Source organism: Melopsittacus undulatus, chromosome 3 (assembly GCF_012275295.1).
Source record: "Melopsittacus undulatus isolate bMelUnd1 chromosome 3, bMelUnd1.mat.Z, whole genome shotgun sequence".
Lineage (NCBI taxonomy): Eukaryota > Metazoa > Chordata > Aves > Psittaciformes > Psittaculidae > Melopsittacus > Melopsittacus undulatus.
In genome coordinates this window covers 77956995-78029083 of record NC_047529.1, presented here as the reverse complement: position 1 = coordinate 78029083, position 72089 = coordinate 77956995, and the positions used below count along the sequence as shown (strand labels likewise).

Sequence of the window (72089 nt, the reverse complement as noted above, 5' to 3'; positions counted from 1 at the left end):
CAGGAGTGGGGAGAATGGATATTTCTTCTTCTCCCAATGCAGCAGTGAATAAAAAAGAGAAGAAACTGGGCTTGTACATTTTTGACTGATATATAAAGAAGGCCTGTGTGGCCTTGTTTGTCTTGGAATACATACAAGAAGTAGGCAAAGGCTTGTCTACATTCCGTTCTTGGATCATATCATTATGTTGGATAAGGTGGATTTTGAGGTAGAGAGAGAAATGTATATAAAAATATAAATATATACACACATGTTAAGGACTATTGTGCCATTTTGCCATATAAGATATATTGAGCATATACCTTTTCCATATAGAAAAAGCCTCTGAGAAGTATGAGCCTTTGAGATTTTACAGCACAGCAGATACAAGAGAAATAGATATTTGGGTTTTTTGTTAAGGCTATTGCTTAGCTTTTATAAAGAAGCTTTTTTTATTACATGTTCAGCATCTGTGTTCTTGTGGTTAGTCTTGAGAATTTCCAATCCTTATCCCTCAGTGAACAACAAGCAAAACTTTAAGGCAAATCTTAACATTCGTGAAAGCAACTCAAACACACCACAGACAACTTTTGAGTTGTCCCTGCAATTCATTAAAAAGAAGAACAAATGTCAAAAAGCCTAGTTCATTCCTTGCTGTATCACCTTTCAGCAATACACTTAGGTTGCTCCAGCACCAGTTTCTCACTGCTGCCACTTCATCTACAAGCTAGCTACCTCCTCGAGGTACAGAAGTCAATGCCTTCTCATGAAAGCAGTTGCATACCTGCCACTCAGCTGCTGCGTAAAAGCCCAAAACAGAACATTACCATCTCAAAACAGACAAAATAGTAATCATTCCAGAAAAGGGGAGGGCTAAAGGGAGAAACCTTATTAAGTGTCTGCAGTTGGTACTGTCATTCACCAGTATCCAATTCATACATGCCAAACTGTGTCCTGTGAAATCGGTTAGCACCTGCTCAGTACTTAGGCACACTTTGGTAGTGGAGCAAAACTTCCAAACTTGACATAGGTAGGCACATACACATCTGTATATATATGCATGTAGTATTTACTAGGTGTAGTGAAAAATTATTAGGTTCAACTGTTAATAATGTATTTGTAACTGTCAGTGGAGTCAATTTTCTGCATGTGTCTGACAAGAGGATTGTATCTACAACTAGTAAAATTCTGACTTTCTACAGTGCAGTGTATATGTACCCATTTTCTGCATTTAGTTATGTAACTTTATACCATTTTTAGGAGAACAGAAGCCTTCTAAACTTCTGCCCTTAGCAAAGATTAATGTGGTACTGTCCACAGACTGAGTGAAATTAAGTCTATTTCCCTGGGCACTGACTAAACACAGAAGATGATCCTTCCCACAAGGATCTTTAGACCCGCACCAGCTGAGGGAGGGATGGATGAAGCAAGTGAAGTGAGTGTTATTGTGGTACTATGGAGGAAGCTAGTCACATAGTTGAGTTCTTGGTTGGTTGGGTTGGATTTTCTTCCATTCAGGGAATAGTGATGAAAAAAATTGAGATGAACATATGTAAAGAGAAGTTAAAACGGAAGACACTAAAGGCAAAGGGAGGTGAGAGGAAGAGTACAGAGAAAGGGGAACATTAGCAATGATGTCTGAGTGAGGCAGTAAGGAAAGAAACTGAAGCAAAGAGCCAGTATGCCTGGAACAGAAAAGGTGTGCGCAGAGCTGTAAGAAACTGTTTTATTACCAAACTTCTACTACTTTGGTAGCTCTTCCTAGCTACTAGCCATCAATTTTCCCGCAGGTCGAGGAGAAGACAACACTTAGAGGCTTGTGTCCTCATAGATGGGTAGATAGTGGTTATAAATGGGCACAATTTCACATCCCTTATCACCATCCCTGCAGCCCTTGCTTTGGCAGATGCTGCCACTGGTTTATTTCTGCTAGATGTGCAGAATAATCTAGATGTACAGATATTTGCCCACTGCTGACCTGAGCCATTTTGCTGTTGCGCTCCCTGGAGTACATCACACCAGCTATCAGGTGCAGTCTTTCTCACGCTTCACAACATCTGCAGAATGCATTCACAACAAGCTACATTCAAATTTGAATATTAAACAACGTTTTTTGTTTATATTTTTTCCCTCAGCAAACATTCTGTAGGAGACAACATTTTTGTTGTCTGCTACTAGCAGAATGACAGACACTTTTGTAGGAGTAATCTGCCCTAAACACGTTCTCTGGGATAATATTTATGAGTGTACCGTCTGGTATTTTTTTTTTACTATTATAATTTTTTAAACAGAAAAAGCCCTAGGCTGAATGCATCTTCTGCTCTCAGAAAAGAAAAAGGAAAGAAAAAGGAGAGAAAGAAAAAACACAAACCACAGTTTGCTCAGTGAGCTTTTATAAATTCTATTGACAGGGCATTCTTTTCACAGGTAAGTGCTTTCTGTACAATAAAGTCCAGCTAATATACCTATGTCAGTACACTGACATGCTTTCTTGTATAGACAAGGCCTTGGAAAGCATTTGTGAATTCTAATCGCAATGCTGTATAATACTCAGCACACTACACGTCATTTTCGAAGAAACAGATGTTCTACAAGTTGCTTTTCTGCCAAGTGAGAATTCTTGACTCCTTCTAAAGTTAATGAGAATTGCAAGCACTCAATCGCTGAACAGATTAAGGCCTCACACTCTTACAGTGCTTAAAAATAAGCATTCACTGGTGGAAGGAATGACTGTGTTTTCTATCAGTGCAAAAGAAGTAACAGAAAACATCATAAATATTTGCATTACCATGCGCCTTTGGCCTACTCTATGGTTCTTTGACATTACCAAAGATTTAGATTAAGAGCTTGATTATTGTTTTCTCCGCATATATAAAAAGTGGAAGAGCTAAACAAGTTCAAAACTCCTCCAGAAATGCAGATTCCTTCACCTGCACAGTATAGCATCTGATCCATAACATTGATGGCGTGAGCATTTATAGAAACTGTAGGTGTTCAGTGGAGCAGCACAGTTCTGAGGGAGAAAAGACAGTGGCTAATCAGGCATTCAAAAACTGGAAGAGCTGTATGACAGATGTTTCACATCTGCAGGGGAATGTATCCTGTGTTACATTCAACTAACTCTTGCAGTAAAATAGGTTACATTTGTTCCAAAGTGAGCTTAAAGGCACGGTTCACGAACTTTTGGGTAGGCGTATGTAATCTTATAAGTGTATTTGCCTGAAGAGTTAGAATGAGTTAGAAGTGATGGAATCCTGGAAAAATTGCTTGGCAAAGCAAACATTCTTACTTTGAGCTATCTCTGTATGACCCAATGTTAGTTGGGAATGGCAATAAAAAACCAAATACTAACTTTTGCAAATGGCTGAGGTTCTTTTGATGTCATTGTCATTAACCTGATTCATAACAACGAACTTGCCAGCAAGGTGTAGCAGAAACCTACTCTGAAATAGCTTTTACTTCAGATGTACAGAGACGCTGTATTAATTTCTCTGAGAATAAAAAAGTTTGATTTTTTTTAAATTTATTTTTCCCCCTGAAAAATATTTTCCATATACCTCTTATTTTTATTGACATCTATCTGTTACTTAAAAAATAATCCTAAATACTTAGGTAAATGAATTATTAATAATTACGGAAATCTGAGTAATTCAATTTGCTCCACTGAGATAGTTTTTTCTGTCCCATTTAAGTTTTTATAGCATCTTCACCCTAACGTATCCAAGCAACTAAGCAAATTATGTATAGGCACATTTCCAGGACTATTTAGTCATCTTATGTTACTATTTTTTTTTTTAATTTTAGCTTCCCATGTTTTCTCCTTAACCACTAATGTGTCTAAATACCATAATGGAAGTTGCAAATCCTCCATATATGCTGAAAATGAGGCCTCGGATATGTTCATTAACCAGAAGCCCTGGCATCCTGGAACATGTTGGTAGCCCTGGAACAGGTTGCCCAGGGGATTGGAACTAGATGATCTTTAAGATCCCTTCAAACTCCAACCATTCTGTGGTTCCATTTGTGCTCAGCTGTGAAAGTTTTGCCCTTATTTCTTCAACTGGCAGCTATGCATAGAAATAAAAATGATATTAAGGAAAAACTACTTGAAACAAGGAAAAATTGAAAGTTACTTCCACTTTGATTAAATAAATGAAGAAAGTACTTTCTTACATTTTAATTTTCCCAGTGCTATATGACAGATTGCAGACAAACACAGGAAATGCTGGCAAGTCCTATGCAGAATCATGATAAAAGTTGGGCAGATTCTGTCACTCCAAACCTTGGCAGATTCACATCTATCTGTATTAATAGAGAATGGCCTTTCTGTGTATTTTTGACAAAACAGACATATTTGTCAATAATGCTGTATTTCAATAATAATTATAAAGTATTGATTTCTCATAAAGGCCATTTCTGGCAAGATAATGACATCTATGAATAGCATGCCTAAATTCCACAGATCCTTAAAACTGGGCTTTCTTTTGTAGCTGATTTGCACTGAAATGGGCCCTTTGTGAATCTTTTAGGTAGCAGAGAAAACAGAATGTGTTCATCAGACTATTTCATAAAAGGTAACAAAAATAAAATATTCTATGAGGACCAGAACTAACTAAATGACTTCTAAGGTTGCCTGTGGTTTGGGCATTTCTTAAACTGTGAATTAGAATAAACGAGAAACGAAACATTTATTTTTTTTTTCTTAACAAATCAGAAAAAGTTAATTGGTAAAAAAATTCAAAAGAAATGCTTTTTTTATCTAATCCATAAAGATAGGTGAATATGGACTTCAAAATTCATTCCTGGGTCTAGACTTCTCCAACAGACAGTGACATTCACATTTAGGATCAGGGCAAAAGGGCAAAAGGTGCTGAGGAGAAATATTTCCTATACAGAATAAAGAAAATCCCTAAATATAGCATGTTAAATTGAACAAACATTTTAGTTATGTTGTGGCCTTGGAGAAATATATCTCCCAATCAGAAGTCCTAACTGTCTCCACTCTAATGACCATGCTTGAAAAGCAATCCGGTTACAAAATGCATTTTCCTTCTCCCTGCTCCAAAATCCTTACGCGTGTCCCATTGCTTTTACAGGAGTACATTCCCTCTCTTTTTGCTATCAGGCTTCATGTGACTCATTTACATACTGTAAATCCTTTATTTGCAGTGTTTCCCATTCTGTTTTTAACTGATTCTAGTGCTGCAGGACAATATTTGCTGGACAATAAAAAAGAGTTGCCAGCTTTCAGGATGTATCATGCAGTAAGCAGGGTTTTTTTGATGAAAACATCTGTAGCGCTACTGTGTCTGTATGCAAATAGGACTTAATAAGGATACTGTGGACAAACAGGGCTGAAAGGTTGTTAGGTTTGTTTGCTGATATAAATCCATCTTACACAGAATTTAAGCTCGACTTTAACTGCAAATCCAAAGGTTGGCCAACATGCTGATGTGAACATGGAATGTATAATCTAAAATACTCACTCCCCTGCTATTGCTACAAAAAGAATACGGGGATGGAGCAAAATCCTTCAATACTCACAAAATGCATCAAGAGTCCCCTCTAAAAAGATAACTGGCTTAGTATGATATATATTTTAATTCTAATTCAAATTTCAGTTCTGCTAATGTTTCTTTGACTTTGAAGGTCAGATATGAAATTTTACTGTGATCATTTCCTCCGCCTTTATTGTTTCATGACAAAGGCATAGTCTTGCCTTATTCTCTGGGCTACCTGTTTAGCTGTATATGGCAGGACAATAGCTGCAAATGAAAAGTGAATTCCTCTTAAAAAAAAAATGGAAACAACACACATGCAAACACATACACAGAATTGTGGGTGGGAAGAAATCAAGTAAATGTTCATTGTATTTGCAATTTCTTTCCTTTCAGTTGGAACTTCAAGAAGCTGAAACTACTCCACTGCCGTGACAGGGTCTCCTGCCTCAATAGCTCTCAAACCAATTGCACACCAGTGCCACAGTGTGGCTGGGCTGTATGCTATGGGAATGTGTATGATACACTTTCCCTAAAAAAAGTACCAGAGGAAAGTGCCTGCTTTTCCATTCTGTCAAAAATTGCTTCTGCGACACTTCTACATTGCGCATAACAGAAGCAGGAAATTTAACAGCAAGCAGAGCCAAGAAATACGGGGGCTTGCCAGGCTCCAGTGTTCAAAAGTCATGTTTACCAGAAATATATGCATTAGCCTAAAACAAAGCTACTGTACCTGTAGCAATCTGACATGCTCTTGACAAGTTACAGAGGTGTTAAACAGGTTGGGAACAAAAATCCAAAAGCTAGACAACTGTAGTTTGGAAAATTAAGGTGAGCTTTTAATGATGAGGAATAAGGGGAAATAAAATTGTAATATTGTTGGGTACTCGATTTACTCCTAATATTTATTTGTAGAGATGTTTTCTGTGCAGGTTATTTGTGTGCTGAAGTCTCACAAGATCATCTAGAACAACATATTTGCATTTCAAGAGGTCTGCTCTTACAAGGATTGCATGTTCCACAATTTCAATCGGAAAATACTTCTTTCCATGCTTACTTAGAAAACTAAAACTCCAAGCTTCACCTTCTGCTTATGTTTCTCACATTAAAAAAAAAAAACAACCCAACTTTAAAATCAAAACAATGAGCTATCATTTCTTCTAAAAGAAATATGTAAATAAAATTATTCCATGTTGTTATTAACTGTCAAACGATTCCCAAAACTCCATAGACTCTATTAACAAATTCCTATGTGAATAGAAATCTAACTATAAGCCTGTCAGAGCTACCACAGGCTGATGACTACTTCTCTTTCAAATAGTTTCTCAAATTTCAGCTGCCTTTTGAGCAAGATTCTGAATTTGTATGTCCCTATGTGAAGTACTTGGAGCAGTTAATGCGTTAGACCTTTTGCGGGGTTTGGATGTGCTGGTTTTTTTAAGTTACCTTTTGCTAGGCATTGATTTTTTCTTAATCAAACCCGTAATCTGTTTGTTTTTCTAACTAATGTAGTACAGCCTGCATCTCCATGTTGTATTAGCTGCAGAAACACATTAAGATTTATGAAATACTGTCATGAAGTAAATACCACCTTAGCTGTTTTCTAGTATGAAAAATAGAAATACCCATTTAGATAATTTGTGCTGAAATGTATTTTCTAGCCACTATTTGTTACTTGCTTTGTAAATAAATCATCAGTAGTTAATCAGAGGAAAATGTACTTTGGTGAATTTAAGTGTATTCTAAAATATAACTCAATAGAAAAGGGGTTTTCTTGTCTTTTATTTCTTCAGCCAAAATGTGTTTCTTATTTTCATAGTTAAGATCTATGTAACAGTATGCTTGTAATGTGAACTTGTTTGTTTCTGCCATGGACTGTGTAATAAAGATTGAAGGCTAAATCCTTGCAAGTTGTAAATAAAAGTAATGTTTGAGTTTCATCACCGTGTTGCAGCTAAATATGTAGCCTTGTATATCAGCAGAATATGAAATAGATATAGCAGAAGTGCCTTATTCCCCCAACCCTTCCTTTCCTATCGAAAATTCCACTGTGCTGTCATAGGGATTTAATATTTAGTTTTGCATTAGTTTAGCAGGATCTCCTCATAGCCGGCATTAAAGTTTAAACCAGAGTCACCACCATTGTAAGAGATTCTGCATCTAATTTTTAAATGGCAGGACAGGCACTAGGAAGAATTAGACATACTGTTTTGTACTCCACAGCAGTATTATTTAGATAACAAGAACACAGAATATGCAAGAAATGTAAATGGATTAACATCATACATTGTCATAACAATCTGATGGTTTCTGAGTAGTTTGCTGTGCTCACATACAACCACCTCACAAAACTGAATTACACTGAATTATATTTGCAAAGTCTTAATAGATAGACCAGAAATATGTTTCATTAAAATCATAGCTTCATGACTAGTCAAAAGTTCATCAGCTTTTACAGAATTTTCATAATAACTTGAAATTGTTATTTTCTTCTGTACTTAGGATGGAATGAAGCTCATAGACAAAATGCTATGACTTGCCAACAGGCAGCCTAATATTATTAAAGATATTTTCAGTTTCAATGGTCCAGTAATTAATTGAGCAACCTGACTGTGCATATTTTTAGCAGTAGTAATGTTGTTGTAGCCTAGATAGTCTAAGGATATGAGAAAGCAAATTTTATTAGCAGAGCATTAGCAAAAATAAATAAAATGTCTTGTTTTTTTCCAGAAGACTCGAATGTTCATTGTTAGTGCTTTGCAGTAAGTAGCATATTACCAGACAACTTATGTATCTGCATTGTAAATCTTTAATAAAAATGTTTGTGTCTCTTGTATATTTCCAACATGCATTGATATGTATTGATTAAAAGGTTATGCTGTATATTAATAACTTAGCTTTAAAAAATGCCATGCAGTCAACTGATAGTGACACAACTGCCTTGAAGGCTCTCTGATAAATTTCCTGACTGCTTTGAAGAGTATGCTGCCTTTTTTTTCAATTATTTTTAGAAAATGGATATCCCAATAGTTCATTTTTTAAAAAACTTAATAATTAAAAAAGCATATGGGCAGAATTCAGTTTTGATCCAAACTGCACATGTCCCTACTGTGCTGAGAACTCACTGTAGGGCACTCAGCTCCAGGAGCCTGCCAGTGCATGAGGCTGTCTCCAGCAAAGAGAAAGACAGGGTGACCAGAAGGAAACGTTCCCTTTCCAGCTTCTGGCAGGCAGAAGCTTCCCAGGCTCTTTCCTGTTAAATTAAACAGTTTGGGCATATGCCCAGGCACTGGAACAAGCCTGCCCTGTTCCACTAAACCTGGAGGCAAGGCAGAGCCTGGCACTACTGCTTGGCTCCCTGCTGACCCGCATGTTCTGATGCAGTTTTGGAAGCTAAACGAATTTACTGTCTTAAACACAAGATGCTTTGCCCAGTGGTCTCAGAGTTCTGATAATGTTAGTGGACACATGTTCTTTATTGTTGTAGAAGTACTCATCGTTTTTAAAACACTTGGGTGATTTTTTCTGTGTGGAGTTACAAGTCAAATCCCTCAATCCATAAATTGATAGGGGTTGTTACCTAAAATGTGTTCTAGCAAGGAATTCCATGGTTGAGTTGTGTTGAAATATTTTTGGTTTGTTGATTTTAGAAGTCACACCAGATAGTTTGCCCAGGCATAACTATTTCTTGTATTTGGGAGAAAAATAAAAAGAGTGAGTAACAGCCCTTCAATTTGACATTTGAGCAAGGTGATATAAATACAATTCTTCAGTAAGGAATAATAACTACTTTTATTCTCTTGTTCATGCCCACCATGATTTTATTGTAAAAGTCTTCAGCTGTTTTTTCCCTAGCATGCTCTGGAACACTCTTGAGCACTTCATAGATGTTTTCAGGGGATTACCCACAATGACTCTTAAGATCTTATGTCTGATGAGTAACAACTAATTTACTTGCCATTTTTGTACGTAAGTACATATTGGATTTTTTTTCCCTGTGCATGCATTATTTTGCATATTTTGACTTTGCATTTGATCCACGATTTGATCTTCCAATCACCCAATACCATGACCTCTTTGTCACATCTGACCTAGCTTTGACTTTTTTAAATAAGTGTGGTTTTAGGAATACTGTTTCTTCACTGTATGCCCCTCTTAACATGAAACATATGACAAAATGGGCTAGTGACTTTCTGGAACATCACTAGAAAACTCCCATTTATTATTTATTCCTACTTTTGTGTCTTACCTTTCATTCAGCTAATTCATGAAGGATTTTTCTTTTTTTCCCATCATACATCATTATTCTTTGGTTTCTTTAAAAGCCTTGGGTGAGCCACAGCATCCAACATGTTTTTCAGAACTGATGCACTGAGATACAGAGAATACTGTATCTCATTCAGCTGGATCACTTTTTCCCACATGCTTGTCAGTTTACCCAATGACCTCTAAAACCTTGGGACAGTTGTTCTTCATTCCGTCATGCTTGCCACCTGCCTATGCCACCTACCAGGCTTACTGAAAAAATCAGAATTACTTGTCAATGGTTCCCCTTTCCTGAGGCTCTAGTTTTAATTTTAAAAAAAAAAAAGAAGAGAGATGGGGTTCCCAACTGTCACATGTTATTTTAGTTCTAAAGTCAGCTGTAAAGTGCATAATGCAACACAGTTAATAACTCAGCAATTTCGTACTTGAGTTCTTTTAGTATCCTAGAGTAAGTAACATCTGGCCCTCACTATTTGATCCTATTGGAAAACCTGATTTATTCTAAGTCACTTCAGCTGACACTTCATTCTGAGACAGCTCTTCAGGCTTCTCTATGAAGAATGCAACACAGAAGTTCCTCTGTAATGAACTCGCTTGTGAAGGATTGACACATCTTTTTTATTTTCCACCATGTCTTTTATTTCCTAGTTATTTATTGGATCTTTGCCAGCCTTCCAGTTTGTCATGCTGTGTTTACACTAGGTTGTAAATACACTAGGGCTGAATACTTTTTCGTATTACCAGCATATAACAGGAGTGGTCAAAGAAACTAAGTCCACAGCAAAAAAGCTAACTGGTCTATGACCTCTGTCAGTCAGACACTGAATCATTTGGAGAAATATCAGAGAAGTAACTTACTATATCTAGAGATCCCTTCAAAATAGTGGTTCTATGATTCTGTAATTGCATAGTACAGCACACAGGGTGAAGTTTTGGATATAGAAGAAAACAAATAAATACTCTATATTAATGGCTTTGCTTTATGTCCATTCTGTGCCCACATTTCTCTGTGAATAAGTTGAAGCAAGCCAGCAGCTAATGAACACACTGTCCTCAGGCATTCCCAGCCTGCATAAGACTAGAGGAGGACAGTTGTCCTCAAGGAGCCCATCTTCTTACATCAGGAACTAGCCTAATGACACAAGCCAAGAGGATCCCGTGGAATAAAAAGATGATATAAAACCACATCAATCCCCAAGTTCCATTTGTTCCATAGATACCACCAGCCAGAAAGTAAGTGAGCATCCAGACATCGTAAACCAAGTGCTGGTGTCAAGAAAGGATGGGGAGGTAACATAAGAGAACTGTACCACAGTAGGTACAGTTCCCAAAGACAAGTTTGTATGTAGTAGGCAGCCAGAATAGGTCAGCCCCCTGGGCCTGAACTGTGAGGCTTCTTTGGGCAGCAATGCCAATTCAATTTCTTCAGCCTTCAGTCTTTCAATGATTTTGTTGCTCTGGAAGAGAAGAAACCTTGCTATATGAGTTCCACATCTTCCCTGACTCACAATCTACTGCCTGGATTGAAAGCAGTGATAACTTCTGTTTATGATTCAGAGGAACCTGCACAGACACTGCACAGCTCCCCAGAAAGACACAGCTGACCTATGGGATGTAGAGCCATCTGCAACCTCCTGAAGTCCAAGAGTAAAATGACTAATCAAGTTAAAGGCAGGACATAGTGTTTTCTTTGGATAAGGATTTTTGCAACCATTTCATACTCCTAATCTCTCTATTAAAGCTTACAATAAGGATCAGCACAATAACTGCACACAAACTGTATTCAGTTTTTAATGTAGCACCAAATTAATTCTACTGTACCAAATTAACTTTGGCATTAGCTGAAGAAACAGAAGTTATTGTTACTTTATTGGACAATTCAGTGAAAGTCTCAAGAATCATTTGTCATATCAGGCTAAATTCCAAAGTGCTATATTAGTGAATAATATGAAAGTAGTATGCCTAAGATGAAAGACAGACATTTATTATGTATTCCTCCAGTTAATCACTTCTGATTCAACAGCCTTTTCTGAAGCACACAAATTTGCACATACCCACAGATTCACAGATTATTGTGCTGATGTTACTTGCAACAAAACAGAGGCCCTTAAGCTTGAAGAAAGACATGTTAAAACTGCAAAATTATTGAATGCTCACAGTGTATTTTGCTTCATAACCCTTTTTGGGTAAAATTTTATTTCAATGTTCTTTCATCATAAATTTAGAGGGAAAAAAGTGATGCTTCTCTTCACACTATCATTGATATCTCTGCAAAAAGCCCAGCAACAGGCATCAAATATTTTACTAGAAACTATACATTCAAAAGGAACAATAATTTCTAGAAAGGCATAGGGCCAGAAAGAAAAGCATTACACAATGAACAGAAGATTGCTGCTGTGTTGAGGAAGTAGGTCCACTGAGTTTGCACAAGAGAAGAAGCAATATAGCAACTACAAAGCAGAGGCAGTAATGTTAAATGGAAAGTGGTGGAAGAGTGGGAAAGGGAAACCTTAGTAAAACAGCCTCTGGAAATAACCACATAACGTCAAAACGTAATATATGACATTTAAAACTTGCTCTGGGTTTTATTCCAGTATAGGTAATCCTAGTTTCACTGAATTTTCCTGCATGATAAGTTTACTTACACTGTTCAGTTTGGTTTTCTCACTCTCTTCTAATTTGTATTTTGTTTTTGAGGTGTCTTTGTTCAGGGCATATAAAAAAAGCTACTTTCTTGCATACTGGTTTTGTATGAGATGCTTCTTAGAGGGATAGCTTTGATCTAGTGAATTTATTCTCTCACTTTTCCCTGGAGTAAATTCAAGGCAAAGAGGCACACTCCTTCAGGCCAATTCAAGGCATTTATCACTGGGACCCTCATCTGAGTTGACATGAGGTTCAGCCTCATTAGGAAAAAGGAGACAGTTGTGAAACCTTGCTAATTCTAATGCATTAAATGAAACACTTATCACTTAATTTTCTTCCTGTAAGGCATTGTTTCCAAATTTCCATTCTTTATGTATCACTGCCAACAAGCCTGCTAATACCATTATCCGTATTGGTGTGGAAATGGGACCTTACCACACTCTACAACTACTTGAGAGGTTGTAGTGAGGAGGGTGTCCATCTCTTTTTCTAAGTAACAAGTGACAGGACAAGAGGAAATGGCCTCAATTGGATATTTGGAAAAATTTATTTATGGAAAGATATGTCAAGCACTGGAACAGGCAGCCCAGAGAAGTGGTTGAGTCACCATCCCTGGAGGTATTGAAAAGATGTGTAGATGTTGCGTTTCAGGACATGGTTTAGTGGTGGACTTGGCAGTGCTGGATTTACAGTTGGACTTAATGATCGTAAAGGTCTTTTCCAACCTAAATGATTCTGTGATTCTACTTCAGCACAACCAACAGACAGAAAAACAGGTGGAGTGACTGCAAACGTGTAATTCTGCTGCTACTTCTATTTTTATACAATTAACATGAATTTAATTAATTCTCTACCACCTCTAATGCATGTCTTTTTTAGGAGAAAAGATTTCTTATCATTTTCCTGTATTCAAATTTCAAATGACAGAAATCATTATGATAGTATAAGAAGACAACATACACACTCTATCAAATACTTTAAGAAAATTAGTCTTGTGTTGCTTTGTAATGAACTGCATTGAGCTAGAAAACATCAGCACAAAGGAAGGTTATACTTATTAGCAACACCAGTGGGAGGCCTCCTCTTCGATGTTCATCTTGTGATTACATTTATCTTCTCCATTATGAAGAATTACAGTCAATGCATGGAATTCTGAACCATCAAAAACTGATGCTTAGATTTGGCTTGGTCTTCTCTTGAAAATTAAAAAAAAAAAATCTTAAACATTGTATAGTATCTTTTGTGTTAGTCAAAGTTATGATGCCACTATTCTCATCCTTTTTCTAATTATGACACATGGAAGCAATCTTTATTTGTTAATCTTTTAGAGAAAGAGGGTTTGACTGTCCCTCATCATCAAAACCTTAACACATTCTGAAGCACCAGATTGCACTTTTCCCACCTTGACATGCAGAGATCTGGGAAGAATGTTTCCTTCTGATGCTGCATATTAACAGCATTACAAAAGATAAAGTAGAGACTTACAGAGAGAGGCTGTGACAGTAAACAGATGCACAGAAATGCCCAAGTAAATTGTTATTTACATGTGAACAGTCCATGGCTTGGGCCCTTTCATTCCCTGTTCTCTTGTCTTCTGATTCCCTGAAACATCAGATACAAGGAAATGTTCCAATGAAGGAATACAAAAAAATAATTAAAATTGAACAGCCTGTATTGCCTCAGCAGTATTGACTAAACTAAGCAAACATTCACTGAAAGATGTTGAATATGTACATTCACAGACTTAAGAAACAATAGAGAATGTGGATTATCCTGAACTAAACAACACCTTATTCTCAAAGGTCACCCTAACCCTAACCCTATTGCTACTTACATGTGTTGATTTTGTGGAGATGAGAAGCTCCAGAGAGGAGCCTTCAGAACCAGAGCGAGGGCAAACCCCACATCCAGGAGCCTGATCAGAGCGTCGAGAGCCACTGAGGGAGCCTCGGGAGCCTCGAGCTCCCCCAGGCCTCACTCAGGAGCCAGCAGCTCAGCTGAGGAGAGCTGGGACTCACGGGGGGGGGGGGGGGGGGGGGGGGGGGGGGGTGCCAGGAGGGCCGGTACTGCCCTGAGAGGGGAAAACACGGCCCGAGGAGCAACAGCTCACCTCAGGGACAGGGGCCGGCCTGGGAGCTCTGCTCTGGCTCCTCCGGTTGTGGCAGCGTTGGCACCAGGCAGAGACAATGAGAGGGGAGGCTGCAGCGCATTGAAAGCGTGACCAGCAGGTCGAAGGAGGTGATCCTGCCCCTCTACTCTGCTCTCGTGAGACCTCACTTGGAGTATTGTGTGCAGTTCTGGTGTCCTCAACATAAAAAGGACATGGAACTGTTGGAACAAGTCCGGAGGAGGGCCACGAGGATGATCAGGGGACTGGAGCACCTCCTGTATGAAGAGAGGCTGAGAAAGTTGGGGCTGTTCAGCCTGGAGAAGAGAAGGCTGCATGGAGACCTCATAGCAGCCTTCCAGTATCTGAAGGAGGCCTACAGGGATGCTGGGGAGGGACTCTTCAGCAAGAGCTGTAGTGATAAGACAAGGGGTAACAGGTTCAAACTTGAACAGGGGAAGTTCAGGTTAAATATAAGAAGTTCTTTACTGTGAGGGTGGTGAGACACTGGAATGGGTTGCCCAAGGAAGCTGTGAATGCTCCATCCCCGGCAGTGTTCAAGGCCAGGCTGGACAGAGCCTTGGGTGACATGGTTTAGTGTGAGGTGTCCCTGCCCGTGGCAGGGGAGTTGGAACTAGATGATCTTAAGGTTCTTTCCAACCCTAACTATTCTATAGTTCTAGGAGACCATTATTTAACTGAAATACCAAGGGGTTTTCTGCACCAGAAACACGCAAAAACACAAATCAGAAAGGTTACAGGTAGAAAGAGTATTTTATTTATTTATAAGTCAAGTTATTTTAATTTAGTTTAGTTTATCTTAGTTTAGTTAATTTTAGCCTACTCTAGTTTAGTTTAGATTATGTATTCTTTTTCTAAACCTTCCAGAGCTGATGCTCACAAGCATTAACCCAATGGACATAGTAGCCAGCAGCAGGCTGATTTATCCTTCACTTTAGCTGGAAAAACATCCCTTGCAGGCTGACGAGGGAAATCCGTGGCAGGAGCGGTGCTGTGGTGGTGCGAGAGCAGAGGAAGAACCCAGCCAGAATGGGCCAGGGAAGACCTGACTCGGGGTGGTGCTCAGTGCTACAGAGGACAGCAGCAAGTCCCGGGGCCACGCTGGGGGCCACCCTGGGAGCGCAGAAGGCTGCCTCCCCCCGGATGCGGGGCACGAGGGTCAGCTGCGTGGAGCACAAGCCGCTGCCTTTGGGATACAATAGCCCAAAGGAGCCCCATGAAGGGGCTGTGCTCGGCTGCGGAGGAGGCAAAAAACCCCGGGGACGCTTGCTGGTCCAGCCCGGGGAGAAAAAAGCCCTTCCCCCCCCAGCTGCAGGACACGAGGGCCACGTTCGTGGAGCATGAGCACCAGGCGATAACCCGGAGCACCAGGACCAGAGGAGCCCTGACAAGTGGTCATGCTCAGTGCTCAGAGGAAGGCAAAAAACCCCCAGGGACCAGTGCCAGTCTGCCCCTGCCCCTGGGGGAAAATTCCTTCCTGACCCCAGCACTGGCGATCGGCTACTCCCTGAGCATGTGAGCAAGACCGGCTCCGGGTCCTTGGGCTGGTTATGCCTCTAAAGGGACACTGGCCCTGCCTTTTCTGCCTCCACCTGAAGTCCTCTCGGGACTTCCAACAAAAGCAAAATGCCGCTGGCCTGATCAACCCTGTCGGTAGGAATCCTCCCAGTGCCTGGAACTGGGCCATCTGTGGATCTGATTTCTTATGGCTACTGCCGCTATCCGCCCAGGAGACGAGGACAGTGAGCTCCCCAAAGACTGAAGCAAGATTTCCATCTGTGCAATGAGCTGTGAGTGTGGCCCCTCCAGGAGCTGGAATTGCAGAAAAGAACCTCCAGCAGCTTCGGGCAGTCTTCCTTCCTCAGCCCCTCCAAGTAATTCCACCAGTGCCCCAAGGAATTCCTCTTGGGTGCCTGCAGGCTGCCAGCTCTGTCCTGGTGGCAAAGCCGGGCACTTTGGCAGTGGGACACAGCAGGACGCTGCCTTACACTGCCCCAGAGCATTGTGATGCTGTGTTGGTGGGTGGTGGCATTATGACACAGGGGTGACGGGGCCCCCACAGCCCTGCCCACTGCAGCTCTGCTGCTGCTTCCCCTTCACCCAGCATGCCTTGAGGAAAGGCCTTTGGGGTGTTGGCCCTGAGGCAATGCATGTACCCAGGAAGCCCAGGGGGATGTCCCTGCCCGTGGCAGCCACACACTGGGCACGGCTGCTGAGTGTCCCTGTAAATTAATCTGTATGTTCAGACTGTATCAATAAAGCCGTTTATACCATGTGCAGTCATTCGAGTGTGGCTATCCCAGAGGTGAAAGAAAGGGGGTTTGGTTCCCTCTGAACTTTGCAGAAAAGCAGAGCACATTCAGGATTTCCTCACCATTCCTTATCAATACACCATGTGGCATTTGCTACTACACTGCTTATGGTGAGGACACTTTTTGGAAATACGAAGATTTTAATATTGTCTAGTTTTTTTTGGTTTCAGGTCAATTTTATGAAATGATTGCAAATAATTCACTGAACACAAAACCACGAACTGCAGCACAATGATCCGTGGGGTCTGGTAGAATCATTAGTCCTCCCTTTACAATATCTCCTTTACTGTGGACCTGTAAAACTGTCATGCAACTCAGTGCAATCATCAGTCAATATAGGTTCACAGAGGGATAGTCCTGTGTAGCTAATTTGAGATCTTCCTGTGATAAGATCACCTGCCTAGTGAGTGAAGGGATGGTGCACTCTAGAACTGAGATAAAAGTTTAAAAGAATATTCAAGGTTTATAAAGCAGTATTCAGTCTCTGTCTACTTAAGGATACATTCATGTGGTCAAGGACTGATCAGCCTGCAGTAGTGCTGTGTCTAGAGACACCAAGTTACATTTGAGGGTGTTACAGACAATTAGGGCACAAGTAGAATAGGTATAGGGTGGGCAGAGACTAGGAAGCAAATGTCAGTACATGGGCTAACTGTAGCCCAAATACTAGTTGTCACCCTAATCTGAAAATGTCAGGCAACCCTGAATAAAAATTAGAAGAAAGGAAGCAGCCTTTGCTAACCCTAAAATATCTTCTGAGCTTTTCCTGCTACCTAGAAAATCTTTACCTTCAGCTCTTACTATGCCACACTGAATGCAACCCTGGAGATAAGTTTCTGTCTACCTCTGGATAGTCTATCTTAAATCCGTCCCAATTGTTTATGAAGGATTTAGTAACAGACATCCTAAATTATTTCTGTCTTGAACCCTGACACAGTTTAAGTTTAATTATAAACATCCCCTTAGCACACATCAAGGCCACAGCTAGAAACAAAGCAAAGATAGGTGCGTGATGTGGTGCTTACCTCTGTGCCCTCTCTTACACCTGGTATTAACTTATACTTTCTCTGACACAAAAGCTGTTCTTAACTTCAGACTAATCTGTATCAGCAGAAGCAATTGGACCAACAGTGAAATATAAACGAGATACCCCAACCAGCTTTGGACACAATTGTATTCCAGGGGCTTTCTATTGGTAACAAGGCCAATAAACCAGGCAGTTTGGCCACTGCCATCCTGTACCTTACTGCAGATGTTCTCAAGCAGAAATAAAAATGTAAAACCAGACCAGACCAGGAGATCTAAGCTGGAATCAGATCCACAAATCAGCATCATGTCTGAGAACAGACATGGGTGCTAACATACGGAAGAAAGGCCTGGCCATGCCATCTCTCATTCCTCTAGCCCCACACCTGGGCCTGCCTAGGATTTGGGTTGCCCTGCAATCTTTAAAGCAGCCGTGCTCCCAAACCAGCCAACACCTTCCTGCTGTTGCACAAACTCTGCCTTCATCAATCCTCTGATTCCTCTTGGGACTGGTCTCCTTCCTTTGTTTCAGGAGTTAGGTTACCACATCTCCTTTTCAAGGCATATACATAGTTTGTATCACCACCTCCAAAGTGCTTAGCTTTGTTTGCTGCCTCAGTCCCGAGACTCTTACCTTCTTCTTCCAACCAGTATCAGAACCATAATTCATCTTTTTTTTGTGTTAGAAACACAGTTCCAAAACAGTACACAAGAAGCAGCTACATGAATTGCCTCAACTTGTCATCAGCAAGATGAGCAGAATAAATTATTTTGCAGAAAACAAATTATGCTCATAATAAACTGGCACATCAAGCTGGAAAGGTGATAAGTGTATTTTACAGCAGCAGGAAATGTTATTTGAGACTCCTCCTGGCATTTATAGAGCAATTGTTTCAAATTACACAGGAAAGGACACCACTACCTAGGTCATCTTCATCACTGCTGTAATTTATGTACTTAAGTGCTAGCCAAGGTGAACTGAATTTACTGCCTGTAATAAAAATAAGATTTAATAAAACTCATCTTAAAAACATACCTTTTACTTCAGCAACAGGATCACAAAAGCACAGATAGGCCTGTAGATTACCAGCCTATGGCTGCCATCACAAGGACTGAGGACGCTGGAGATGTCTCTGAATTTTCAGCTGTCCTCTGTGGCTTTTGGGTTTTTCCAGCCTTGCATAGATGTTTCATGAGGAACAGAATCAGAATCATGCTATGGCCCTCAAAGCCAGTAGGAGAACATTTTCCACAAAACAGCCTCTGACCTCTCAACATTCATTTTTTAGGATGGTCTGCAGGGTAGCTTTAATGAGTTACTTGCTGAGATTCATGGATGTTAAATAACCAGATATAAAAGATAGCCCCCTCTGAGACATCAGTTGTATGGCAGGCTGTGGATTTCCACTGATCTCATGCCCTTCATTTTTTCCACAGGCAATAATTACCCCTTTTCCCTCCCAGACTGACCACCTCTCCTTTCTCAGTGCCTGCATTGGCCCCTCAAGCATTAACTTGCTTTTCCTCAAAGAGCATCTTTATCCTCAGACTGGACTTGGTATCCATTTACAGCTTGTGTTTCAAGTCTGGAGAAGGCCGGTGTGCCAGACAGCAGCTCAATTTTTCCACATGCAGCAGGTGCTGTCACCTCACTATAAAACTTGCTTAGATGTAGACTGAGACCAACACATCTAGAGCAGGAGCACGAATACTTCCCCTCTGACATAGAAACCTCTGTTTTCTCCCTCGCTTGCTGTCTCTCTAGCAGCCACCAGGCTGTGCTGAGGGATCATTTTTCTCCATCAGAAAAACTTACTGAGATCCGTTTGCAAGAAGCTGTTTTCCCACCGGCGGTACAAGGAGAACTTGTGTACCTGTCCGAGACTGACACCATTCTGCCCAGAAGTGGAAGGAGGAAAGGTAGACGTTTCCCCCATCAAAATAACAGAGTAGTTTGTCACCGTGTGCAGTATCCCACGTATTCCCAAGGCCAATTGGTCAGCCAATTTTAAACAATCCCTAGTGACAGCTAGGTCATTTCTTGAGCACAGAAAGTAACTTTCCCCCAGACAGTAGGTACTTTCTTCCAGCAGTAAACCAGCCCATGATAATATCAGAAGAATGATGACTGAGCCTTTCCAAAATGTGAAGTGGTGAGATAAGATCAGATGCCTGGGACAGCACCTTTGCCCTCTGGTGTTGCCATACTGACCCCAGGCTCACAGCAACTGCCTGGAAGCTCTGTGAAGCCCAGCAGGTTTTAAGCAGACAATATCAAGATGAGCAGCTTATATCTATCCTTATAAAACTTTGGAACCAGTTATATTTTGTACTACCACAGGAGGGTGTGAATCAAAAGCCAGAGGAAAACAAAAGGCAGCTCAAGACAGTGAGGTGCAGTGTCATAGTTACCATAAACAGGTGCATGTGTGGTGCTCCAGCCCCAACCACTGCCTCTTTCATGCCTGCACTAGCACCCCTGAAGCAAACATGCAGGAACATCCTAAAGAAACATCACACTGTTTTTCATAGAGTTTTGTTTACAGGCTCAGAAACAAAACATTTGGCCACGTATGAGACATGGGAAATAAGAGCACAGGCTGCTACATCCCACATGAAAACTGTTCCCTTAGGTTGTCTTCCCAACCATGTATTGCAGGGAGAATAAGCAAAAACCATCACTTGCTCTGCTCCTAAAAGTAGTCCCCTCTTTCCTCCTGCTTATGCAGCTCTTCTTCCTTCTGTTTCTGCCTACACAATACAGCTGCCTCCCTCATGAAGGCTCTGGCAAGCACTGAACCTGTCATCTACCACAGTAGTTAACTATCCAGCTTGCTGTGCCTGTTCCTTGCTGCCTGACGTGGTTGACATGACAGAGTTGCCAAATGATGAGCAGATTAGCCCAAGGCAAGCAGTGGGAACATAGAATCATAGAATAGTTAGGGTTGGAAAGGACCTTAAGATCATCTAGTTCCAACCCCCCTGCCATGGGCAGGGACACCTCACACAACCCATTCCAGTACCTCACCACCCTAACAGTAAAGAATTTCTTCCTTATATCCAATCTAAACCTCTGCTGTAGGATACTGGGGAGCAGAGGGGAACAGAGGGGAACAGGGGGGAACAGGGATGTTCTTCCTTCAAGGCAGCCAAGCCTTTAGACAAGCTCATTTCTTGGGAAACACACCTCACTGTGCTGCTATCTGCCTGGCCTGTCTGCCTAAATTGAAACTAATTTGACAAAGATCCAAATCCTCTTTTAATTGAAACTGGCAGATCTGTGAGCTAAAAAAGCAATAAAAATTCAAGAACTTTCATATCAGAAGAGAGCATCTCTCCGTAAGTGTGGCTACAGCAACCAAGTAAAGAGAATTTACTGATTTAGCACAACTAGTATAAGGTATTCCTCAGTCAAACCATTTATTGACTCTTCCTCATTCCAGATTAGTCAGCTTTATAGTAATATTAGTCCCAAGGGGAAATTGCTTGTTTAAAGAACCAGCAAATCTTTATTTTATTATATACCAGCAAACTGAAAAATCCGCAGTGAAAAGTAAAAAAAAGGCTGAGCAAATTATTCTCTCCTTTCAGTGTTTAATTGACAAGTGCAAACATAAGGCTCTCATTCTGCAAGATGTGTGTATCATTCCATTAAAATCAAGTCACACGTGTGGGCAACAAGCAGTAAAAAGGCAGCGCTGACTGCCAACATTGTGCTTTGAGTTTGAAACCATTGAAGGGGAGAAGGGAAAATAGGCTTAGCAGTTTGAATACCAAATTGAGATTCCATATACCTTCATGGTGCTGCAGGTCCTTCCCCTGTCTAACAGATACCACTACAAATACTCCTCTATGCATGGCTTTCCCTGTCTATAGAGAGGGTAATGGAATAGACACCCCCATTCTTCCTTTTAGCCAGTCCTCAGCACTGAAAACTTTGCACAAGAGTACTGCTATTTTTATGCACATAAGGCATTTCACCAGGTGAGTTATTTTGCTAAATGTCATAAATAAAGTAACTTACTTGAATCTTTGCTAGATTAGTGCTACTTTCTCTTCACATGAGGGTGGGAGACATTTTCACATCCTCTTTTCTTTATTTTTAGGTTGGAGAATGTAAAGTTTCCATGAGCAGCTTAAAGAGTCAGAATAATTTGGGTAGGTCCTAAGGCCCTAAGGACACAGGGAATGTTGAGTTCACATGGTTCCTAAGCTATGGTATGATGATGCAAGCCATTTGCCCTGTAAAAAGGCCATACATCTACATCCTCAAAACAGACCTCACACGGACCATGGGGTAAATAAGCCTCAGATAATGTGGCCGTTACAGTGATTTCCCAAATAAACAGATTTTCTGCTTTAGAGGCTTAGTCATCTAGAGTCAATCATTTCAAGGTAATACATCAAGGTTGATAAAATATCACTTACATGTGTATTTAATTTTTACCTTTCTGCCAACTTATAAAGCACTCCCTTTGGATTTTTTTTTTCTAGGAGAAAATAAATTAGAAAAGCATTATTTTTTTTTTTCAGAGCAGACAGGACTTGGAATTTCTCCCATAGCAAATTTCAAGGAATGTAGTAATCCTCTCAGCACCTGACAATCTTTTTTCATCATTGAAATGCCCAGCTTTTGGCAAGCTAAGGTCCTGTTATCCTTGTACACTGGCACAAGAATTTCAGTCTGATCTGAGCTCAGGAAAAGCTTTTCTGTTCTGTTTTTCTGCTGTTTTGGGTTTTTTTGGGTTTTTTTTTCACCTCAATTTTTGGTTTTGGTAATAAGGAAACACATTTATAAGATGCAAGAATGTAATAGCTTGAAGCAGACCAAAATAGGATAAATCTTCAAGCTGCCAAGGAAATACTGACTGACATCTTAAAATGTCTGCTGCTTCAAAATGCCCCACATAAGACAGGAAATACCACTTTGGCTCTACTACTGCAAGAAAACCACTTTGGCTTCCTGTTAACAGAAAGACATGTCTTATAAATTAAGTAAGCCCACGACCTCATTGCAATTGGTCACTTTTGTACCACCAAACAAGCAAAACAACAACAAAAAAAGAGCCCAAATCCCAAACTTCAACCACAGAAAGTGGAGTTTCTCACATAGAAGTATGCTTACATGGACTCCCTTGTTACTTTAAGAGTCAAAAAAATACAAGTTTTTAATTATACTAAATCTGTAAGAGACATGTAAGTTTACAGGCTCACATAATAGATGCAGCATGCCCATATTTTTTCCTAGTTAGAAATCATTTTAAATTCTGAAAATCTACATAGTTTTAAATCAAATACCACTGCTTTTCTTCCCCTCCCTCCTTGGCTGTCCCATAACAGCCTTTTCTCTCAATATGAAGGTTTTCTCCAAAAAAAGAAAGTTATTTGGGAAAGGTGAAAAAAGGTTTAGCACATTATTTATTCCTATTTATTCTTGTTTCAGGTGAAACACAGTTTGTAGTAAATCATCTGAATTAGATGCAGAAAAACTTTACAGTCCCTATATGAAACATCTCCCATCTTAGGAAAGGAAATGTGATCCCACCTCATTCTGCTAACTTATGAGATTTACACCAACAAAACAGATTTGATTTCCAGAGAAGCCACCAGAGACACGCTGCAAAACCAACTGAAATTAGATATTGTCATTAGTTACTCTGAAATCTGCATGGCTGGCCTTCCTGCACTAATATCAGAAAGCTTCACTGATAAAGGAGTAATTGTAGATGTGCACACATCTATGCACACACTTTCTTCTCAAAAAGTATATAAAACAAGTCCCATGGGGCAGATGGTTAAGCAGGTGGTTAAAGACATTTGGACATTCACAAGGGATGTAATTTCCCTACACTATGAATCAATAGCTCAGGCCTTCCAAATTCAGACCAACAGATACCATTCACCCCAAGTGACACTGAGGAGAGCACAAAGTTGTTCAAGTTTCTCCTGCCAAGGTGGCTCCCCGCTGCATCACTAGTTGTAGCTGTCAGCTTGTGCACATTTCTTTGTTTGACTGTGGCTTTCTCATCATTGCACAGCCCCTTGTGATGAACCCAGCACCAGGTGAAAACTGTCACATTGATTAGCAATGCTGTGAAATGAATCCTGTTTTGCTACAAGTTTTACTTTGCATTTCCCACATTTTAGATTTGTTTTGGATCTACATAGTAGCAGAAAAGAATGGAGAAAATCTCCCAGCAATGCACTTGCATAAAACCCATACATTTGTTTTCCTAAACACACAGAAATTTGTTAAAATAAGATCTGCATTAAAGTAACCCCAGTCAAGAATTTCCTATTATTTTCTACAAGGGTGATAAAACCCATCCTCAGCAGGTTTCTGAAATCTCAGTATCTCAACTATAAGTATCTACTGACCATCTGAAAAAGAGTAATCTAAAAGTTAATTTAGGCTACGTAATCTGTGAAAAACATCAGTGAAGCTTGGGCAGTTCAAAGACATTTCTCTATCTCTATATTTGGAAAACCTCTTTTGTATATGCTTATACAAACACAGTGTGAGAAGAGCCAACACAGCACTTGCAGACTACATAGTCCTTTCCTTTGTATAGTGCAAATTTACTTCAGCAGAGCTGACTAGGACTTTGCTCAGAACTGCAAGGTCATCTGGCCCAGTTTGGCAGGTCACTTAAGTGTGTGCTTGTTTTTAAGTGAAGATGCTTTTGAAGAAAAAAGGTGCTTACATGCTTTGTTTTATGAAAAACTCATGCTTGTGAGAGAAAATATATGTGTAATTTGACCTCCATTATTCATCAGTTATTTAGCACCAGGTAGTCAAAATTGAGACGGACCAAGTAGATTAATCCCTGCCACTCCTAATTTTCAGTGTGCTCTTAGCAGTTAATCAACATAATGTCAAATTCAGGAGCTATCCCTCTCTCACTTATGTATCTGCTTTGAAGAATTTGGAGAATTTCAGTTAGGAGCAGGACACTCACTGTCCAGAGGGTCTTCTGGGAATGGTGAAAGATATTAAAAAAAAAAAGAAACAAAAAAACCTAAAAAATGAGTTTGATTTGTAAGATTATTTTCAATCAAATTGCACCAAGTACTGAGCTTACTTCATTTCTATCTCGTTGGAATTAATGAAGTGATTAAATCACTGCTCAATGGTGAATTCCTGAAAACAATACCTTTTTAACCTGTTTTTTGTCTGCTTCCCCATTTAGTCTGTCACCCACTTTCAGGTCTCAGCTAATATTTGGTCCCCAGCAGCAAATGAGCCCCAATTAGTAAGTTCTGACCCAACTATCAGTCCTCACCCTGACACTCCAAAACCCTTTTATACCTGAAGCAATGATGCTGTCCCAAGCATAGCCTTGCTTCTGCATTCAACCAGCCCCCATTTCCCCTGACTCTCTGCCATTAAAGCCTGTATCAAAGGAGCCTACGTTCTTCCTTCTATTTCCCTTTTCTTATAGCTTATCATCTGCTCCTCAGTTCTCACACTCAGAACAGCCTTAAACTGCCATTTTTGGATGCATGGGGACATTAATTTCATTATTTCAAAAGGAAAGTTACTGAGTGTTAAAAATGCAGTATCAACAGTCAGACTTACTACTATATGGGTGGAAAAGATTTCACATGTTCTCACTATTTTTTGTTTTCTCAGTTAAGCTATTATGAAACACACAATGTATAAGGACTAATGAATATATGACTGCATCTGTATAGTGTATTTTGCTTTAAAAGATAAATTGTGTTGAAAAAAATGGCAAAGAATATCTTTACAAAATAGTAGATTGACACAGTTCCTGTAGAGCTATTAATTTGAGGATGGAGGGCTAATTCTTGCCTTTTAATATTCAGCACTCTGCAAAGTTCCTCATATTTGTACATATGCAGAAAGTGAGAAGGATAAGACTCAAGCTTAGGGTTCGGTTTGGCTTACTGAGAACAATGAAGTCAAAAAATTATGATCCTACAGCAAACCTCTTAACATACTTATTATTGTTTATCCCAATAGAAATTCTGAATCTTTCTAGAAAACTTAGTTTCCTGGCCTAAGTTGTACAGACTTTCTTCATCTAAAAGCTAGAAAGACAGAAGGAAAAGTTACAACAGATGTCCCAGAGTAATCGCAGCTGTAGAATCATTACAGTAATACATAATGGAACAAAAACCAAAGAGGCATTTCAAGTCAACCTTTACAGGTTGCACTGCACTCTCATCTGGGTGGATGTGGTCCTTGTGTGCCTATCCACATCAGGAAACTAGCATATATAAATATATAAATAAAACATATATACAGTACATAGTCACATTCATATAAGCCATAAAATGACATATATTTACAAAAATATTTGCAGCTCTGTTTTACCCTTTCAGGTCCACATCAGGGATTTAATTATTTAGTTTCTGCCTTGTGAATTTTATCACCTTCCTAAGCAGGAATCTCAGATGAACTTGTACCTCATATGTTGCCAATGGTCAAAAATAAGAAAGAAGAAAATAGTCTTCCAAGGAATTCTGCCAAGTCCGTAAGAAAAGTTGAAACTTGTTGAAGCATTAGCTGCCTCAATGAAGAGTAAATTACATGTTAGCAAACATTGAGAGACCTTCTCTTCTTCATGTAGAAAGACAATACCTTGGTCTGGTCCATAAATAAGTTTGAAACACTTTAAACATCAGGCAGAGCACAAACCAGGTGCCTGACAGGTGTCCATAGTATAAACTCATGCATAATTACTCTTCTACTTGTCTGAGTTTAAACTTGTAGAGTTGTGAAAGTGAAGGTAGAGATGAAAATGCATACATCAGGTTACCTTACAGAGTAAAAAGTAGAGAGTAGACTACATCCTGCTAGCATTGTGTTAGCTTCCTTTAAGGGTAAGTTACATGGTTAAAACAACCCCAAAGACCTCACATTCATACTGTGCCTATTACACAGTTCTGTGACTTCCAGGAGTTGGACATATTTAATTTACTTTCTTTGCTTCTTCATAAAGTAGTCTTTTTAGGTATGAAGCCCAGGTTCTGGCATGGTTTTTTAATCTGGGGGATTTGCTCTTTTGACATGAAATGAATTTTGCAAGAGGTATTAAAGCTTTGGACAAGGGGTTGTTTTCCTTTCAAAGAACACTTGGAAAAAACAAACTTCAAAATGCAGCAGTTTAAAGTGCCTGCATGTGAAGACCCACGAGGGAAAATCTTGCAATGAACCTTTTGAAACATGGCCTCAGATAGAACTTTCAGTGATAGGCTGTGGAGTCATCTCTTGCTCCTCGCTGTTCTCTGTGGATGCATCCTGGGCCTCCTGCTGCTGATAAATATCTTGGACCAGCATGATGTTTGTGTTCCTCCACTCTCTGTACTTCATTGCTGTCAACTTTGGGTCCTCTAGCAACTGGTTAATTGTGGCCAGGTCATGCTCCTTACACTAGGAAGATAATAAGTGGTTATTTCCTACTGAAACAATCAAGCGCATTGTTCAGACCAAAACCAATCTGGGAACATTAGAGAAACATGTCACAAGAAGTGACAATTATCCATTCTCCTGACAACTTGTTCCCATTTTTAGATCATAGATCAAAGTTAAATCCACAGCAGAAATCCATCCCATTTGAAGGCCAGATTTTGATTTCATGTAGATCGCTTTATAGGATTCTTAGCAAAGCTTCATGAGAGAAGATTCACGTGAAAATTAGACATTGCTATGCTGCCTCACAAGTTAGTACTTGCATTAAACTAGACACAACAATGTTTGTTTCTGCATTACACACCAGTTCCAGCTGTCTTAAAGAATACCTATTCACTGAAGAAATCATAAATGTCTATTCTCTGCCAGCTAGACAGAAAATTATTATGGATATAATCTGTGCACTGGCAGTAGTGTCTAGGACACATGGCTGCTAATATGTCTACCACCATATCTAAAAATAATACTAATAAATCTGGTCTCTACTTTTAGAACAAAGCAGCTCAGACCATATATTGCAAGCACCCTGGTTCAGTTGTAAGTCATGAGCAGTCACTAATATAGGGACAGTGAGACACTTTATGTCACAGAATCACAGAATGGTTGAAATTGGAAGAGACTTCCAGAAGGCATTTGGTCCAACTCCCTTCCTGAAGCAGAACTACCTAGACCAAGTTGCCCAGGACCATGTCCAGATGGCTTTTGAATATCTCCAAGGATGGAGACTCCACAGCCTCTCTAGGCAAACTGTTCCAGTGCCCATTGACTCTCACCATAAAAAAAGCATTCCTGATGTTCAGAGGGAACCTCCTGTGTGTCAGTTCTCATCCATTGCCTCTGATCCTGCCACTGGGCACTGTCAAAGGAGCCTGGCTCTGCCTTCTTTGCACTCTCCTTTCAGATGTTTGTATTCATTGATGTTCTCCCATTTTCTGACACAACAAGCACCCTGCTTTTCCTGCACTTGTTGCTTATCCGTGCACAAGATAAAGAAGCCTTAGTTAGCAGCTACAGTTTCTTAATGGAGGCAGTATGCTGCACTAACAAACACTTACTGCTTTTGCTCATCTCCATTACCTCCAACATCTAAAAGCAATGGAGTAGTTCCAACTGTCTTCTGCTGCCACCAGTTATCACACCTAAGGACACTCTGTGCTAGTGGCTGCCTTGAAAACACCTTGAATAAAGTCCTACACATTCACAACACTTCCCTGATAGTAGCAATTGGCTGCTTACACTTCCACGTCCCACTATTTGTCTAATGAACTATCAGCTACTTTAATTCCTCTTATGCCTGAGCCTCTTTTTAAACACAAAAGCTTATTCAACTTACACAGGTCCTACCCTCAAGACCTAGGGAAGAAGCCTTGTAAGAAGGAAGAAGGCTTCTGGCATTGATGTGGAAATATGCGCAGTTAGCCTAAGAGGAGAAGAGGAGGCATGGAAGTAGAAGTTTGAGAAGAGTATTTTCAGTGGAAGAATTTGGTGGCAAAAAGCAATGCCATAGAATTCTTCCTGTACCACTAAATCTTTTTCCCACATTCATTAGGACTGTGATGCATTTGCACACAGCTTCCCTCTCTTCCAAGCTATGCAAAGCATGTTTTGTTAATATGTTGCAGCAGCTGTTGTTAAAGATGTGGAGTCAAAAGTCCAACATGAAAATTACACTAAATCTTGCATAAATCAGTTCTCAAACTAATAGGGCTTTAATTAAAGCAGAGTAAATATGGATCAGATGTGAAAAAAATACTGATTTTTCAATTTCCAATAGATCGTTCCCAATTATCTCATGTCGCATGTAACACATTAAGAAAATTGACTTTAAAAGCACATAGTCCCACTGATGCAAAAAATATAGCAATTTCTCACTGCAGGCATTTGCCTTCCAGACAGGCTAACTTAAACACTTCTATGTATAGAACTCTGTGAGAAAATTTCTGCACTATATTTGTCTTGTCAATACTCCAATTTCTTAGTTTGGAGAAAGCAAAAAAAGATCAACACATTTTATACATTATGCACACTTCAAAAATTATTTTTCTATATTAAATGCAAGTGTTAGACAAACCTAGGGTTATAAATACTGCTAATCACAATTTATATAATACTCCCATGCTCAATCAGTGTAAAGCTGTTCTCCTTCCCCATGTCTGCCAGTAAGGCTTCCTTTCAGCTCCGTACTAATGAAGTTGATTGCCCCACAAGATGATACAATTCTGTTTTGTACTAAATGGTTCTTAGATTTCTTAGGGAGGCTCCTATGAGGGAACACTTTGCAGTATTTTCTATATTTAGCTTCCTGTCCCATAAAATCGGCATGTTTTTTAAACTAACTTTCTGTTATACGATAGGCTCACTTTTTTTGCTGGTGCAGGTGAATACTGCTTTAGTCATTACCATGTCACTGAAGACTCTTATATTGAGTCTTCACTAGGTCTCAAACGGAGTCAGAAAGAAGGCCTCTAGTTCCACTCATCTCTTCGACTATATCTTCAGGCTGAGATGCCAAAACCAAGCTTTCCATTGCAACTAATAATCACATCAATGATGTCACTGATAGAAGTTTTGACATGCTTTTTGTCAGCTTATAATGCCTGAAGCTAAATACATGCACTTAAAAAAAGATATTCAATTCCTACTTCTAATGCATACAAAAAGAAACAAGTGAAACCCCAGGTTTGCATTATTCTTTCTTCTCTTTACAATTTAAATGCTATGATTAAGCTTTCTGTTTCCCTCAGTGCCATTCAGAAGCAGGTTTTGAAATCCCGTGATACTTGATGCTGGTGAGTAAACAGCCCCATAAATCCCCATATTCCAGACAGATTTACTGGCCCTTTCATGGAACAGCCCTTGAACCCCCCCTCCATGCATTCAGTTCATGATACATTTCCAAAATAAAAGCAGGATGCTTTTGTTATTAAAAATATTTTAGTTACAGGAGGTCTTTACAATAGCTTTGGCACATCCTGTACATTCTTCAATAATCACATAAGGAAAACTTTTTTGGCTCAGGGTCATTTTCATGCTTTATCATCAATGTACTTTGTCTGCTCTTCCTTTTTTAAGGCTCCCCTGTTTAGTGTATTCAGCTGAGCTTGCAAGTTTTCCAGCTAACTAAAAGAAGCTTTGTTTATTAAGTTTTCCAAGGGGGCTGGAACTTCTGCAAGAAGGGTCCCTTCTGAACTATTGCCTCTGCTTCCAGTTCAAATTGAACAACAAAACACAGAACAGTATTCAGAATTAAGTAGAAAACAGTTTCAAAAGCTTAACCAAATTCTCTGGGGCTTTAAGTAAGTATGTAATTAGCGTTTGGCTGAAGTCTAACCTTGCTGCTTTTTTTAGCCAAACTGTTTCTTTCTCTCAGGCTTTTCATTGGCCAGCTCTGCAACCTCACCTTTAATGTGCTGTTCAGCATTCGAATTTTGTGGAGTTTCTCATTAATGGAGGGGTTTTTGCTGCGTTTGATAAATGACTTCCTAAGCTCCTTCTTCGTTGACAGCCGACGATCACCAATGGGAGACAGGCTTGCTTGTTCTAATGACTTGTAAAGTCGCTCCATCTCATCATTATCACATTTTTCCTGATCTGCAAAGAAAATATAGATTGGATATAAGAACATGAATGTGGCAGGAAATGTTAAGTTCAGCCATCAGGAAGGCTCTTAGCCAAGTCAAAAAGTCATGGTATTAGAGTTAAAATTAAGGGCAATTTTTAGGGTAACTTATAGGGTAATAATGCATATAAGAAAAATATATTACTAAATTCAAATGATTTTAAGAATCAGGTTGTGATCCAAACATATATGAGCATGTATTTCCACTGGCAGAGTGCTGCTTTCATGCTCCAAGATATCACAGAGTGAACAACTGTCAGTAATGCTACATTTGAATGAAAACAACTTTAATAATATTTATACCCATCCACCCTTCCTTACATGCTGCACAAAGTGAATTGCATTTCTACCTGGCAACTCACAGGTCAAACTCTATTTGGTGTACCAATTCATTGCCAGGTTTTAAAACAGAATTTTAAAAAACTGAACAATGAAATAAAGCATAGGCACATTTCAGAGGACCCAAGAGAAAGTCCCTGGAAAACATATATAGAAAACTTATAAAAGCAAGAACCTTTGGGACACATGATGTCTAACTCCTGAGTTTCACAGATTGCAGCACAGAATTCACTGTGGTGCCTTACAACAAAGCCATGATTATCTCCACTTAAATTATTCTGATAGCTCCCAAGCTGCAGCACCATCTTCCATGACAGAGAGGAAATGAAAGGAAAAGCTAGTAAACAGCTGAGAATGAAGAATCTTAAGATAAAAAGTGAAGCAAAGACATTTTTCAGAATAAAACAACTTTAAAATTAACAATCAGAATCTAAAAATGTACCAGGCATATATGAGTTATGTGTTTTGGCAGAAGGCCATATTCAGCAACAGACTGTGCAACTGTCTTCTTGTCCCTCAGTCCACACTGCAAACTTTTCTACTTCAGTGTTAGCTAAAGGAAAATCTTAGAGTTATTGGTGTCTTTAGGGTGCTAACGAATCCCTCAAGATCCATTGGGATAACATCTGGGTTTATTTCACTGGTGGTAGTTGTGGTGCTTCTTCTCAACTGCAGTCTTTCCTGTGGCAGTCAAATTGGCTGGGCACTTTTTTTTTTACCAAAAAGTTAAACATCGACTTTTCTAAACCATCTTCAGTCAGAAAACTTTTTCTGAACAAAAGAAAGAAGTCATGTTGCTCACTTATGCTGCAGCATAAAGGCTTCGACATATCAGCACACTTAGGAGACTGCTCCTTATCTTTTCCATGTTTTAAAGAGATCAGCATCCTCCTACACCCCAGTTCTTTCTTAATATTTAGGTTACAAGAGAAGTTTATGATATGCTACAAATATTTGCCTTCACTGTATTGCTTTTTTCCACTATTTTGTCATTATAAAAAAGCTACTGTAACTTGACAAGAACTAAATATAGCATCCAACATTGGTACAGTGCTGGGGGAGGAAAAGGAGAACTGTTGTATATTTAACAAGCTGCGGGAAATAGAAAAAAAATGCAAGTGTAAGGCATAATACAGCAGCAGTATTTCCTGGAAACTGTCAGCTCATGCCATGAGGCTCGTAATTATAAAACTAGCTTCCTGCCTACTTTCTTGGGATGAAGCAGCTGTTTGTTTCATTAGCCAGCTCCTGTACAGGACTGGCTCAACTCTGCTGGAGACAGTACCCATCAGGACTGTACACAATATCACTATGAGAGATAAATTGACCTTTATCAAATATCTAAGAAGCATATAAGCACAAAAAAAAAGTTTCCATTGATCCTGTCTAGCAGTTTTAAAAAATAGTCAAGCCACAGGGACATGAAGTCCCTGCTCCAGATATTTCTTAAGTCTAGCTTATTAGGCTCCTCAGTTTCCTAAAAGGGTTACAAAGCAGCAAGCATATGGAAATACCCTCACTGAACACTCTTCTTCCATGCATTGTGGGTGAAGATGAGGAGGACAGTAATAGCACAGAAAAAGATGGAGCCAAAGTCAGAAAAGACCAGCAAAAGCTACCAGATGATGCACTTGACCAGCAGTACACACTCAGCTCCTGTATTCTTTCAAGATTGCAACCTTAAACTCCTCTCCTATTTCTTATTATTCCACTAATCCTACCCCCAAAGGATTGATCGTGGTCAGGTAATTCCAGAGGGAAAGGAATTTGCCACATTCTTCAGATTATGTGGATAAAGGAAGTGACAGTGAAGTAGGTAAATGGGATTTCAGGAAACAGTTGGCAAACAAGCATGAGTGAAACCTGCCGGCTGCGTAGAGCCAGGTAAGAGTTATGTAGTATTTTTGCCTCCATCTTTGCACTGATAAGCAGTCAACTTCTCCCACAACAAACATCAACAACAACTTGTTGTTCTCTAACAGAGAGAGCTACTCTTCTTCATCAGGGACAGTAGTGATAGAACAATGGGTAATAAGTTCAAACTTCAACAGGGTAAGTTCAGGTTGGACATAAAGAAGTTCTTTGCTGTGAGGGTAGTGAGGCAGCAGAATAAGCTACCCAAGGAAGTTGTGAATGCTTCATCCCTGGAAGTGCTCAAGGCCAGGCTGGACAGGACCTTGAGCAACACTAACCATTCTATAATTCTAGAGCAGCACAGAAATAACAAAACAAGGTCTTAATAATGTGATTTTGCATAGAAGCAGATCCTGTTGCTATTGACAAAGAGTATGACCACCAATAAGCCTCCATAAATTGAGGGCACACTGTCTGATACCTGTCTGGACTTTTACCTTCAATGTCCTGAGTTCCTCTGAGCCAAGCTCAGAAAGCAAAAGCACACATTTTGCAGGCTTGAAGTTGCCACTGAACACACTAAATTGATGCTGTAAATCTGAAAAGGGAAGAGGTAATGGAAGAAAGGGAGAGGCATTACATCTAACAACCAACTAACAAGCCCAATAAAATTACCTGAGATGAGAAAATATATTTCTCCTCACTCACACAATGGTTCATTACATATTTCACAAGGCTCTTATTACCACCAAAGTAAACAAAGCAAGCACTACCTGTAGCTTGCTTGCTTTCCCCATAAAACACCTGAGAGAAAATTAAGGTTGGATAACAGAGATAAAGCACTTAAAGGCTTAAGCACAGACTGGACTTTTTCCTCCAGATTCAAATATTCACATCACATTTTCCCAGAACTTGGTATTGTTTAATTCCCTTGCAGTCAGAGCACTGACCTGCAGATGAGAAAGTTTCTATCAGAAGCACAGGCATTCACCAGTTCTATATTTTCAGGCTTGGTGATTTGTATTCTTCCTATGAACCCAGGGCTGTCTAGACGATACTACTGAATTGTTACTAAACATTTGTTTTCCATCACAAAGTAAAACCTTATGAAAAAAGCACATAGTACACAAGCTCAGGCTCTGATGTGAAAAGGAGTAAATTGTCTGTTTCAGCCTCCCTAAGCATTAACTTCAGAAGGTTTGCAATGATGGATATATACCACTGGCAAAAGTTCTTAATAACATGGGCAGGTTGGGCCTCACTAACACTGCTCTGGCGTAAGTTTTTTGAGACAGGTCACACAGCTAACTTCAGGCACATTTAAAATCACTTCAAAATATAATATTGCAAGTTATCTGTTCCACTACTACTCAAGCAAACCACTTTCTGGTTCAGGCATGCAAGTTAGGAAACAGAAATGCTATCACAGCACTTCTTTATCTTATCCTATTTTAGAGATTAAATACATTCATTTTTCTCTCAGGACCTACTGAATGGTTAGTGTTAAGGAACAGACAACAATAGTGGAAGGATATTAGGTACTGTGTGCATTTATGAGCATGTACATGCACACAGGAGAACATGCGCATTATGCACTTTTCCTTTCCCCTGGCAGTATTAACTAATCAATTCTGTTGAGTGATGCCACTGGAAGGATGACTCATTGTGTATCCTTCACCATGCTCTTCACCCCAAGCCTTGCAGCCGGCTAAAGCTTCATTGCACTTCTGGAAAACTTCTGTAGCATGTAGTTTTTTTAACTTTTTCAGACTTCACAGAGAGGAGATTGGAAAATAACCAGTGCTGACCTGAGGAAAAGGGAAATTCTGCCCTGAGATATCATAATGTTCAAAAGAAAGCAATGTTCAAGGTTGGGGTGAGGAAAATAAGTAATATTCCAAGCAAGTCATAACTTCTGACAAATTCTGTTTCAGGAGATGTGAAACAATTTTGTGGCTTGATGCCACTTATCTGGAATTTCCCTCTAACTAACAGGAGATATCACAGACAAGAGCAAGCTGCCAGAGGTTCAAAAGTCCAGCTTTTCACCTCCTCAGTTTTCAACTTCCACCTTCCTGTTGGCCAGCTTGCCCCAGGTGGGAGACATTAAGATACGGAGACTCCCCACCTTGCAGCAGCAATACAGGAGCCATCCTATAATCTCAACTTTAATACTCTTTAAGCCCACAAAAGTGAAATTATCCAGAACTTTTCAAAAAGCAGCTGCGAAAAATCAAGCTAATTGTTTCCGAGTAGTGACGATACAGAAATAGGGAATGTTTGGCAGAAGGAGCATTATAAATTGAAAACCACCTCTAATAGAATATATTTTACAAAACCTAAGAGAGAGTGAGAGAAAATAATAGGAAAAGTAAGCTACCATCAGCAGGTAAATGCTCCTGACTATAACAGTAGAGTGGATTCAGCAGTCAACAGTGAGGGATGGCATTTTAACAGACAGTGAGAGAAAGGGAAACAACACTAAATATTTATTTTTCAGAGAGTTCAGAAAACTGTAACACCACAGTTTTCACTGTGATTTTTAAGATCTTTTTGATGAGAAACGAAATAATCATTCAAACAAACACAGTTGTTTCTCTGCACAGTTGCTCTCTTGGCTGCTTTTTGGCTAGTCCCAGTCATGATCTAGCCATTTTCTGTAACTTTTTGCAGAGGAACTAAGGGGCCAGAGCACATCAGAGGATCTGTTCTGGCTGTTATTGGCACAGGCAGACTCCAGAGGGGAAGAGGATGTCAGTTCTGAGAAAATAAGGAATTGAATGCAACCAGCCCCTATTTAACCAACTTGTTCCCATAAAACCAACCCAGACAAAATTCAGGTGGTGTTTGAAAAAGCTTCCCATGTTTTCCAAAATACCAGCACACACCATTTCTACCAGTTTCTGTGCACTAAGGTAATATAAACCAGAAGTGGTACCATAAGAATTTCTTGCCAAGAGGTATTAACATGATAATAAACCCTCAGAAAATGCAAAGAAGTATGTTATCATTATAGTAGAAGATCCCCTAATAAATACAATATGTTCCTGTTCTTTTACAATAACCTCTCAGTTTCTGTGCCTTCCTTTTTTTATCATAGTTTTTGAAGATTGTGCTCATGGGTCATAATCAGGTACTTTCTGTTCTAGTAGGTACCAGAAGAGATAAAAAGGATGGAATTTGTCTGCAAAGCATATCCAGCCATTCTGAACGGGGCAAGGCCAGCTTCTGGATACAGAGCACGTAGTCATATAATTGTTTGTATTCTCAACCATTTCTTGTTTACCTTTTAGTTTCTTTGTGTCACAGGCAGCTTTGAATCCTTTGTCACTGTGCACGTAGCAGCCTGTAACACGGAGCTCAATGCTAATACTTAATATTAAGAAATCCCACAAAGTAAACGGAAATATGATGATGATCTTTCAAAAGACAAACCAGCTAAACTCTCCTTTTATATACATTGGTATTACTCCCTGGTATATAAACTCCCCTAGTAAGTGGTGCTGAGAATGGTCATAACATCACTGAAAGTGTCTGGAAAGGTCATTAAAAATATCCTATGGTACAGCACCCTGTTCCAGGCACAGCTTCTTAGCAGATTTCATTAAATAATTTTAATTGAAAAAGTAATCCACGATCATTTAGTTGAATCTGTAGTTTCTCTTGCAGAGATTCATCCATATATCTCTGAGAAACTCTTCTTTCATTGTTTAACTCATCACTGAGGTTTCTTCTCTATTTTTGTAATTTCATTATAAGCTCTTCCCACAAAGCCACACCTATTCTTTCTGCCTTCTAGGTACCAGCTTCTGCCACACTGGCCTCCATGTCTGACTTTTGCCAACAGAAGTGCTCTTCAGTTCTTGAAAACTTTCTCCTCTGCTCTAGGCTACTATCAACTACAACTAAAAATTCCTTATGGGGTTTTACTAAGCAGAATGTGGCCACAAAGCAGTGTGACTGTTTTTTCCTATCCTCACAAGGAGAAGGGAAGAGCATAGACAAACATGAAGGCTCTGTGGGGAGTGGGTTCAAAGACCAAATAGCTGTTCTGACAACAGAAGGGCTGTCTGAACATAGATGGGACATGCTTTCAGGATAGATTTCAGTGCAAGATGAACCTGTCTCCTGGATGTGGTCTCATTGCTCTGAAACATGATGAGCTGCCAGAAATGCACTGTTCAGAAATGCAAATAATACAGACTGCACTGAAGTATATATCTTGTTTCAGTGATAACAAGAGTTATCAACTAGCTGGAGGGGGAAAATCTTGGAGGAAAAGACACAGAACCAGAATTTCATCCTTTTTGATAACTTTGTTTGAAACTTAATCCTTTTTTTCTACCTTGTTCTCAAATTGGGGTAGCTTAATTAAGCTCCTTGCACATTATTTCATTTATTTTTTCAGTGGTAATTACAGGGGAAGGTCCCACACACCAACACTCTCTTTTCCCTCCCCCTACTATGCAGACTGATAAAGGAAAGATAAATGCTTGTATTTTGTACATCTTGCTTGTTCAATAATGGGTTATGATGCAGACAGTAACTAGTGAGGTTATATGGTTTCCATAGTGATGGTCCCATTAAAATGATCTATTTATGGAATTCCATCAGAGATCACTGGCCTGGTTAGGATGGAAATGTGCTGCAATAAGGGTTGGACATTAGCTAAGCAGTAAGCAGTAGAAGAATCCATTTCCCTAGGAATATTTGTATGAAAACAAAACCAGCTTGCAAAGGGCAGGACTATACCAAAATGTGTTTTGTTTTACATTTGTATTGGTTTTATAGGTTAGTATTATTGAACCTGTCAAACTATACTGTGATTATGAATGTGTCATGCTAATTCTATGACCATATATAAAAGTACTTGTCACCCTCAGAGCTACAATGGAAAGTATTAACCTATACATTATTACACTATTGTTGACAATACCAAAGTACCATATTCTAAGCAAAAGTTTAGATTTCTGAATAGCAGCCACTGAATTTTGCTCAAGAGGATCTCTAAGCTACTTAGCTATATATGAACTACAATTCAACAATCCACTTGAATGTATCTATTAATGTACCTAAGGAATTACTTAGTTGAATTTCGCCTAGAATAACAGAAGACAATACATTTAATACGTCTTTGTGACATTTTCATTAGGGACCCCATTTCTACAAGTCCCAGCCTTTTCACTACTTGCAATGCCAGAACTCATGGAAATTAGCTTCCACAGCAATTCTCTCAAAACATCTACTCTTTTTTTGCCACAAAAAAAAAGCGCACACTATTGGTTTTAATTCTCACTGATCTTCATTGCTAGAGGTCTCTAGCAGAGCAGCCTAGAAGATGGATGTTGAAGCTGAGCACAAAAACCTCTGAATTAATTTTCACTTTTGAAGGAATCTGTACTTTGCTCAATTTCCTCTTATTTTTTTTTCTTGTAAAGCCAGAAAAACATATGCCAAACTAAAGGCATGTTAACTGTTTATATTTGTAAAACAACTGGGAGACTGACAATGTACCTAATGTGCCTCACACTATCATTTTTCAATCAGTGCTGAGTTCACTGACAGAGAAAACCCTGAGTACTAAGTGAGTCCAGTGCTGTTTCTTTCCACCTTTGCATTACCTTCAGCCCAGGCTTTTGGATGCACCTTTAGTTTTCATTGCACTGAGACAACCATGCTCCTTGCTTCAAATCTTTACAGGGATTTGGGATAATAGGTAGAGCCGATGCACAAGAAAATCGTTGCTGTGCATATTCTCACTTCAGCACATTGCATGCCAGAAACGCCTCTTATGCTTCAACTGCTTTTAATACAGGAAGAAGCAGCTTCGCCCAAAAGGCAAGACATATTGCCTTCCTATGCAGGAGAGTTATTAACAGTAACAGCAACCAAACTCTGGAACTCTGCCACCTTTTTAATTTAGCAATACGTTTTGGTAGGAGAATACCTAAGCAGATACCCATTTCTTTAAACAAAATCCAATCTTAATGGACTTTCTGGTCCAGGACTGCAGTTGTTTCCTCTTGATTACAATGAAGCTCAATGAAACAAATAGGAAATATGTACTGGAAGTAAACGCAACTGCTTTTATTTTTAAAGCTGGATTGACCTAACCCCATATGTACGACTTCCTGCATATGCCGTTTTGCTTAGGGTGTCGGTTCTGTGACACACTTTCTTAAAAATGTTGTTTCAATCCTAACTAATAAGACATCTGTATTGAAATAAAGAAAGCTAATAACAATACATCTACTTTGGGATTTTATACAGAGGCTATGATCTTAACATATAGGTAAAATCTGAGAAAAGTTGTGTAGGTATTTACCATTATATACTAGGTTATATTTAGTGCCTAATAAATCAAATATTTGTTATAAACGATGTGCCACTGGAAAACTCTTCAGTGAAGAACAGAAAGGAAGGAAGGGGAAAGAAAGTTGATGAAAACCCCTGAGCTCCCACAATGTATGGCTCTGCAGACAATAAAGTCTCATTAGCTCACCTTTGGATAGTGATCTCTGTCCTATTGCATCTGGCACAGCTAGACAATGTGTATCCGGACCTAAAAAAGAGTTTGGGCATCCACCACTGGGTTTGGAAAGCCCAGCCTCCTGGCTTTCTGCCACTTCTCCACAGTCTGCTTCTGGTGGCTCATCAGAGTGAATCTGTACACAGAAAGTTAAGGGCTGATCACCATCTTCTGTGGCAGAGCTGTTAACTAGGTCAAGCCAGGATTGCCTCTCAGAATAAACCACTTTGGATGTCAAGGAAGAAGACGACTCTTGGGAGTTGAAAGTGCTTTCAGGAGAAGAGAGGGAACAAGATGCTTCATTTGATAGAATCGAGGTGAAAGAAGACTTCTGCTGATCCTGCTTTCCAGAAACAAATAGGGTGGGGGGAGAAAAAAAGAAAAATTATTTCCAAGTTATTCCTGTTCCTAGGTTGTACATTTTATAGATATGCAGTTGAAATGTCAATGAAAACATAAAATCTGATTAGTTATCCATCCAAACAGATCTGAGTTACAGCATTCAATCTCCTACAGAGCAGTAGCTTCAGAAAATAAGCCAAAAGCAAGCCAAAGATAAAACAAATAAAAACCTGACAATGTCCAGAAATAAAAGACCAAGGAAAAGTAGTGTTCAGTATAGCCTTCTATGCCAGGTCTTACATTAACTCTTTTCTTTGTCTTCACTTTATTGGTCTAATCAACTGTGCAGAAGAGAAACTATGAGTTAGCCATTGACCATGAAGTTTTCTGAAAGCTTTCAATAAATCAACCAATGCCATTACCACAGGTAGACAGAAATGGGCCCAAACACTGAAGTACCTTGACCTTTGCAGCACACAAAGCCATTTTGCCTGGTCCATTCAAGGGACTAACCATTCACAAAAGCAAGAAGGCTGATGGGTAACGTGATGGCAAGTTAGTGGTAGAATGAAAAAACAGTCAGTCATGTGGCAGAGAGCAAGAAATGGGAAATGGTATAATATTTGTGCTACTCATTACCTGCTAAGATTCACCATTCATGAGTCTGGAAGGAACCAAAACTTCACTAGAAACACATATGAAATCATGAAGACGTTCTGAGGCCCTCCTTATTGTACTTGTCACCCTGCCTCAACAAGAGGACGTACCACCGGAGATGTCTCAGAGGCATCTAACAGTCATAGTTAGAAGATAGGATTTTAATAAGTGAGGATATGACAGATGCATAGTTTCATGTAAAGACAGGTTGAGAGAAAGAACAAAGTATTTAGCTTCCCAGGCAAGCAAATAAATGCCCAGATCTACACAATTCACACATGAAGAACTAGCACCAGTCTGCTTCTTAGCCACAAAACACCACTAAAAAGATGAGCCACGAGAGCCAAATACACAAGTAAAACATGCACAAACACATTAATATACATACAAATACCTTCAAGAGGATTATTGGCAGTAATAAAGTAATGGAAGAAAAAGGCAGACAAAGACTCAAAGTGAAGCTTTTAGCAGAAATGATCAGAAATCTTGATGAAATCATCATGCCGGATTTTTTGGATCTCCTACTGCAGAAATTTACTCCTGCAAATCATCTCCTACTGGCTAATGCCAGAATCTGAATACCAGAGTTGATGGACCATAGTTCCGGCCAGTTTATGTTCTCAATACCTATGTAGAATAGATCTGTCTAATAACTAAAACAGATGATAACTAGACTGAAAGTATTGAAAATTACTGAGAAGGTGTTTCTAGGGAAACCCAGAGGAGTTTCAAACACAACAGAGGGACTACCCTAGAATACTTATTTATAACCTGGTAAACTAGAAATAAGATGCATTCATATAAACTAGACCACAGTGACAGGGGTTTTTTTATCACCATGTATAAACTTCTGCTATTCAGTGTTGCTGTAACGTATACTACTTTCTTTTTACATTAAAAAAGCAAAGCAAATTTGTCTTCCTGTGCTTCTAATCTAGCTGTATCACATAGCTACTACCAATAACACATCGTGGGTCACTATTTGTTTGTAGTACTTCCTTCACTTTTGTAAATTTTTAATGCCTTTCCTCCAAGACTGTCCCAAACACTGAGGGACCAGATTTAATTTATGTTCCTATTACAAGATGTAACTTTTCAGATGCATTTTTATTTTTAAAATTGAAACTTTTATAAATGCAACTGAAAGTAAAGGACAAGGAGATGCTGTTATAACCTGCATGTATGACCCTTCAGAACACAGGTGACCCAAAGCATTTCATCTAAGGGTTCCTATCACAAAGACAAGTTGTTGAAGCATTTATACAGTAAAGCAACTGAACAGTAAAAGTTTTTGCTCATATGGTGTGGACGATCTAAATTTAATTATTCAAAGACAGAAAAGAACAACGTTAGATCACACCTCTATTTTTCTGGCAGTTGTCCCTGCAAAAGGAAATGCTATTGAAATTAAAACTGTGCCTCAGTGGGTGGAATATATTTTAGTTTTCATTTTCATTGTGTGTTAAACAAAAAATGTGTGTGAGAATAAAGATGACTTCCAGAATGTGTTTCTTTTTCTCTACATATGTTGTGGGTTTTTTTCTTTGACATGATAAATGCTTACCTATCTTACTCAAGTGGTTCCTTTGGAAGTTTAGCAATCATCCATATAATAATAAATCTCCATTTGGAGACATCTTGAAAAACAGACGTTGAAGTAAGCAAATCGTAAGGATTCCACTGGAGATCAATGAGTCTCTAGGCCTTTTCAGAGAAAAAATATGACCACGAAACACCTCAATTGCTCTTTTGGGACTGCTACAATCTATTGTCTTAACATAGCTGCTGGTTTTTGAACTGTAAATCCATTCACATGTGGAGAAATTAATGCAGATGGTCAGTTTGCCTTTTCTCCTACAGATGTTAAAATTTACTTGTTCCTGACTTGTTTTTTTCTTCCACAGCACCCAAAAGCATAAATAAATATAGAAAGCTCATGATCACTACTTTTTTCTTTTTTAACCTTCAAAACAGTTTGGGACAGCAGAAAACAGAACAGCAAGTGAAAACTTTGTGCTAGAAGTGCAACAACAACAAAACCCCACACATCTCCAACATGGCCTGCACCTGGATGGCTATTAGTTTCCAGACTAACAGTTTTCAATCCCGAGTGGATCTCAAGAAGTTTGAAGGTACTTCTGCTGAAGAAAGCATTGGTTTGATTTTCCAAAATGTTTATAGCTCCTAATTCCTATTTTGCAAAACCGTCACAGGGAGAAGAAATCTGACTTTAAAAAAAAATAAAAATAATAAAAAGCAATTAACCCGTCATGCCTGTGGCATTCTTGGTCCTGGGTTGCATTTCCAGGATGTCTCTTCCAGTAGCAATATGAAAAGATTCAAGCAGTCCTTCCAAAAGTAGTGTACCCACAGAGTATCAAACCACATCCATCACATGTTCGGGAAATTACAGATTGATTCAAACACTCTGCGGTGAATAAACAGACAGCAAGCAATGTTTAACCAGCCTTCTCTGAGACAACCTGACTTTCCCATAGAAGCTGTGCTTTCCCAGTCCTTCCAGTGGTTTTCTTGTTCCAGAATTTGTCCATAAGTGTAAGGGGCATTATGATGGGTATTTAAAAGACTCTGACTTGCATTCAAGCACAGCTGCATTGGTAACTAGCTGTTCCTCCCCACAATGTAAGCAAGCTGAGCATAGGTCAGACACACATGGCAGCTGGAGCTTATTCCAGTGGCCGCTTCTGGGGTGAAAAAATGACAACTTTGCTCAGGAGACACTAACCTCTGTCCATGAGGGAAGGGATTTTAAGCTGGGGGGTGAAGAGAAAGGAAGTCAGCTGCGAGAGGTAAAGGCCGAAGGGAAGATAATCTTTAGGGGAAAGGCTGAGGAAGCTGAACACCTCAACATCTGCACCACATATCCCCTGCCAAAACATGGTGGCCAGCGCTCAAGAGCAGCAAATGGGAAGGAGAAACTGGAGATCACCCCTGCAGCAACAGACTGACAAGCAGCAGGAAGCCAGAAAAACAGTAAACTAAAAACCAGCACCTGTTTAAAACTCATCATCTGGAAAAATGCAGCATTCACTCAGAGGTGAGCAGATGGAAAAGACATCTACAGTCTCTTAAAGGCAAGCCACTGAGATTCAAAATTCAAGACTCTTCATTATCAGCCTTAGGCCCAGAATAACTCTTGGAGACATATTACCAAGGTTCCTATTTTCCCCTGATATTTATAGCCATTCACCACATTTGACTTCCAGTTAATATAGGCAATAATCACTTTTTACACAGCAGTGAACACCACACACCCCCTGAGTGCCAGGTGAGTTGTTTTACAGTGATTAACATTAGGCAACTGTTTCAGGAGAGGAAGTGAATGCTGACTTATCTGACTGAAACAGAAGGGGACAAGTGGGTGACAGTGTGACACACGCTCCCAGCTTTATGCCAAACAAGCAATCCTCTGCATGATGTCTCCTTTCATTATTGCCTATGACCGCACAAGCTTCTTCAGCTCATCTGTATATTTCAAATTTCTTCCTACTTCACTGCCTCTGTGCTCATCTCAGCTGCCAGATGTCATTTCAGCACACTGTACAGGAGTCTGTATCACACCAACAAGGCAGAAGACACTTCCCTTCCATGAAATGCAATGAGATGACTCAGATCAAAGCATATTACTGCGTAACCTCGATGATAACGTTCAGCTAGGGAAGGGAAAGGCTTGAACTCAGGATTCTTTATTTCAGCTGCATTACCATCCAAAAACAGATTACTCATTTCTAAACACAGAATTCAGTAAACCTCGTATCTTAAAGTGCATATAAGTGGAGATGAGATCACTGAGAAAAGCAACAATATAGAAACAAGATTAATAGGGCAATAAATAGCTAATAATTAGCTGAGTCAATTTGATTAGGCACATAAAGGTGCATAGTGCTTATTCTAATTTATGAAATTAAACAAGGCAAGAAGGAATATTCTGGGTAAATATACTACAACAAGGGAGAAAAAAATAGCACAGATTTTGGGAGGATGTTTATTTTTTATAGTCTATTTTTCAGAGGTAGGAGAAGATAAATGATTTTATCACTGTAATAAGAGGCTTCTTTCCCTTCACTGCCACACAAGCAGCTTCAAATTCATCAGCCTTGAGAACAACACTCTCAAAATAAATAAGTATAAATCTGATGGGTGATACTACTGGGGTCGCAAAAGAAAGAAGATTTGGGACAGATAAAAAAAAAAGAGAAAAGAACAGAATAGCATGAAAAACTGGGTTATGGCAGTGTGTTAAAAACCTCACAAAGAAAAGACAGCATGTGTATGAGGCAGAGTGGACACCTTCATTTTGACAGCAAGATAAATATTCTTCCATCTGAAGGAGTTGTTCTACAGTGTGAAGCTCCTGGCAGTGCAGCTCATTTCACTGGCACACAGGGTGAACATTTCTAGCTGCTGTTTTAGGTTATTCCTGAAAGGCCCACCACCTCAACAAGAGACAAGCCATCTATTGTAACACTTACCAAAGGAGGTGGTGTTGGCTGGACTGTGTAGGGGGGAGGTGGTGTGTCTGTTATTTCTGGATCATCATGTTCACTTTCACTGTAGCATTCTGAAGCAAACATGGAAAATGAGCAAAAGCAAAGTGTTAGACCAATTCACATTTATTCCTCACAGAGCTATGGTAACCAAAGATGAACAAGTAGCATGTTCTGGGCTGCAGACCACACTGTAACAAGTCCCATGGCAGGGGAGTTGGAACTAGATGATCTTAAGGTCCTTTCCAACCCTAACTACTCTATGATTCTAAGTCAGTGTCTCCTTCAGTGAAAATTAACTCACTTGTGGTAATGTTACACTACTTCAAGGCAATTTTTCTTTCCTTTTTAAGTAAAAAAAAAAAAAAAAGCTAATTTGCTATGGATGGAAACATTTGGTGATGCAGCTCTTGATAGCTTCACAAATAGGTCTGGGGTAGGGTTTCTCTGTCCTCCCTTAGCAGCCTTTAAAAGAGAGGCTGCCTCGTGTATAGTAGGAGTTAGGGAGACCTGTTGAAAGTAGCAGATGCTGCCTCTTAATCTCTAACCAGTAAGTTTTCCGGGAGGTAGCAACAGGCATTGGTGTTTTGACTGCAATTTTGGAGAAAACAGATTGCTTGCATGGTGCTTTGGAAACCATAGAGCAGCCCCATGAGAGCTGTCTGTCACCACATGGTAGCTGACATAGGCACACTGTGCAGCATGGCAGTACACGTGCAAAGCTAGTACTAAAATTAAACACAGAATTCTAGGACTATATACCCTACTCATTTTTATTTTTTCAATATGAATCAATCTGGTAGAGCCTTGCTGTCTTTTGACACGTGGCAGAGAAGCAGTTGTGTTGTTATTTCTGTCACCTACCTGTGCAGCATTTTCTCAGGTGCTTTTATAAAGTGCAGTAAATGAAGTAATAATCATTGATAAAATAAGACACAGGAAAGCGGTAAATCAGTGCCTCCTATTCCCAACTCCTGGCTGTAACCACTGGGTAAGAACACTTTCCTCTGCTAAACTTCCCGGCATGCATCAGCATTTCACATCCAACCTTTACAGAAGCAAGTGCTTGCGTCCTGCCCTGCACCATATGTGGAGGGTGACTGTGCTCACCCATACCCAGCTGAGCCTGGGACATTAAAGGTTAGAATATACAATCAGAGCTTAATGAGGACAACATGAGCGAGTGATAAATGTCACAAGAGCAGAGGCTACCCTTGCGGTCTCCTCATTAGCCAGCACTCTGCACTGCGTTTCCTGCCTCCAGCAGCACACAGCAGCTCGTGCTGTCCAAGAGCAGCTGGGTCTCTCTGGTAGAAGCAACCCTCCAGCTCTGTTCCAGGTGGGCAAGGGTTGTTTATGTTCAGGGGGTACTTTGTAAGAGCTGAACTTCTTGGGTTCACACCACTAGGAAGCAGTGTGTTGGCAATGGTCTCTGGGAAATCAGTATTATCTCATCTTTTAACTATAATGATGTCACTTTTATGTCATTTAGGGGCTTTTGTAAGCACAACGTGAGGGAAACAAAGTTTTAAGAGAGGAGAATTTTACACATATGAGAGAACTTTCTCAGCTGTTAACAAAGTGAAACAAAGAGATTAATTCATTTTTTTATCCCATACTGTTTGCAGAGCTATAGAGGTTTTTAATAGCGTAACTACTACTCTGTTTACTGGGAAAACATCCTGGCATGTTTTAACATAAATGACTGAGACTGGCTGCAATAAGGCCTATATCAAATTCTAAGGTTCTGTTAATGCTTATTGTTTCTACAGCTCCCCTTTTAGGCACACTGAAGAACTGGAAAAAAAAAATACCAACAGCTGTTTCTGATACTCTAATAGGGAAATGGGGTTGGGTGGGGGGGTCAAAATGTACAGAAAGTACATGAATACACAAAAAGTGCCATAACAAAAGCCAAGACCCCCCCTGAAGGGTTATGGTGTGTGATATGGAGGGGGAGAACCAGGTTAGCAGGAACAGAAGTGAATGTGGGTAATGACAGCATTTTTCTGAAATACAGCAATGCCTCTGCAGGGGCACATCCACCCAGGCTTGTCAAAGGGGTGCTGAGCCCACACTTGAGGCAGCTGCTGGGGCACCTGGGACAAAACATATGTGGAAAGACAAGCTGGTGTTAGACACCAGAATGAGAGTGCCCTTTTCTGAAGGGGAAATGAGACACTGGTTTAAAAACTGAAGAAGTCTTGGCTATGTTATGTTTATTGCAGGTCAATTAGAAAACCTGCTGCTGAGTGGGTTATTTTGTATCTTTGTGGTTTGGGTTTGTTTTTTTTTTCATTAAGATTAGTGGGCTGGTTCGTTTTGAAGTATTTTCTAACTCTTGATTCAGCCAACACAACCATTACTACACTTTTTTTAGGCTTTAAAAAAAAATTATTTGCTTTCATGTACAGAATTTTGGCCATGCTCATCTTCCAACAAACTTATGAAGACATAGACAACAACATATTTGAATACTTCCTTCCTGAGTAAAATTGCCATGCAGTTCTTGCTACACAGCCTAATACTCATTATAGAACTTTATCCTAGTTAACTCAGACTGTTTTGATACAAAACTGGGTTCAAAGAGGACACAGCATTTTGTAGGAATTTAGGAATATGGGAATTAGCAAGTTTCCTGACAAGAAATAGAGGAACTATGAACCAAAATCAAAGAAATTGATGAGACCTTCTGAATCTCCAGAAATCAGTGATGTTTAGCAGTTCCAAAGCTGCTTTTAATGGCAGAGTATAAATGGAGCCAGACTATAAACAGAGCTATATCATACTAATCAACAATGTAATTACCTGTTCAAAGCCTGGACGTAAATCATTACAATATTCAGGGAAATGTCAGAAGGGATGCAGTGATGCTTAGACAAAACAGGCTGTATCACCCATGTGTTTGTATCACTACAAATACCAGTCACTTCATAATGACAGCTCCTTCATAACCTGAGCAGTCCTAAATAAGGTACTGGCTACAAGTATCTAAAATTGGAGGGTCAGAGTCCATCCCTGGTTTGCTAACTACACTAGCTAGACTAGCTACAGCACTTCTTATTCCAAACCAGCTCCTAGCATATGTGTCCTCACCAGCAGCTTTTCCAAGTGCTCTGACAGGTGACTTGCTTTGTCCTCTGCCCAGATTTTTGATTCAGGTGCTGATATCCTCCCACCAAAAACTTCTATTAGGTCAGTGTGCAAATTAAAACAATAAATAAATTGCTAGGGAACCTTTAAAATTACTCATTTCACAATGAGCTCTTGGGCTTGGCTTTGAAATAAATTGTAGGCTTCAGCACACCACTACCACCACACGTACCCGCCTCTCTCACCCCCTCCAACGTTGTTGTTGAAACCTCCATGAACAAAGGAGACACTAGGGATGGGTCTACACTGCACAAGGTGTACCCAGCTAGTGAGCTCCCAGGCCTTAGCACAATTTCTGTAATATACCTTGCCAGCTCCAACCACAGAGTAGCGCAGCTGTTTCTCTTTGTGCTTAGTAGGTTTATAGCAAGACAGCAATTTGCCAGAAAGTAGTTATCTTTCACAAGATCACTGAGTGTCTCTCAGTGGCACTATTTCTCACCACTGTTTCTTTTTCTGTGATTATCCTGTGCTGTGTCAGTGTCATTTCCCTAAACTCAGTTGACAAACAGACCCAAGTTGACAATTTAAAAGAAAGAAAAGAGCTGACAAAATTTTGGCCAAGCAAACACTGGGAACATGATGTAATTACACACTGAAATTGCTGTTAGGAGCATACCTTCCTCATTCTTCCCGTTGGGTGCCTGAGGGTCTACAGCCATCCCCAGCTTACTTAGCCACCTGTGTTTGAAACAAAGGGAATATAGAGTTAGGTTGGACTGCTGGTTGGACAGTTTTGTCCCTTTCAGATGTGTTCTCCATCACCACATCCATTTTCATTAACCTGAAGACTGTGGTGAGCAGGATTAATTGCCTGGGACATCGTCTTTCCCTGATCCTGAAAAAAATCATTACTGATGACCAGGGAGTTGCATTTGTCGAAGCTAAAGAAAAAGTACGTATGTGTGCTGTAGCAGAACTTCAGTGGCTTAGTCCTGCTATTGAGGGGTCAGCTTTCGCCAGAGTGAAGCAGAATGCACTGGAGCCATCAAAGACCATGCCAGATGCCTTGGTCAAAGCTATCACAGCACAGTCTAAGAATATAAACCATTTAAAACCAGACTTTTTGACCATTCTATACTGCTTTCTTCAACTCCATATGTACTCCTGGTTTTGCTAAGTCTCACTTCCTGTGTTTCTTTAAGCTATGGATAGATTTTTTTTCCACTTCCCTTCCTAGGTGGCTGCATTATTCTAGTTCTAGAAACAATCCCTAGGTATACATTTTGTATATTCTTTCATTAAGATCTATCCAGGTTTCAAGAACTTAACAAATGAAAAAGCTCAAGCCTTTCAGATTAAAACTCAAGGCCTAAATAGGAAAGTATGAAAGACAGGAATTAAGGTTCATAACTCTGAAAAAACATTCTGTCTGATTTTGATTCTACTGAAGCAATGGGAAATTTGCTAGTAAGATCATTGTCAAAGTAATTGGATTCTTAGACTGCAGTATGAACAGTAGAGCCACATAACAATTCAAGAAAACAAAGTGACAATTGTTCAAGAGTGGACTATTGACTTTCTTCTAACAGCAAATAGAATGATTTTTGGTTTTAATAAAAATAATGTAACAAGAAAAAAGGTTTGCTAAAATCAAGACTTCATTAACCAAAAGGTCAGACAGATTGCTAGGAACCATGTGCAATTGGTCAGGTAAATGCATGTAGCTAGCCAGCACACATTTACTGTTCATGTGTACATGACAATAGCAAATACATGCTAAATTAATGAAGCAAATGACTATTAATAAATCCACTATTGATTTAATATATATGCATGAAGAGTTACAAAAGGTCATGATCTGTCAAGCATTTATACGCACCAGTAACTTGACACATACGAATGCCCCCATGAGTTCAGTGGAACCACTCACATGCATATGTATTTGCAGGACTGGAGCCAAGAGAACAGATGTCTTTTAGCCTGTTCTGACATATGCGTGAGTATGCGTGTACTTTATGTATTAAATGCATGGTTTTTATACTTTGCCAAGGAAAACATTATCAGTTACAACAGTGAAGAATTAGTGTAGTGTAGTGTAAGCTGCTCTAATGCTAGGCTATCTAGCTTTGAGCCAAACTGATATTTACTCTTGAGGTGGAGTTTGAAGAAAATCAGTCTGGGGACATAAGAGCTGGGACACCTGCACAGAGTTCAATCACTTACATAAGACTAAACATTTCAAAAGTGTCCTTAGGACACTGAGAATTTCCAGCTGGGCTCCAAACTGGCTGTTGGCTCTCACTAATGTCCTCCATTAGCTCTAATTTTTGTTTTCCTTCTCCTTGAATCCTTCCCCATCTACTCTCTCAACCAGGGTTACTTTCCCTACAAAAATATTCCTGTCCAGCTGCCCCTCATTCTTAGTCCTCCTCAGCCCATCTGCCTCAAGAGTTTCTCACTCTGTTCAGGAGCTCTGGTAGGAAACACGGTGATACATGAACAGATGGTTATCTCTCCACCATCTGTATGCATCTACAGATTTATGAACATAGATATATGTACATACACTACTGTAGTATCGTACATCTCTGCATCTATATCCCTTTTGATAGGTCAAGCACATTCTTTCAACCTCTATCCTTTCCCGCTGTGGTAAATATGTATGAGGTCTCCTGTCTGTAAGAGGAAAGAACAGTAAATGCCCTATGAAGAATCTCACAAAGTTCACCAGCAGAGCTATGATTAAAATAATGGATTAAGAAAGGAGCTCTTTTCCTATTTAGATCATACAGCTTTGTATCTGTATTTGGCCATTTAATGTAATAACATTATGAACGGCCTGCAATCTGAAATAAAAAAATGCAAAGAAGATATGAGATGTATACAAATCAGCCAGAACTGGATCAATAGCATGGAATGTCTATTTCTGATAGCTCAGTGAGTTCTAAAATGGCAGTATTCGTATCTATTTTACTTCTTGATTCAAAACTGTGTGGATGAATTGTTCTTATCGACAGTTTTTGAAAGAAGATTGCTGATCTGTCATGAGGGTTGATAAACTGCAACATAGTTTGGCACTGAAATAAATGCTTGCATGCATTAAAGTATCAGCCCTTCCTACTCCTGTAACCATCCCTGTTAATTGACATGATACTCAAAGCAGACACTATTATTTTCCAGCCCTAGATCACTTTTGGGACAAGACTATATTAAGCTTTTCCCTCTCATTAATTTCTTCCCTCACTTGGCCTAAGGTGATGAACTTGCTAGCAAGTCCTAGCACCTCTCTTATGGAAAGTGATTTATACCAGCACATATCATCAACATTAGTATCAAAACAAGCTAATAATGGAATTCTGATTTCAGTTGTCATTAATGAACAAATAGCAGTAGGCTCCTTCTACACAGTGACCAGAAAATAAAACAGACTTAGTAATTCCCTGAATAACTTCATCAACAACCACTTGAGAGGGATAGAATGAAATTTCAAAGGGCGTTCTTAGGCATGAGACAGGATGAAACATGGCCAGTCACTCCTACTTACGTGTTCATTTCCAGAACATTTTCTGCCGCAAAATAAAATGTCTTGATCTGTGGGTGGCTGATCTTGATAGCACTTCAAGAAGAGAAAAATATAAGAGATATGAAGAAAACCGGTTTACATAAGAAAGAAAAATAATAGTTGAATGAATGATTTAAAATATGTATTCACTCCACTATATTAATCCGTATCAGCTTATCCATCCAAATAGCTCTTTCCTTAAAATGCTAATGTATTTTTAGCTTATTTCCTAGGCCACACATTATTCAGAGGATATAAACTACAGGAACCAAAAAGGGAGGACTAAAGAATAAAGCAAAGACTTTAATTATTGAATTACATAATTCTGTTGCATGCCCACATCTCAAATACCTTGTGAAGTTTTTCTTCCTGCAGCTCTGAAAAGCGAAGTAAACTTAAAAAAGTTCCAAGAAAGCACTAAGTGTGACCCAAGGTATGAAACAGCTTCCATGAGTGGTCAATCAGGCTGAGACCCTGCAGCATGGAAAACTGACGGTATGGGGAAGGGACATATGGTACAGTAAAATCACACATGGCATGCAGCGGGTGAAGAGTGGCTGACTCTTCACTGTCTTTTCAAAAGCAAGTTTTAGGAGGCACCAAAAAGGTAATTAGATGGCAGGCTGGAAGCAAACAAAATGGAGATAGTCCCCTGCCAAGGTTTTAGTTGAACATCCACCAGTAAGACTTTCAGTCTTTTTTGTTTGGTTGGGTTTTTTTTCCTAAAAGATAGTCTCCAATCCAGAGACTGTGTGGTTTCTGTCTTTTGTTCCTCATTAAGCAATTTCTCTTGCAATCACCTACAGCCAACAGCTGCAGAAGTGAAGGGCAACGTTTTCCCATAGTACTGTACTATATGACTCAACTTTGAGAAAACAAAATAGAGCTCTCCATGTTCAAAATAGATGTCCCTTTTCTTTGGAGGAGTCAAGCCCACAGTTTATCGCAGAAACACCTACAGCTAATCACAGTGCGAGATCTCAATAGAAGTACAGAGGCCTTCTCCTGAGGGACAGGATAAAAACCATGCTGAGCTTTGTAACTTTGAAGAGCAGCAACACCCCTCCAAACCTTTGAAGTGTACTCAGAAGGAGCTGGACGTCAGTGCTGCATGTGGTGTTTGGAGAAAATATTTTGAAATATGTGCCCTGCCAAACAGGGTTTGTATTCCCTGCACAACCAAAGGCTTCAAGTACAGCCCAAAGCTGCACCATTGAAGCCTAAAGAATAGTTCCAGCTTGGAGGGAATCAACATTATGTGCACTATTGTTGACCTCCTTACCTAAGAGAAGGTATCCAAGGTGGACTGCAACTTACTCATAATCAGTGAACAAAGAGGAGGGGGGAAAAAAAGCATTTGGCATGCTGATCTACTGTTTAATTTGTAGTTTTAACACAGCACATCTGGCAGAGTATTTTCAAAAATATTTTTGCAATATGGTTTTCTTTCAGTAGCTCAATTAATATCTCATTATTAATACAACACAGAAGAACTCCCCACAGCTTCATTGCCAGGCACTACTGGGATTCAATTCCTTGCAATAAGGTAAAAATCATGCAAAACTGAAGTCAGGAGATGAACTTACTGCTTTTTTTTGCATTCAATTGCTCGATCCACACTGAAGTCTGGAAGTCTGATAAATCCTTCTGCTTTTTCAGCCTGAAATAAAAAAAAAAAGTGAAAATCACCACATCAACCAATTGGTAAGCTACCAGACTCCAATGCTCAACAACATTTAACATGCAAATGCTTGGTTTTGACAGCTTTTTATACTGTGAAATATATACTTATCACCATGGGGACAGATCATATCCAGTGTTTTGGCTGATATTTGGGAACAAGAAATGTTCCTATACCACCTGCTACTTGTGCAAATCCTTGGTGCTAGAAAGCCACCATTCCTGTCTTTGCAAGTGGCAGTTGGTGAGCATAGGATTTGTTGTACACTTCTAGATATCAAAGTGGCTGCAAGAGGAAGGATCTTCAACTCCTACAACAATGCTGAGGTAGATTCCCTCTCCTCACCTTGAAGAATTTGTATCGGATCACCCTTATCTAAGATTTCTGAACAAGTCTAGTCCAGAGACTGAAATTGTCCAGGGCACAATTTAGGTTTGGAACAAACTAGGACTAAAACCAGCAGAAAGTTGTAGGAATCCAATTCCTTTGCACCCACCAGTGATCATACAACTTCTTTCTACAAAGAGACCAGCCTTACTTTGTGCATAAAACACAGAAAATGAAACTACTGAACTTCAGCTCTAAAATGAGAAGCCCCTTAAAAGAGATGAATAACGTAAGAAAGGATGCATAAGGGTTATATCATCTTTTCAAGTCTGGGTATTACATACAATCTCAAAGGAGCATTTGTTTCATTATACAGCACACACACATTTTTCACAGATGCATAACAGCACCACATATAATGATCTATGTATATTTGAAAAGTACATGTCTGAAATTATGTGAATTCAGAAGTGACCCAAACTGATGCTAGGCAGAGATGGTCTCCCCTGGGTAACTGTAACACGGACGATTTTGTAGGCTCATTTATATATGCCTTTATGTAAGGCAGAGGCAATATGAGCTGCTTCCATGCCAGGAGGTGAAACAGGGCAAGGGGATGATCCCATGGAGCTGAGCTCTGTTGTTATGAACACTGCAAACCAACCTCAGCGGGCTTTGGCCACCCAGATATCACTCTCCTCAGAATTTTTGAGGCATGGCAAAAGCCAGAGAGACATTTACAGTACTCTGTTTATATGCAGACACCCCTTTCTGGATGGGAGAGGGTGTACAGAGCATTGGCACCTCTGTTTTTGGGTCAGCTGAGCCCTGTCAGAGCAAAATTGAAGTTATCAGCCTCAAATCCCTGTTCTTGCTGCCTACAGCTGAAATATCTTTCTCTGCTACAACTATCTATATTCATCAAATCAGCAGCAATTAGACTAGGACTCCTCCTAACAGGAGCAGCAATGCAGGCAAAAGTCTATAGCACATAATATCAGGAAAAACTGTACTTTCCAGACTATAGAAAGCTTTTATTCCTGAATCACGTTTTTGCTGCTCCCAGCCCTTATCCCTGGGCACATTAAAATTCTGAAAACGTACACTGAGTTAAAGCAGGTAAAATATACACAACAATTACAATGAGAGAGGATAATTGAAGATGACTGACAGCTACTCAAGTCACATTATGCATGAATATAAAGAGACTATAAAAAGCTGTTCATCGAGACAAGTCTTTGAGCTTTAATGCTCAGAAGCATGAATCTCTGAGAACTGAAATATGGATACAGAATGGATATTTCAGTGGGTGGCTTCCCTGCACCTCTGTGTATCTCTTCTTTGGTATGCAATAAATCACAATAAATCACAGCTGGCATAACCATCATTCCTGCAGCCTACATGGATTAAATTTACATTTTGCATCTTCACTAGTAAACGGTTTTGCCTGCTCCAGGACAAAAAAATACCCCAAAAAAATAAACAAACAAAAAAGCCCAAAACACACTTGAACGGTTTTATTTTGTTTCTTTCAGTACAGAACCATGAGGTTTATCAGCATCTGGGCTGGAAAAAAATTTGGTTTTGCAATGTGACTTCATTTGTAACAAAAAAGTGCTTATTTATTTGCTATTCTGGGGTTTTAACTTTCTCTGACTATATTTGTGTGTGTCAGACTTGTTTAGAGCCTGGCTTGGTGAGCTTCTGTTTCCATTCCACAGGCTGGAAGTTAGTGAGAGTAAACTCACTGAGATAAAACAACAGTTAACTAAAGAAACAAAAGAGATTAGTTTTTTTTAGAAGTCTTTTTTTTTCTCTTTACATGTATATTTCAACCAATTACACCTTAAGCTAGTATTTCCATCCCAGATCCATAGTTACAGCAAGTATATACAGATAAACGGATGAGTAGGGTTGAATAAACGAGGAGTCCTATTCAGGGGCTTCATTGTACTAAAGACAGAGAATTCACTGTCCTTTATTTCTCTACCAAAAAGTGTGGTCACTCACTAGACCAGATGCAGCAAGAACACTGATATTCCTGTTTGAGCCCCAAGACCAGCCTAAGAACACCAGAGACAACACAAAAAGAGTTCATGAGGTATCAAAGCCATTATTACATACATTGCTGGATGAGAAATGTATTCAATGATACTTTTTTCTCTGCAGTATGAATCAATAAACACAGTTTTAAAAAAGCAGAGATCCAGAAGACCTCATGTGAAGGAATATACTGAGGTACCTTCTCACCCATACACTAATAAATCCATGGCCTGACCCATCAGGTGGGTGAGTGGGTTGACTAGGTTTTTGAAGGGGCTTGCCTTACATGTTACAAATGCAATCACAGCTCAGTAGCCATTGGTCTAGCTTGTATCCCACTAAGAGCTTAGGGTGCTGCACAAGCACTCAGCAGCCGTTGGTCTAGCTTATATCCCACTAAGAGCTTAAGGTGTTGCACAAGCACTCATGAGGTGATTAAGTCTATGCAATGACATTAGATGACACTGTCTTTACTGTCAATGTATACAAATGTTTGAGCATTCAGATTTTATTTTGGACTAATGAATTATCAGGACCCTGTAAAGCCAGCGTGGGGATACTCATCAGGGGTGCATCTACCCATGCGGAGATGGAACTCCACATGTTGGGACTGAAACACTAACATACACAACGACTATCTAAATTAGAGGATTACTGTCTAAGTTGTTAATGAAAATAGGTCTGTAGGCTTTGATTTCAGTAATTTACATTTACCAGGCTTACTACAGAGAAATCTCCAGACTTCTTATGCAGTATTTGACATGTTCCAGTTGGTAAAAGATTATGTTTTCACATATGCATACTCTCTCAAGACATTCAGACATTCGGATTGTGTATTAATTCTGTCTGTGATTTCACATTTGTTCATTTATAAGTTTAATGCTTGTTTCATTTTATGTATGAGTGAAAAGAAGGTTAATGGTGTGATATTTTTTAATGCACTATTGGTATATATCTCAAATATGTCACCAATATAACAAAAAAAAGGGGTTTGATGGGTATGTAGCTCCATAATTATCAGAAAAGGGGAAGGAAAAAAAGAAAACAAGTCATAACAATAAAACACTATAAGCATTATTACAGTCAGCATGTAGAGTTCCAAATAAACACTAGGAACACAACATATGGAAGTCATCCTTTCAGTCATTCTTGGAATGAAAATGACATTTTAAAACATTAAAAGTCTATAGAAGTCTTAAATGTTTTCTTTTGTCCAAAATACTGTCTTTAATACCACTTTAATCATGCTACTATTTAACTCACACTTTTCACTCAAACTTCCTTCTGATTTTATAGCAATGCTGTAAAATAGTCCTAAAAACCTCAGATTAAAAGGACCTTGACCTGTTCCTTATTTAATCAGGATGTTTAAAAGAATAGGCTGTTATCTCTTGTGGGTTTTATGCAGGTTAGCCCAACACATAAATCTTCACTTTTTGCTAAGCCCAATTGCTATTGTTGTAGGGAAACAATTTCAACAGTCTCTGAAAATGCTTGAAGCAAAAAGAAAGTAGCCACTCTTTCACAGAAAAAAGCTTTTCACTTAAAAAGATTTCATATATTTCTGGAATATAATGCATGAATCCACTGAAAGAGGCCAATATAATTTTTAAGCTTGCCTCAATACATTGTCTGAATGTTGTGGCTTTAGGAGATTTAGTAAATAATTTAATAGACCTTTTTCAATATTTAAATTGAATGCAATGGTGCAGAAAGATTTTTTTTGAAAAATTATGCTGCAAAGTGAAAGTATCTAGTTATTGTGGAATAGCTCCAATCTGTGATTCAGGGCACTCCTCATGGCTCTCCATCACCGTGTTTCAGCACTGCCCCCAGAAAACCCCATGGATGTTGGAGAAGCAGATCAGTCCTCAAGCCTTTTTAGTCTTTTTCTCTCTGCCAAGTACACTGGTGACGCAGTCTATAGAACTGTGAATAATCTGCGTCAGATATTGGACCAGAGGTCCCTAAAGCCCTTGGCATAATCAGCCGACATCAATGACTTTTTCTCATCCGCATACGCAGCTACTGTAACTCAAAGGAGAAGATTTCTGCTTTAAAAGACTGCAATTATACAGCTCTTAGTAAAGCTGTTGGAGTGAGGACCAATTTAAATGCAGTGAAAAGGGAAAAAAAACCCAAAGGTAAATAGTGACAGTAGATCACAGCCTGCAACCCTTTGATTTTTATATTTATATTTCTTTTCAGTTGAATCCCCATGACAACCATCATTAACACATCCTGCAAAACTGTATTTCAACTCTATCTGAAAAACCAGCTGAGCTGTCCTGAAGGCCCACAAGACAGAGATAGTCTTCTGACTCTTTTCAGCCAACAATATCCAACACAGTTGCAACAAGCTCAGGGAGCCAGGAGCCTGGGATTACACATGACAATCTTCCCCTGCCACTCCTTTTCCTATGCAGGAGAACTGATTCCCTATAGGGTTTCAGTACAAGAAGGAAAACTGCCAAAGGGGCGGACCAGACACTGTCCTCTAAACATTTGTCTTCAAGGCAGCTGCCTACTCAATAGAAGAAACCAAATGCTAATGAAGAGTGGTTGTCCAAAGAGTCTAGTATTCCTGAATGTACCCAGAAAGCCTACTGCTCAGATCCATTTTTTTGACATTTTCCATGTTTCCATTGCAAAACCATCCCTTCTGTGATCCTTCCTAGTCCAAACAGCTCACCGTTCCCACACTGGGGGCACCTCCATGCTGCAAACAAAACTTTACCTGCCTCATCTGATATCCATGTTTTATACCAAGAGCAAGCTTACATGGGAAAAAGTTTCAGGGCAGTCTACCCAAGCCTGCTGAGACTACAAGGGCCCTAAAATCACCATTCACGGTACCTCAGCTAGCTGTTTGAAAGCTAACCTGGATTTGCCTGTGTGCTCTGGTTTGCCTTCGCTGAAGAAGCTTGACTCTTGATGTGTCTGCTCTGCTATTGCTGACCCTTCTCAGCATTTTATTATTTTTTCTTTTTTGAGCTGTGGCTTTCACAACACATCTTATGTTAAATTCAAGGCAACACCATCTGCATATATCACCACAAGTGTCCTACATTTCCTCCCCTAGCCTGCCTCATGTGAAAGACCCAGAACCAGAGCAGCTTGAAGGCAAATTATATCAGTGACAGAAACATCCAGAGCTTTGGGAATGCCTGAATACGCCTCATAGAGAACATGATGTCAGCTGAGGTTACCAACCCAAATCCAAGACAATGCAGGTTCCTGTACAAATTCCACCCACTGCCTATTTTCTCCATCTCTGTTAGAAAAAAGGTCCAGCACCCTGTTGCTATGCTACAGTTGTCAGTGTCTGGCTGACTGCAGTTTCCACACAGCCACAAAAAAACATGCTTGTTTCTCGCAAGAATGAAATTAGTCAGGCAGACCTATGGGCAGCCAGTGTGCCCTGGTGCCTTTGACCTCAGCACTGCTCCTCCACCATCACCTTTTGCTTCAGTCTGTGTAAGAGGGCCCATCATGAGAACCGTCAGGCACATGAGGAGCAGGACTTCTCCTTTTTTCACGTAACTATGAACTTAGGATTGTCATCTTGAATGCCCTGTTGGGACAGAGAATTCACTGAAGGCAATGGAAGTAGGCAGTATTAAAGCCAGATAGTAAAAAGAAATATCAAGCAAGTTATTATGTCACTGCTATTTCTGGTTCATCAATAAAAACATGAAAATGTGAAAATACAACAGGTCTAATTCATCTTGGATATGAGACTGAGCGTGGCTGTGGTCTCATCAGTTTAAGCAAGCAGATCTTAGCACAGGACACCTCCCCTCCTTCCCACACCTCACCATCACTGACATTCTGCAAACAATGCCTGAATCTACACTTTTGCAGAGGCTGCACTTCAGGTTGTCCAAGAAAACCTTGCGGTTTTAACATAAAACAGCGTGTGAGAGTCAGCAGAAGTTGAAAGCAAAGGAGATGCTACCAGCTAGCAAGTTTACAAGAACTGTGATAGGTGAGAAGGGCTGATATAAGCCAGCAGAATTTTGAAGCCATATGACCTCTTTAGAGCATATGAAATAAATGGAAATGAGGTTGCCACCCATTCTTCAGCCTTGTTCATTTTGGGGCAGTCAGTGGCAGCCAGAAAGCAGGCATGAACTAAAAGGACAAGTTCACATAAATAATAAATCCTGTATAGAAGCACTGGAATCAGCATGCCCATAGTTTTCTGGACCCTGAGTGCAGATTTCAGCCGGGTCAGTGGAACTACAGGAAGTGGAGGACTTTGCATCTCTTTCAATACGCTTGTCTTCCCAGAAGGCAAACTTTGCATAGTCTTGCCTTGTTTTATTGCCCCTCATCTTGTTTATTCCTCAGAATAATTCCTTTCTGACACTTCTCATGTCTAAAAGTCATGTCAGCTATATAGCTCACCTTTCTTTACACTGCTTGGACAGAAGTATGTTATTAATGCTACTAAGTTTATCTGCCAAGCCATGCGTCTTTTCTCTTTCTCACATGAATGTATTTGACTTGGTCTTCAAAGGAAGCTACAGCAGACTATCACACCAAAGAAACAACAGCCCAAGACCAGCAGAGCTGTTTTCAGTTTTCCTCCCAAAAAGGATAACTAATCCATCTTTAAATGCTAGTCGAAGTTTTCATACTGTTTATAAAAAAGCAACACTATACCCACAACTGGAGGGAGAATGTGAAACACTCTTTTCACGAGTGAAGTTTTGTTTAGAGCTTGGGGATTTTATTTTTTTTAATGTTTTAAACCATTTTATTTGTTCCCTGAAACAGCAAGCTTTTTCATGAGGATTACTGCAACAGAAATAAGTGGGAAAAAATACGAAGAATTTATAAGGGCTTCTTTAATTTTTCATCCTTTGCTGGGCCTGGGACATGCTGATTTCCAGAGCAGCCCATCTGTATTTAGAGAACCTGTTGCCCATCCACAGTTCCACACTGAAGCTGCTGAGTTTCAACCTATGCTGTTGCTGGTGTCCTCTAATCCTCTGCACACACCAGTTCTGGGCTCTGTCAGTCCATCATTTGAATGTGATGGGAGGTTTTTAGAGGTAACAGTGCAAGACGGCAAGGTAAAGAGAAAAATTATGCCCAAATCTTCATAGGATGGGCAAGACACCCTCTGCCCCATCAAGGTGAGCTGTAGCAAACAGGTTGGATTAAAGCCAGCTGATCTCTACAACTCCCTGCTGCTTTGCATTCAGCCATAACCTTTCATTAAAGGGGTTACTCTGGATTTCTCATTACCTCTTTCCCCCATCACCCCTTCTCAGCTTTTAATTCCCAGTTTTTTCAATTGATTACAAAAACTAAAACCTTGCTGTTCTTCATCTCAGATTATTTCCCACTGGCACAGAAAGTAGAGTAGGCTACTTGGGCTTGATCAGCAGGAAAGAAATACTATCTATACCAGATGTCCTAAGGGAAGCTTATCTGAATAGAAAGCTGGACCTTGAATTCAAAACAATGTCATCCAGCAGATTTGACTTTCGGCATCAACTCATCAAAGCAAAAAAATCAGCAGAACATGGTAACATTTAATTACACTGCTCTGGATGAAACATCAGCAAGACCAGTAGTAAAAACATCACCAGCTGACACTGCTCATATCTGCAACCCTACCGATATGCACTGGGCAGAGGGAGAACAAAAAAAAAAGGAAGAAAAAAAAAGCAGTAAACAAATAAACAGATTAATTTCAGTGTTGAAGGATATTGAGAGAAACACAGGAGAGAGACTTCTCAAAATTAACTAATTAGCAGTGAAAAAGTGTTCCTGTTTTGAGTCTTGACAGCAAATGTCTGCAAACTGCCAAACCCCAGAAAAACCTTTCCCAAATTCAAATGCCACCAGTGACTGCGAAGAGCAGCTTTAAAGGGCAGAACAGACAGCAAGTTAACATTTTACAAGTACTTGCTGAACTAAACACATAGTTTTCGCGTGTTTCACATTCACATAGACACTTCCCAGATTACAAGAAATGTCAGGACTGAGAAATAAACCCAGTCATCTGTACATTTCCCGGGTGCATCTGAGTTGTGATCCCTGCTTCCCTTCTTTTGGTCCCAGCAAGATCTGTTTGTCCAGCACCCAGAGCTGGATGAACTGTGTACTCACCAGCTGACTGCTGTACCAATACAGTGATGACTCCTTCAGTACACACCAGAACTTTTTCCATTTGTTGCCAATGAAAGCTCCTTTTTCCTTCTTTTTGTAGAGCCACCCTTGACAATCGGCTTGCCCCAGCTCTTTACACGATATCCTCCGTCGGCTCATTATAAAGAACCCTGTGCCATTAAAAATACAGTGTTCTGCTTGTTTAAAAGTGTATCACCAGGAAAGATGCCAGTTAAAGATATTGACCTTACTTAGCGAGTAATCTCAGCAAGCCACCCAAGCATATGTTAAAATACACTTAGAAATCGTTCAGTTTTATAATGGCTGTGACAGTAACACACATTCATTTGAAAGGCATTCTGATGTGCAGAAGCAAAATAGTAAGCTACAGATAAAGCAGATACTAATTAATGCTAAATAGCAATACAGGAATTTTTGTAAATTACAAATATATCCTTTGATCCTTTTAAGAGAAGCATGCATGTATTTGCTTTCACACAGCTGCACTGAAAAGAATACATCTATTAAGTCAGCTAGAGAAAACTATTATGCCAAGTACATGAAAACCGCTAGTGTGTGTGTATGTGCAGGCAGCTGATTCTACCACGCTGATTTTCAGCTTTGATTCAATTAACATACCACAAGGATTTAGTCCAAAGGAGCAACCCGTTGTCATTTTTCTCAGAATCAGTGCAAGAATCAGTGGAGTTACAAAGCAGCCTTCCACAAGCTGAGTAGCAGTATAAAATCCTCACCCTCCCAAAAATAAGACATATTAAGAAAATAACAAAAGAGAAACCCAGGAGAGAAAAGAAAAAACAATCTCTCATTACCTTGACTTTTCTTTTTTGTCTTCTGACGCAAAGGAACCTGTAAGAAATGCAGGAAGGAAAGAAAAGAGGAAATTTCAGATTGTGTTGCAACATTTGTGTAGAAAGGGGAGGGGGAAGCTAGAGAAGGACGTTGTGGTGATGCTGGTGGTATATGCAGGATGGAAACGCATAACCCACTCACTGCTGAAGGGATGTTAGCAGCTGAAGCATAAAATGTGTTAATTGAATTTGATGTATATATAGTTGAGCAAGAGCAAACGTAACTATTACATGTGTCTGTCTACTAGTGCTTCCGGTTTCACACACATAGGCAGCTTCTACTTTGCTATATGTTTGCCTGAATTGTATTCTGTGTTTAGAAGTTAAAAAATAGATGTCAGGACTCCAGCATTTTAATGATTCATTACACTCCACGAGGGGGATTTACAAACATGGGAATATTAAAGGTATACACCAGGAGCCTGATTGTCATTTATCTCATTCTTAGATATTCTGAAAAAAAAAAAATATTTTTCCTTTTTTTTTTTATTTAGTGCAGAGAATCTATTTCCCCCATGTAAGACTTTCAGAATGTTTCTTAAAAAAAAAAAAGAGAGAAAAATCACACAAACCTGGCAGATTATCCAAATTGTAAAACATACATATGCCAGAAGTTTGCCATTCCACACATGAGTTTTAATCACTGCAAAAATAACACAATTTTATTATATTTACTTATTTGCAGTCTATGTATTGCATCCCACATAAAAGCATAGAAAATAAAACTAATAGAGAAGACCAGAGACCAAAAAAGAGGTCATTAAAAATACAAGGTCTGACTTCTGGAGTAAATTCTCCTCAGACAGGCTGGTTGTTCATGTAATTGTGAACAAATCACTTGACTTCTCTTTGCTTCAACCTTTCCGTCTTTAGCACAGGAACAAAAGCATTCACCTTTTTCCATTTTTAGTGAGGTTATGAAGCTTCCAGAGGACAAATGCTGGATAAGTGTACGTTTGATAATGTATAATTTAATATGCAGCCACAACGTTGCTATGCAAAGCTGGTAGCTACCTGATCCGCTGCGGAGCTAAGCTGTGAACATCCCTAATGCAGCCTCTCTGCCTAGCCAGACAGCTTTTCAGGAAAACAAAACCACATTTCATATAATTATTGAAGGATCTGGTGGCTCTTCTCAAGGCACATTAGAGGTGAGTAAAGCTACACTATCTGGAAACAGAAGAGACCACTGCCACCAGGATTTACAAGAGCTAGAACTTTCTTTAAGCAGTGATCTTTGCAGCATGCATCACAGAGTGCAGAACTGCGGATCACAGTTGTGTGCTTATCTGTGCCTATTTGAGATGACCTGAACTACACACTTGTGGGAGGCTTTACCAGGAATGAATAATCCCAGACTCCTGCTTAATCATCACATATTCTTTTTTCCTTTTCTCCTTCTCCTGCTTTCCTTATTTTTTCCTTAATTTTACCACTGCCTCTCTCTGACTATTCTCCATGACAACAGACAAAGAAAAGCAATGAGAAAACACATCAGCTGTATTAGAGACTCTGCTATTTCCCCATCCTATATGGTCCACCCTTCATGTCTTCATTCCAAAGAAAGTAATGTCCTATTTAGGACAAACAGAAAAAATGTATGGCCTCAGCAAATCAACGGGTCACATAGTCACACTAATTACTTTCCTTTAAAACTACTCAAGTGATATTAAGAAAACAAATATTAATCAGCTCTCCTTGCACAAAAACTGTGTAGTGGGGCAATGTCATATCTTTGCCATGATACTGAAGTGGGATCGTTTTATCTTTGACCAACATAAAGTTGTACAACAAGAATAGCAATACTGAGACAGGATGTGGCTCTCTGTCAACAACCAAGGAAGTAAATATTTCCACTAACTTTATTGATGATCTAAATTAAAATAACACAGTCTATGCCTCATCTGTCAAGAAACGGTTAATATTCATATTATGTAAATTAACTGTTAGGGCCCACTTTACATACAAACTGAGGAAAAAACCGAATGCCTGGTAAAAGCAAAAAGAATTTTTAAAATGTGCATTTATTATTCAACAATAATGATGGTAACCCTGCTGCAAGTTGACATCCTTCATATTTTATGGGAAGAGTTGGGAAAATAATGGTGGAAGGAAGGGCATTTTCTCCAGCCAGCATTGTGTCTAGTTTGCTTCGATAAAATCAGTGATAAATCTGTAATAATATTATTGCTGAGTGAGCTTTTGTGAATTAGGATACATTTTTGGTTGTCTTTCCCAGTATTCCTGAAAGTTGAAGTAAATTTTCAATAATTAATCCTAAACCTGGAATTCAGCAACTTTTAAATGATTTGTTTTGTGGTGTTTAGAAACCCAGCATCATCTTTTAAAAAACAAAATACCTGGTTTGCTCCACACAAGAAACATTTAATCCCAGACTGTAGCAATGAAATCCAATGTTATTCACAGAATTGCCTTCCCAAATTTTGTTGATTTATAAACAAAAAAATGCAACCTCTTTCTCCAAAGCACCAGTGTTTGAAGTCAGATATTTTATGAAATAAAAAAACAGTTTTCAGTAAAATCTGTTTTCATCTTAAACCAATAGAAAACCTATACTGAAACGAATCCACGGCAAAATTCATAAAATGCCTTACCAGCAAGACTGAACTCAGCTTTCCACAAGAATATAACACAATATGGAGAGTCAACAATCTCTCATTTCAGTGACCTTGGGGTGAACACTAAGAGGTACTTTTGAGTTTCACTCTTAATAGAGACATTAATGCCAGTGCAGAACAAAGAGAAAACAATGGAAGGCGGAGTTATTACCAGTACACCAAAGATACTGTCCAGGGTTGTAACAGCAGTTTCAGATGTGAATGTATGGTAACTGTGAGACCTAGTCACTGGAATAGTCTGAAACTGAACCAGATGTCATGATTCTGCTATGCTTCTGACAATGGTAGGAGGTTCTCTATAAAGCTCAATTTCCTGATAACAAATTATTTATTTCATTATCACAGGTTCAACAAAAAACTAACAAGCAAACAAAAATTGGATCTATTTCTAGTTCTTGTTGTTACTAGGGAATATCCTAGAGCAATAATCCCCAGAAAGCTTTGAAATAAGTGCAAAATGTTACAGCTATTTGCATCTTTAGAAGAGTTGTAATTTTTTGCAAGGCTAGCAATACAGGGTAGGTTTTGATCTTTTTTGGTAGGTTTTGGTTTACTCAGCTTGAGAGGTGAACAAGATGGAATGGTGATCCTGCAGGACAGTGCAGGCTTCAAGCTTGCTATCCATCACCCTTCCTTGTGGCAAATACGCTCATGAGCCAGTTGCAAAGGGAACTGTACAACCAAGTGTTGTTCACAGCCACACCTGTGCCAGGTGGGCTCTGCTGATGAGCAAAAATGTTCCAGAAAAGTGACAACTTCAGTGAGAGACCTCTGTTGGTTTAGAGTTCCGATTTTTCCACAGAATCACAGTATGGTTGAGCTTGGAAAGGACTTCAGAAGACCATTCTAGTTCAACTCCCCAACTCAAGGTAGGACACTTACAGCCAGACCATGTCCAGACAAATTTTGACCATCTCCAAGGATAAAGATTCTACAACCACTCTGGGCAACCTGTGCAGTGCTCAGTCACTCTCACAGTAAAAAAGTATTTCCTGATGTTCAGAAGCAACTTCATTTGAACATTTTTGTGTTTCAGTTTGTGCTCATTGTTTTTGGTCCTGCCACTGGGCATCACTGAAAAGAGCCTGGCTCCATCATCTTTGCACCCCTCCTTCTGGTATTTGCATGTATTAATAAGATCATAGAATGGTGAGGGTTGGCAAGAACCTGAAGACAATCTAGTTCCAAGCCCTCTGCCATAGGCAGGGATGCCTCACACTGAGCATGTCACCCATTTAATTCTTAAAGCAGAACTGGGGCAGCCTGTAGTGATTTCACCCCTTGGCCTGGCCTATGAGGAAGATCTTGTTTGGACATTGATACTGTCCTCTACGATTACAAGGATGCCACCCCAACATACCACCTCTTCAGCTGATCAGTAACCCTGGCTTAACTTCAGTTATACTTACAAGAGCATTGCCATCAGTTTCCATGAATGGTTTCAAAGCTTAATGGGAAAGCTGTAAAAAGAGAAAGTATTGTTTACTTAAGCTCTGCTTTATGGTTTCATATAATGAAAGTCTTGGCAGTGGAGTAAAAAAAAAATGTGTTAATACCCTTTGACTTGCCAATTTCTACCCTCCCCTCTCCACCCACCCCCTCATAAAAAGGACCTTTACCAAAGACAATGCTATGTGAACTGATCTTACTGATTTAGAAGTCAACCAGCAATAAGGAACACTGACACAAATCCATCCAAGCTTTTCTATGAAATAAACAAAATAAAGCTCACGGATGTGATTTGAGTTTGCGTTATGGCTGGCTGGGGTTTGTTTTGGGTTTGGTTTTGGTTTTTTTTTTAAGGAATGCATCAATATGTAAAATAGGGGCTCAGTTGGGTTTTGGTGTGGGGTTTTTTTGGTTCATGTTATTTGGGGTTATTTTACTTCTGAAGAAGTCTAGATTTTTATTTCCGCTTTGGCTGAGTAATTCCCAGTATTTTCTGGGAATTCTAATCAGGGTAAGATCTCATACTGGACTACCCATTTTATAATGAATTGTAATTTTCTGTTCCAGATAGAAAAATCTGTGCAGTACAGAAGCAGACAGTAGTGTTTATTTTCAAAGATACACAAAGTTAGTAGTTATCTATTTAGGTGACAGTTTAGGTGATTTCATTTGATATACAAACAGTAGTCAACTCCCTGTGTGATTGTCCTTTGCCTGGTAGAATGGACATGTGACAAAAGAATCAGTGCAGTGTACAAGATAAACATGCCAACTTTTTAGTGCAGCCAAGTTCCTAGAAAACTCACCCCTTTGCATATGAAAGAATCATTGAGTGAAATGGGAGAGGATACAAAACTCTGCTGAAGTGAGCAAGAAAGGATTTACAGAAATAGAGCCACACTTCTGAAGAATTTCTAGCAAGAAGATTTTCCTGTTACTAAAACAAGTAATTTTAAGATATGTGCTATTTCTCATACATATTTGTTTTTGTTTGAAAATAAAATCTTAAAACAGAAAATAAAAACCCACCTACTGGCTTCCAGCAATTTCAAACCAAAAATAGAAAGGCAAGCAAATACATATTTTTCTGGCTCCCAACTGTTTCTGTTGAAAAAATAGAAAGAAGCACTTTCTATAAGTGCCTCAAACTGAACTAACATCATGATGAGGAGAGATGTTATGGCAAATAATTTCAAGGATGTTTAGAAATCATAGCTTGTATAAACAAGAAGAGGAAACACCTTTAGTTACACAAGAAAATTAACATCAAGGCTAAAATACTGAGCCAGAAATCAAGGGAATAACAGACCAAATTACAGCAATTATTATGACACATGGCCTTTTTCCTGTCATTTCTTGTGTGCTTTGGGTTTGGGGAAGGTGTGGTGTAATTATACAAACTGCAGAGATTTGAATCAGCCACGGTACCAGGAGCAGGAGAAGCATTAGTTAACTGACAAGGAAAAGTTTTTGCCTTAGTGCTTTGTGCCAAAGGAGTTGAAGTGGATTTCAGCAGAACCTTCTCAGTGACTTTAACTCAAACTTTTGGTTAGTTTTAAGAAACTAGATAAGAGACCTTTGAGCTATCATCCTATTTCCAAAAGCAGCATTGACCTATCTTGTTCTAGTTAAGAGTATAATTTATTATTTCCTATGTAAAGAAAGATATATATAAAAAAAAGCCAAAATCACAGGTTCTGCAGATATAACTTGCATACACATAACTGGAGTTTATTTCCTCTAAATACAACCTGAGTGAGATTAGTTATACTGAGAAATAGCATTAGGACTTTTATGTCTGCTCAAATGTACTCAAACTATGGAAAGCCAACATTTCAGAAAGGTATACCTGTTTCTCTCTGCATTGCAGTAAAAGAAATGTTTCTTTTCAATTTTCTGCAGGAGTACTGTGGGAAAACCATCTATCCTTTCTAAACAGATATGAATTAGAAGGAGCTGAATAAATACGACCACTCAACTAGAGCTAATCTATACCCTCCTTACCAGGTGGTACAGCATGAATGTGCAGGGACTGTCTCTGGGAGCCATAGCTTTCACACACCCCCCATGCCCCCACAGTAACCTCTTCCCAGAAGCTGTAGTTAGCATCCCCTGCTGAGCTCTGCCCCTCACATGCCCTCTGTGCAATGGTAGGTGGTCATACATGACAGCCCAGGAGCATGCCCAGCACTGGCAGGTCTGCTGGCAGAATTCCTTTCCCAGCAAACAAAAGCTACACCTGAGCTCAGGAGCTTGGCAAGCCAGTGAGAGGTTAGAAGGACACAAAGCTTAAGTCCATACGACAAGGAGTGCGTCCCAGTTCCCAACTGGAAGAGCTGCAGCATGAGAAGACTTGGCTCAGACCACCTCATTTCATAGCACTCAGGGCACCCATGTGCATATCCTTGTCCTGACTAAAATGGACATTGAATTTGAAGATGACTGCCACCCAAAGATGCACCCTAAACACCAAGGTGAGGATGGGGAATTCCACCCCTCTTCCTAAGCATCTCCATTTCCAATAAGATAAGATCTAGGAACAGAAAGAGAATGAAAATCTCCAGCCTACAGATTAAGGTACCCATGTGGCAAATTATGCACCAGGATTGCAGCCTGCTTCAATGGATAGTCAATTCACTCAAACTGGGAAGTGGAAAAAAAACAAAGACAGAAAATAAAACATAGTGAAACCTCTCCCACCTCAAATGTCTTTTCTAAAGGACAAAACAAACTTGAATCACTTCTTCGAGAACACAAAGTAATGGATCTACTGGATAATAGCAAAGGGGATGGATTTACGTTATATGTTTGTAAACCATACCTAAATTTCTTTGGCTTTTCTTAGAGGTGCTTGAAACATTTAATATCAGCCTGAACTGAATACAATATGTCAAAAGTGGTTTCAACTACAAGATTTCTAATTCAAATTTTTTAATATCTTTTTAATTTTGATTCAACAACTGAACTTATAAATATTAGTTTGAATAGCTTTATTAATCCCAATTCACTCTGCTTTCAAGAAGAGTAATAAACAAGTAGGTACATGAGTAATAGCTGATGCAACAAATGAGGAAACACAGCAAGTCACTTATCAGAAATATCTTGCAATCATTTCCATTTGACTACAACATCTCTTTTGAAAGAGACAGAAATATCTCTGTTAAAGATCAAAGGCAATGTCAAAGGTGGAAAAAAGGGGAAAAAAATCACTGGGTTTCTAATGATTCTCATTGCAAAAACAAACCTTAATTCATGAGCAATAGCCCTCTTGTGGAAATCAAAATTCACAAGGCCCAATGCTGTCTTTTACCAGTTACAAACTAAAATGAGTGTGTCGATCTGCAATGAGATTGGTATAAGCCTGCCAGACATGCCTTCCAGGCATCCCTCAGATGACATCCAGAGTGGGCATATGCCTTCCTGCTGCTGAGCAAAATATTTGAGATATGTAATATGACTCAAACTATTTGTGTTGCAGAGCACCCAAAATGTGCGTAGCTCAGTTCCTGTTCAGATGGCATTGACATCTTTACCAAGCACCAAGGCAAGGCTATAAGACAACCTGGAAAATAAGCTTTTTGCCTTCCTTCTGCTTACATTTCTCCCATGGCTCACCAGCTTTAACCTCTCTGCTTGCTTTCTGTTTATTTGGCTGCCTGCAGCAATCTGCACTTCAATGGGCAATGAATTGACAGGCAATATGAAACTAGTAATAGTGCTACAAAAATTTCCCTAAAAAATCAATGATTACTTAATCATATATTTCACTTACCAGGCATTAGGAATAGCATTGCCCCAAATTATAGCAATGCCTGAAGCACTGTCCTGTGGCAAGGAGACAGTCTTACATAATATCTCTAAATTATCACGTTTCCTCTAACTGGGGTTCTTGCAACAGTGCAGGGAAAAAATAATCACAGGGACTGTAAGCTCATAATTGTCATTTGGGTTACCAGAGATCAATTTAATCTGACAGAACCTTACCATTAACTAGTAATTAATCAGATCTAGTTAGCTACTTAACTGGTTAATTCACTATCTGAATTGACTATCTTACTTGTACAAGGATTTTCTCGATCTTCAGATTTTCTCTCATTTACTGGTTCACCAGGAAAGTTAAATATTAAACTGGTGCTTTGCCACAGGGCAATGACAAACAAGCAGAAAGGCCCTTTTCACAGAAGTTCATGGACCATCCCACCCCAGTTGTGTCCCACCCACCTTAATCCCTATGACTTCATGTTTCCACTTGCAGATGAAACTACAGATTCACCATTAGCATCAGAAACAAGTCCATTAAGGCATAATCATAAGTCATAATTGACAGAGTATGCTTTCAGCTTTGGCCACAATGGGCAAATTTAAGCTTGTTAAATAAAAATTACCCTTTGAAAAGCCAAAAGGCTTAGCAGCAAGAAACTGCATTTGTCACATTATAGTATCATTGGCTATAACTTTATTTTCAAATGCTTTTGAAATTATTCAATCCCCTCACCTGCAAACAATTAAAAAAGACAACTTCTGACTCTGTTTGGGAGAGGGCCAGGAAACACTGGGACAAAGTTCACTGCTCCTGTCTTGGAGGCAGAAACGGCCCAGAGACATCGCCCTGCTTGAATCACGGCCAGGTCCTGTCAGTCCAGCCAGGAAGCCCAAGAGTGGCAGGTTGCAAGCATTGACAGCTCTGAACAAGCAGTTACAGGAGCCCATGCTCACTGCCTTTGGGAGGAGAGGGGCTGGAAAGAATGGAGAAGTTCAGCAGAAGAGAGATGCTCCAGCTGCCTCTGTGGCCTTACAGACAAAAAGGAGAAATCAAAATGGGCATGCTTAGTGAAGTGTGGCTTCCCCAAATGTGAGTTTGCATGCAGACTCCTTACAGTGTTGAGCTGATTCCTAGTGCTGTCATGTTTGAAGGCCAAAGAAGTTTGCAGAAACATTACAGGCAATACTGCAGTTACTACTGCCTCCTAGCTGTCCCTTTTGCTATGGCAGACAATAAAAGTAGGAAAGGTTGACTGCAGAAATGGATGAAAAGTTAGTGCAATTAAGGGTTAAGGAAACACTACAGGTCTAAAGGAATATTTCCTTGGTGTTTTGCTCTCTTCCAAAGATGCACAGTTCCTTGCTAGCCCAGAATATGAAACACAGAGAG

The 72089-nt window shown here is 39.5% G+C and overlaps 1 protein-coding gene across 1 annotated transcript; it reads right to left on the bottom strand.

The window, feature by feature from the left end:
- Positions 1 to 26190: 26190 nt before the first annotated feature.
- IPCEF1 (interaction protein for cytohesin exchange factors 1) lies at positions 26191 to 63753 on the bottom strand. Its single transcript, XM_031049871.2, has 10 exons — positions 63744 to 63753; positions 62811 to 62927; positions 61978 to 62147; positions 53387 to 53460; positions 51783 to 51854; positions 48915 to 48976; positions 45128 to 45216; positions 39609 to 39975; positions 30695 to 30885; positions 26191 to 27255 (listed from the first exon to the last, which is right to left on the bottom strand). The coding sequence occupies exons 1-10, from the start codon at positions 63751 to 63753 to the stop codon at positions 27055 to 27057; spliced, it is 1353 nt and encodes a 450-aa protein (XP_030905731.1). The 3' UTR covers positions 26191 to 27054.
- Between the last annotated feature and the right edge of the window lie 8336 nt (positions 63754 to 72089).

What these genes read in the sequence shown, in the direction of transcription:
- IPCEF1 (XM_031049871.2), bottom strand. An exon ending in GACAAAAAAGAAAAGTCAAG is followed by an intron (nt 62,148 to 62,810) that starts GTAATGAGAGAT and finishes TTAATGGCACAG; the next exon opens with GGTTCTTTATAATGAGCCGA. An exon ending in TGCTGAACAGCACATTAAAG is followed by an intron (nt 27,256 to 30,694) that starts GTGAGGTTGCAG and finishes TTATCTTCCTAG; the next exon opens with TGTAAGGAGCATGACCTGGC.